The 72,089-nt window shown below is 38.6% G+C and overlaps 2 protein-coding genes across 2 annotated transcripts; both read left to right on the top strand.

Moving 5' to 3' along the window:
* Positions 1 to 25,964: 25,964 nt before the first annotated feature.
* LOC139697313 (uncharacterized) lies at positions 25,965 to 29,605 on the top strand. Its single transcript, XM_071595980.1, has 2 exons — positions 25,965 to 27,464; positions 27,601 to 29,605. Exons 1-2 carry the CDS (start codon positions 27,204 to 27,206, stop codon positions 27,742 to 27,744), a joined length of 405 nt encoding a protein of 134 aa, XP_071452081.1. The 5' UTR covers positions 25,965 to 27,203; the 3' UTR covers positions 27,745 to 29,605.
* A 4,525-nt stretch (positions 29,606 to 34,130) lies between these two features.
* LOC139697301 (galactokinase-like) lies at positions 34,131 to 49,782 on the top strand. Its single transcript, XM_071595966.1, has 9 exons — positions 34,131 to 34,218; positions 34,823 to 34,990; positions 35,169 to 35,337; positions 39,702 to 39,831; positions 40,895 to 41,020; positions 44,022 to 44,203; positions 46,568 to 46,718; positions 49,058 to 49,193; positions 49,411 to 49,782. The coding sequence occupies exons 2-9, from the start codon at positions 34,829 to 34,831 to the stop codon at positions 49,522 to 49,524; spliced, it is 1,170 nt and encodes a 389-aa protein (XP_071452067.1). The 5' UTR covers positions 34,131 to 34,218; positions 34,823 to 34,828; the 3' UTR covers positions 49,525 to 49,782.
* Positions 49,783 to 72,089: the final 22,307 nt, after the last annotated feature.

Genomic DNA, 72,089 nt, shown 5'->3' with positions numbered 1-72,089 from the left:
GCTGGAAAGGAATTACTAGACCGTAAAATCGAACCGTAACTCCTTCCATTTTTCATACATCACAGAGAAATATTTACAAATGCACATTCTAAATTCACTGATGTCGTGATCCATTATATTTATTTGTAGTTTTTCCTTTTTGGGAGAACTCTTCACACTACGCGAAAGACAGAACTTGTACTAACCCAATTAAGTTTGCCCAACAACTGTCAGAAGAGCAGCAGAAACCTCAGAAGATGATGAACAACCCTGAGTAGTTACCCTAATGGGATTTCCTTGACATTTACAGAAATCTGAATCGACCACCATGACCGGAAGGGGGGAATTACTCACCAGTTGGCGCTCTGTGATCCAGCGGATTAGGCTTCTGGATTCCACGTACTACTTCTGCTGAAGAGTAGAATGCTTTGGGCCCAGTTATGTTCCATCGAAGCTGTTGCCCAGGTGGTACTGGAATGTAATGTGGACTTCAAACTGGAGTTACGGATCGACCACAATGGAAGGGAAGACGGGAACATTCTGGGATATGTTGATTGCTGGCTACATACTCTTATGGAGACCAAAGACGTCGTAGAGTCTTGCAGCTCTTCAGTTGATTCGTCCAGGGTTTTCCAAGCAAGTGTCGACTTGCTTGGAAGAATTAACGGACCGAAGGCTGGTGGCAGGCCAAAGGAAGTAACAATGGATTCATGAGAGGGTGGTCACCATTAGAGTCCTCCATCGACCTGTCTCGCCAAATGCTTGACAGAAAACCAGAGTCGAGACATTGAAGAAGAGAGGATCTAGAATAGATCCTTGCAGAAGATAGGGCCTCTGGGTAAGATGAAGGGTTGGACGATGCCCTGGAAATTTCTTTCTCACTGGATGGACTGAACAATGCAGACAAGGGAAAGGAATTAGTAGACAGCATCTTGTCCAGAACAGCAGTGGGTTGTACCACACACTATCAGAAGTGCTGCCGGCTTCCAGGAACAGAGCCACAAAAGAAGTCAGTCGTGACAAAGTCAATTGTCACAGTTTTCAGCTGATCCCTTTCCTTTCTGACAACACTCAACACCACTGCCGTACTCCATCAGGAAGCGAATGGACAATAGCGGACACATTGTAGCCTGTGACTCACAACCCCGGGTATGTTGGGAAGGGTTGTACTGCAGATGTCATCTCATCCAATGGGCATACTTTGATGTCAGTTGGCGTTATTCTGAAGTGAGCTCCACACATCTGGATGTTGTATCTGAATCGGTGTCTCTGGGAGGTCAGAAATGAGGGCAGTGGGATCAACAGAAACCAAGGTTTGAAAGGTTAAGGCTAGGATCAGGACAGGAGCTAGTCTGCTAGGTGCTATGCCGTTCAGCTCGACTGTTGCTGACCACCAGAATCGGTTTTCAGGCATCTGTTGCTGGAACCAGGATCATTACGTTTGTGTCCACATCGAAATACCGAAGTATTCGAAGGATTAGCGAGACAAGCATCAATTTCACGGTTTTCGTTCGAACTCTGGTATCTCCGAGATTGCTTCTACTGAGAAGAGCGGACACTGGTCAGCTGCGTTCTTGTCAGTTTCTTCTTCCGGATCAGATGAAGTAGTTGCACACTGAAGATCATCTGGTCACGGATACGACCTTTCCTATTCAAGTGGAGATAAAGGGGGCTGTGATTCGTTAGGTGGTTGTGGCGAAAACGTTAGGGCTACTGAAAGGCTTAACGTTAGCAGGAGATGATTTGGAGGATGCGGTTTGACGTGGTGATCATATCGTCCCTTGGTTTTTCAGATGGATTGGTGTTGCCACACAAGATGGTTGTGCATTGACGAGGAACATTACTGGCAGCAGTTCCGCAAGGTTCTTTCACGAGGTTGAACACTGAGACAATAGGGATTAGGACGGTATCTTAGACGTATCACTTTAAGGAGGGAGCAACAGAAGATGATTCAATCAGTGCTTGATTTGACATAACTTAGGAGATGGGTCACTGCCCAACTCCTATGACCATAAGTTCTATAACTTTTCAACTTAAGACCTTTCCCGAACACACAATAACATAACTTTAACAAGAGAACACAAACCCAAATCAATCACAGTACAATTAGTTCACCACAATCTTGACAATCATGACGCTGATTAAAAAGAGAGATGTCTTTGACTTACACGTTATATGGCCAACGTCATTGTTAGGAAAGATGATTTCATCAATTCCCCCATTAATGCCAAAGCCACTCGATGTCAAATATTATCTAAGCATATAAAAATTGAATAATTCTTAGTTTAACTTCTACTTCTTTCTTAAATACCTCATTGTGCAATTTTAATTGCAATTCAGCAAATTATTATAAAAATATAATGCTTTTATGGACATTTCTTTATAAATCTGTCATATCTTTCATTGTGAAAAGGATTCGCTATTTTTGCAATATATTAAACATCTACGGCTTAATATTATTTAAAAATCACATTATTAGTCTCCACAGTAATTATTACCACAGGGCAGGAGGGATATATAAATATTATATATATATATACACGAGGGTCATCCGGAAAGTAGTACCCGTTCGTGAAATAAAGACACAAAAGTAAATATTAACAAACATAAAAAATTTTATTTGAAAGAGGATACTTTAAACTACTTCACAACATAATCTCCAAGCAAATTAAGGCATTTGTCATAACGTGTGACAAGTTTCTGTATTCCTGCTGCATAGTCCTTCGCCGCCAGCTCATTGAGATACGCGAGGGACCCATCTTGCACAAATTTTTGCATAATGCAGATGGTGTTTAACAATTTCATGAACAATTGTTCGAGAAACATTGGGAAAATGCTCACAGATGTCATCAATTGTGACGCGCCGATCGTTCCTCACGAATTCGTCAACTGAGCTCACCAGTTGGTCTGTAATAACAGACGGTCTTCCCGAACGCTCATCGTCGTGTGTGTTCCCCCTCCCCATGTTGAAGTTGCGACACCACCGCCGAACAGACGACTCGTCCATTACATTGCCTCCATACACCTCCTTTAATTGGCGATGAATATCACATGGGCGAACGTTTCTTGCATTGAGGAATTTAATCACTGCCCTCACTTCACAACTGGCGGCGTTCTCAATTTTTTTAAACATTGTAAACAATCACAGAAACAACACAGGCAATGCTAGCGTCACGCAACTTGGCTCAGAGAAGGCAGACAAGCCACTGAAGCTATCTGACCTCGTCCAGCGGCTACTCGCGTCGTCAGCACTTCATGCGGCACGAACGGGTACTACTTTCCGGATGACCCTCGTGTATATATATATATATATATTGCTGTAGGAACATACAAACAATTCCAACTGAGTCATTATTTAGTTGGTTGAAAAATATGGTGTAAATATTATATCAAAGAAGGTATGTACAATATTCATGACTTTGGCATCACAAACCCAAATACAACGCACCAAAAAAACCTTCCAAAAAATAACACACAACAATCTCCATTATTGAAAAATATTACACAGCTAAAAATATCACATTTGCTGAAGTCATTCACATGATTAGCACCAACATTCAATACAAATTAATGAACCTCTTCCTCATTAAGTTGTGCAAATACAATTGAAGAATGTTTCACCACATCAACTAATACAGAATCCACAATATCTGTAGATTTAAATCTCTCAAATAACAATCTCTACGACTAAATTTATTTATGCGTTGAGAGCAATTAATTTTGTCCATTCATACAAATATATTGATGCGAACATCTTGGAATAAGACATTCATTTCATTGCCTGAAAAGATATCATAAGTTTTAAATGCTTAAACCATGCGTAATATATGTCCCCAAAATATAAATGAATATAAAAATAATAAACAATAAAAACGTATATATATATATATATATATATATAATATACGAACACATAAAAAGAACACTCACACGTTATTTCTTAATAAATTTGATAGAATTTAGCTCCATCTTCGTCAGAAGAAACAGTAGTATGCATACTATGTATGTTTATATAAATATAAAACCATAAACACAGTAATCAACCCGAAGGTCGGTTTGGCAGATGATGGTAGAGTTCACCCAGTACTAAGCCCGACGGCGTGTGATATTCACACATCAGGGTAGGGGGGCCGGTTCCTTTCCCTGTGCCGGTTATGGTTTCCCAGGAAGACCTGGTACCCGAAAAATCACATAGCTTGGGTTGAGCTGCCGGTGCCCAGAGCCTTGCCCGGGAATCGAACCCGGGACCTCCGGTGAGCAGTCCAACGCTCTACCCACTGTACTACCAGACCAGACCAGATCCCCTAATGACTGGGCATTTTGCCCTCATTTTATGCGCTGCTTCGGTGTGACAACGTCCACCCCTTCAGCGTTAGTGTATGTGCAGTTTGCACAGGGAAATAAATGGCGATCGAATGTGTAAATGACGAACGTGTACCTTTCCAGTGTTAGTGAAGGAGAAATTGAAAGAAAGACCTCTAGTGGGTTGGCAATTGGCCTTATCTTAAAGGAAGGACTAAAATTAGCTTAATTCTAAGGGCCGAGACATTTTGCCCAAAAACACGTCAACAGGACGGAAAAACATTTATCAATCTAAAAACTAAAATTAATATTAGATTCTGGTCTAATTAAATTCTATATAAGATATTTATTTTATTTTTTATTTTTTTTTCTCTTTTGTTGTTTTTTTTTAAATATATATATATATATATTTTTTTTTCTTTGGATATATATATATATAATTTTCTTTTTGTCCTTTTTTTTTTTTTAATTTTTTATAAATTTCTTAACTTTTCTTTTCAAAGTCCTTTTTTTTTACATACAATTAAAGCAAATTGGCAGTTACACAATGCCTTAAGCATAAAACCTTAACTCTAGCTGAAATACATTTATAATTTTTGACACATCTATAGAAAAAGAAAGTCATAGAAAAGAATTCGGTAATGTTACCGAAATAGAATTTCTTTTGGCAGTCTGTAGCTCGGATGGCGTTTTCTATGAAGGGAGTAATCCCATATGTTCTTTGTAAGCGTGTTTTGTGGAAGGGACCTCTCGAGTCGTTCAGCTTGCGCTCGAATGAAGTCGTGTATTTTAGGTATTTTGTGTGCGTTTCTGATCTCATGTATTGGGACGAGTTTACTCTGGTTTGTGAGGTAGCGAAGTATTCTATTTTGGAATGTTTCTAAGCGTATTCTGTCTGTTTTTGTCGCGTTCCCGAAAATTTCGCAGCCGTACAGCATCCTGGGACGGATATACGAAAGGTACAGTCTAATCTTGGTTCGGTGCGTGAGGCGCGATTTGGAGCACAAGAGTGGAGACAGAAGTGCTCTTGTGCCCTGAGCGATGTGTAAGGCATGCTGCACGTGCGTGGCCCATGTCAGTCTGTAGTCGAAGTGTATCCCTAAGAATTTGTGTGACAATTTCGTCGGAATACGCACGGATTGAAAGGTTAGAGGTTTTTTTGGGAAATAGCTTCGTCTCCTCCGAAAGTCGACAACAACACTTTTCTCAGCGTTAATTGTTACTTTCGAGTCGACGGTCCACTTTTCAAGTAAAGAGAGGTGGTTTTGTATCTTTCGGAAGGCACATGTGCCGCTCCAAGATCTTGCCGCGATAGCAGTATCGTCGGCGAACATGAAAGTTTGAGTTTGTGGAGAAGAAGGAAGATCGTTGACATAGCAGTTGAAGAGAGTAGGAGATAATATGGCGCCCTGCGGGACGCCACAATTTATCTGTTTCCCGGTTGATAGAGCTCCGTTTTCGGCGACATGTATAGCTCGTGAAGCGAGAAAACTATGGAACATCTTGATGAGATGTAATGGAACCCCGATTTTAAATAATTTAAGTATCAATCCATCATGCCAGACTTGGTCGAATGCCTTGGCCACATCCAAGAACAACACTGCAGTGTGTTGGTTGTTCTGCATGCCGTGGCTGATATACTCTGCTAGTCTGAGTATCTGCAGGGAGGTGGAATGTCCTTCCCGGAATCCCATTTGTTCCGGTCGTATTACGTCATTGGTCCGTAGGAAGAGGTCTAGACGGGCTTTTAAAATTGATTCAAACAGCTTAGAGATAGATGAAAGTAAGGAAATAGGTCTACGGTTTAAAGGAATTGTCGGGTCTTTGCCTGGCTTGGGAAGCAGGCACACTTTTGCTATTTTCCAGGAATCTGGAAAGTAGCAAGAGGAAAGACAGTTATTAAATAAGCCCAGTAGGTGACGAACGGCCGGCAGTGGCGCGTTCTTCAAATGCCTGTTTGAGATGTCATCAATACCCGGGGCTTTTTTCGGGTTTAAGTACTTTATTGTCATTCTAAGCTCCGTCTCAGTGACCGGCTGGAATGGAGGAGTCGGAAGGAGACCTAAGCTACTTACAGCAGCCTCGGCTTCTTCGTCCTCCCGCGTCCTTGGCCAGTCGGTTTTAAGAGTCATGGTTTCCTGGAACGCGTTGGCTAGGATTTCTGCCTTGTCATTGGCGTCGAAGTACAGGTTGTCGTTATGCCTGATGGGCTGGTCTGGACGGCCTTTTTTGGTCAGTTGCTTAGCAACCTTCCAAAGGGATCCGTCGTCGAAGGAAAGGTTGTCGAGTTTGTCTCTCCATTGGTCATTAAACCGATTTCTGATCTCGCGTTTGACGCAGGACGCGAAAAAGTTATAACGCCGTTTATAGGCGCCATCCCTGGTTCGCGCCCATTGTCTGCGGGCCTTGTTGCGCTGTTTTATGAGTAGCAGGATGTCGTCGGGTAGGGCGTTTGAAGGAGGAGGGGGATGAGGGTACGGGAGCGATGCCAATGCATGCGCGTCACGCATTGCCTCGGTTATGGCCAAGACATGAGCGTCAATGTCCTGCCGGGCTGAGGAGTGTGGGATTGTGATTGAGGAAAAGGCGTCTTCTGCTATGGAGGCGAACTGTTTCCAGTTCGTCTTTGAAGGAAGGGAAGGAGGCTGCTCATAAGGGACAGTCGCAATGTCGGTTTTAATCGGGTAATGATCACTGGAGAGATCGGAAAGTACAGTTGGAGTCGTTATGTAAGGCAGATTTTTCGTTAGGCAGAAATCCAGGATGTCTTCACCACCACGGCTGTCAATGTGCGTTGCCGCTAGTGGCACTTCGACGTCTACCATGATGGAATTAACAATGTTATGCAAACGCCGGCCATTAGTATTCGCGGACCGGCACCCCCATTCCGTATGTTTTGAATTCCAATCGCCGATGGCTACGACGCGACTGTCAGTCGGGAATAAGGGACGAATTTCGTCAGGAAGAATAGTTTTACCACTAGGTTGGTAAGCTGAATAGATGTCAAGGTCACCTATGGGAGTTGGGAGTCGTATTCCGACGCATTCTAATGTACTAAGGGCGTATCCTTTCAGTGCTTTGTGTTTAATAGAGGATTTTACTGCGATGAGCACGCCACCACCGCGAGCGGTGGGACGGTCTCGCCGATATGTGGTATAGTTGGGCAAGTGGAATCTGTGACTGGGTGTCAGATGCGTCTCCTGAAGGGCGACTACATCGAAATTGCCAGAGCTTATAAAATTTTTGAGTTCCCGTTGGCGGCCGAGTATGCCGTTGCAATTCCAACTGAGAAGGCAAATGTTACGGAGCTTACTAGTCATTAAGCTCGTGCAACTCGCATAATTGTTGGAGCATAAAGATTTTCTTCTCCGTTTTTGTCTTTAAGAGACTTAACTGGTGATGCATGGACATAAAGTATCCAAACAGTGACTGTTCATTGTGTGCGGAATTTGAAGCCGGAAGGTTTGGTAGGTGATTTAAAGAGGAAGAAGAGGAAAGTGAAATAGCGCCGCCGGGCAGAAGTGGGTTGATAACATGGGGAGGAGGGATCCTAGGAGGGGGGAGAGAGGGAAATGGGTTGGTGGCGGTAAAAGATGATTGGTCCTGCAAAGGACCTTGAGCTCTAGGAGCCCAAGCATTCTTGTCAGGAGCCGGGGCAGGTATATATGTTTTCCCTTGGGCTGGTCCTCGGGAAATTGTGTCGCGCTTTTCTCTCGCCAATTTTCGTTGATTTTCCCATTTAAAAACGGGACATCCGCGATAATTGGCGGGGTGCTCCATTGTGCAGTTTACGCATCGCGCGGGCGTACTGCGATCTTTCTTTTCACATTCGGATGTTAAGTGTGGACCGGCACACTTAACGCAACGGGGCCGAATGTTACAATAATTTTTTGTATGTCCGAAGCCCTGGCATTTGTGGCACTGTACAACGCCCTTAGGTTTGGTGAATTTAGATATATTCACCCGCATGGTCAACAAGTATTCAATTTTGAGAAGGTCCCCTGGTTGGGGGTCATTTGTTAAGATGACGTGATAAACTGGCACCAATCGCTTGATGCCAGTTGTTTTCCCTTTCATCCTGTCCTCGTAGGTAGGTTTAGTGGTGGTCAGTTGTACTACGCTTTTTACTTTATACCCCATTCGGTGTAATTCTAGCTCTAATTCCTTTGCATTTACGTCGCCTACCAGGTTTTTTACACAATATTCTTTCAGCCTATCGGCTGGAAGCTGGTAAGACGTATACTCTAGGTCCCTAGTTTTAAGAATGTGTTTAGTTTTAACATAATCCTCAGTGTTGGCACAAGTTATTGCCACGGTGTTTGGTCCCTTGAGGATACATTTGGGCGGCGAGACAAGATTCGCCGTCAACTCCTTAGCCAATTCAACCCACCCTTTCACATTATGGACGGTTATGGCCGGGATTTTGGGTGATTTCGGTACGGATGGCTGAGTCTCCATCACCTCAGCCGATGACTCAATGGGTGAAAACCTATTTGGATGAGCGATATCTGGGGAGTCTAAAATTCTTCGCCTCTTAAGCGGGGTACCTTTTTTCCTGGAGACGACAGTGAAGCCGTCGTCTCTTTGACCATGCGGTGTTTGTGCTTGAGGGCCTGTGTTAAGCGGTTCGGCGAGAGGGAGGGCAACAGTGGTCGTTGCTGAAGAGGTGGACGTTGTCAAATGGTTGTTGCTATTGTTATTGGCCGTGTTCCTCGCTTCCATGGCTGTTTCAGAGGTACCTACTAAATTGACCTTTTCTTGTTGTTTATTGACCTTTTGCTGCTTTTGAAGGGCGGCAATGGCTGCGGCTGTCGCCGGGGATGGCGAAGCTATGTCGCTATTGTGTTTGCGAGAGAATTTAGTGATGTCAAGAGCTTCCGTCTGTGCAGTTGCTTGCCTCTGGGCCTGACCGGCCGGGCCAGGTTTACCATTTTCGTGATTTTTCTCCTTTCGCGGGTCCTCTTTCGCCCGTGCACTAAATGTGTATACTTGTTTAAACATTCCTTGCAACGGCAAGGGAGGTGGCGCTGGAATAAGGTTGTTTATATCGTTGGCAGTACTTGCTTTGTTGGACGAATCGGCCATTTCGCTGTGATTTTCGGAGCGCGATGTTGCTCCGAAATGGTACGATAGCCCACCCTGGGCTATGGCGTTTTTACAATTGACATGCAATGGCGTATATGTGTATACCTTTTGTGTATCGCTATTTTTTAAGGGGAACCCTAGCGTGGGGACCCACCCGGTTCACCGGCAAGTGCAATGCACCCAGGGGGCGCTTTGCCGGATAGCCGAAATGAGACGACCGATTTAATGATGAGGCGCAGAGCGCCACCCTCGAGTAAGAAAGTGGAGCTGGGTTAGCCACTCCTCTCGGGTGCCTTGCAACCTGGGCTATACCACCCGTTGATTGTCTGGCTGGAGCGTTCTTGTGGTTTTCTTGAAGTTAACGAATGTGTTATTTGAAAACCCGTCTAATCCTCTAATGTCTCTCTAATCTCTAATGTCTGTCTGTCTAATCCTTCTAATCACCCACTGTACTACCGCGACCCTGTATATATATATATATATATATATATATATATATATATATATATATATATATATATATAGTGGATGAAGGGGGTATTGACCGGCATTGGGATGTTGAAGACTGTAATAGAGGGCAGAATGTTAGGCAAACGAGAAAAGGGAAGGAACAGGATAGGGATGTTGGACGGGATGAAGGGAGGAAGAAAGTACTCAGAGATGAAGAGGGACCTGACGTAGAGTAGGTTGCTGGATCGGGTTTTTTTTAGGAGTCACAAAATATTTATTTGGCAGTTGTGTCCATCCAAAAACCTACCCAAACCGGTAGATTACTTTACAATAATAATAAATATGTATATATATATAGCTACATAATTAAATAAGAAACTCATCCATAAATATATATATGCATATATATAAATGTGTATACATATATTTTTTTTAGCATATCACAGTAGAGGGCTACATAATTGAATTAAAATCACCAGTAATTAAATCTATATTATTATCATTTGTAAGACTAACTCTCATATGACACCCAACACATTTTCAGTTTGGCAGAACACAATTGTTGAATACCATAAAATTGCATTTCATATCATTCGCCATTCATCACCATTTCATAGAATTAACATATGCGCCACATTTCCAGAAACATACAATGCACAGTGATTTTCTCCTGGTAAGAATTTACAAAGAAATAGTTAAAAACAGACCAAATAAAAAATAGAAAAAAGTATTTCCAAGAGTTGACACTTTAACGCAGAGAAAATGTTAGATTAATAAGTCACATTAAAAAATTAGCGACTGCATCAAAGTTTATTGTTTGCAGAATCTATATTACAAAAACATTTCTTTAGTTATATTCACTGGAGTGCAGTCACCTTCGACTTACACGAGTAATGTCATCTTCACTTCCGTCTCACGCATTCCCAATTTTCAAATTTCATTAAACACTCTATCACGGTATCAATACATTAAGTCAAAGCAACAATTTCAGAGAGTAAAAAATCATTGGTCTTGACCGGGAATCGATCCAGGATTCGTCGAATGTCTGGCCGAGAGCTTTTATGATCAGTTCAGCTATCGAGGAACACTCTTACACACTGAAATTTTGGAGCAAGGAGCAGGATGTTCTGCCGATATACCGGACATACATTGTCGTTGGTATCCGTAACCATGAGCAAAGTGCCACAGTCCACGAGATTTACACCAACGTTAAACACAAGTGGTGTTGCACCTTTGACACATTCCGAGAAACTGCGGGTTAGATATCATGTGTGTCAAGCAGAGTACGTACTCATCAGTCGACAGTCAAAATTCCGCCTGATTTCCAAGCTGAAATTCTAAATTCTCAGACTAATTCGCGTGTAAATTTTATCTTTTTGAATGGACAGAATCATTAATTTACCATATTCCCCTCTTCAAAATATCTTACCATTATTTTTAAAATTTCAACTCCAAAATTAAGCACTTGAAACATTTGAGAATAAGCAAACCTTTCTCTCTCCCATCGTTGTCACTTCCAAAGCACATCATTTCAAAGTCTAATTAATATCTAGAGAGTGTGCCCCTTGGATATCCTATCTAAAAATATGAAATTCAGTTGATTTTAATGACGATTTGATAAAAAAAACTGTGGTTTTTCATTCTTTTGTTGTTGTAAATTTGCATGCATAGTATTACCAAACAAATTCTTCATTATTCCACATCGGTATCATAGGGAGAACATTATCTAGTTTATTCAGTTAAATTTTCACGACTTTATGTCAAATCATTAAGAAATGACAGCTGTTTCTTTTTGCGTATTTGGTCGAAAAGCTATATTTCAGATATCTTCTGGACCATCTGCATTATAACAATAATCATTTCAAATGTCCACAGTTTCTTGTAACATGAATTCAAGTTTAAAATCTCAAACCTAGCTTAAAGATTTATATTATCAAAATTTTAATCAAAGCGCAACCGTTGTATCTATGCCTTAACGATTCATTCTCGTTCTAATTAAGGTCAAGTGATTTGAGTTGAGCATGCGGACTGTTGAGCTAATCACCAGGGACAGAATACATGGTTTGTGTTACGAGATATTTCAGCGTTGCCACTGATTCTAAACATGCAATAGGGAAATTTAGTGCTTTCAAATGAAATAAAACGGTGTTTCAAGCATGAGGTTTTTTGAAACTTTGTAGCCTTCACTACATTTGACTTAAAATTATGAAAATTATACGAGGATGGAGTGAAAAGTTTCCAACCAGACCTTATAGATGGCGCTCGCATATTCTAATTTTTGGCTTGCATTCAATTTGTCACAACCTTGCGTTTGGACTTTCAAGTTGACTCCTTTGTTTACATACGATTGGGCCCAAAGTGAACGAGAGGCCTTGATTGCTTGCTTGAAAACGGAAACACAGAGAAGTGTGCCGTCGTCAAAAACTTTTAATTAAAAAGGTCGAACGCCACTTTTAATTAAAGAGGAACTTGGCTCCACACTGAAAGACTCTTCTCCTCTATATTAAACAGTTAAACAGTGGGTTTCTGAATTTAAGAAGGGTAGCACGAGCACTTGTGACGAACCACGTCCAGGACACCCCAACGTTGAGGTTGCAACTGTTGAAACGATTGAAGAAATCCATAAAATGGTGACGGAGGACCGCAGATTGTAAGCGAGTGAGATAGCTGAGACTACAAGGACGTCAACTGAACAGGTACCCAAAATTTCACTTGAGCACTTCGACATGGAGACGCTCTGCGCTTGGTGGGTGACGCATTTGCTAACGCACGATCTAATACTGAGCCGTGAAAACGTTTTCAATGAAAAATTTGGCGCTTAACAATTTGAAACCCCAGCAAATTTTCTCATCGCATTATAATTGTGGATGAAACTTGGATTCATTGCTACACTCCTGAAGGAAAGAAAGAGTCAAAACAATGGATTGGATCAGGTGAACCAAACCCCTAAGAAGGCAAACACAATTTTATCGGCGAATAAGGTTATGGTGACTGTTTTATGAGATGCGAATGGAATAACTTTCATTTATTATCTGGAAAAGGGTAAGACCAATTGAGTCATAGACTAGCCAGAGTTATTGCAATGTTTAAACGACTAAGTGACAAATAAAAAACAACCTCACTTAGCGGAGAAAACAATCCTTTGTCACGTCATGCTAACGCAGCTGCCCATAGGTCAGTTGTTGCAATGGCTAAACGAATTGAAGTTATAATTGCTCCCCCATCCACCATATTCTCAGAGATTAACCCCCAATGGGTAAGACCACTTGAGGCATATACTAGTCAGAGTTATTGTAATGTTTAAAGGACAGTGAAAAATAAACGACCTCATTTAGTGGAGAAAATAGATGTCAAGACAACCCACCTACCCATTTTTCAGTCGTTGCGTTGGCTTAAATCTTTGAAAAGAAGTTCAAATACCTCACTCATCCACCATATTCACGAGATTTAGCCCCAAGCGACTATCATCTGTTTCCTAACCTTAAAAAGATGGCTCGGAGGCTAAGAATTTGATAGCAACGAGGATCTCATCGACGCTGTAAATGGGTATTTTGAGGGACTTCACACGAATCAGATTATAAAACTAGTATTTTCCGGCCTTTTTCAAGGTAGTAATCAATTTACAGGATCCCTTTCGCATCCCAAAACACACGGGCCATGACCTTCCTATCAGATGTGATCGACTGTGCTTTCTTAGGCGCTGAATCACCGACTTACACCCACTGATTCGACTGCTGTTTCGTTTCTGGCGTGTAGTGGTGGACCAATGTCTCATCCATGGTGACAAATCGCCGCACAAAGTCAGTTGGCTCCCTCTTGAATCAGTCCAAATATTGCTGCAAAAATCAATTGCGTATTCGCTTTTGATTGGCATTCAGCAAATGTGGCAACCACCTTGCGCAGAGTGCTTTCGCATCCCTAATTATTTGTGCAAAATGTTTCGCACCCTTTCTGCCGATATGCCCCACACAGCCTTAGCTATCTCACTCATCTTCACTCGCCTATCGTCCAACACGATATTATAGTGCACCTTTTCGATAGGTTACGGTTTTTGGCCATCCTTCACATGGGATGTGTGACTACTTATAAATTCAGCTCCCCACTTTTCAACGGTTGATATTGAAGGAGTAGAGTTCCCGTATACTTTTGTCAACTTCGAATGAATTTGTCAACTCAAATGAATCCATCCAATACGAAGAATTTTATAACCGCACAGAATCCAAGTTTTTCCATTTTTACGAAAAATGCGAAAGACGTCCGCTGCGAAAATATTTACACGTACGACAAACCACTTGAGCAAACAATTTCAAACTTGTCTTACGGACTAATGACATGTGCACCCAGGCAGAAATCATAAATTTTCACTGCTTGGAATGACATATCTGTGTCGGGTTGAAAACTTTTCACTTAACTGATGTTAAAACATCTAAACATGCACAAATATAAGAATGGAAGACTTACTCACTAATCACCAGGAGGTCCTTTCTTTCAGGGATCGCTTTTCCTCGGATATATGGTCTTTATGTGTGCCATGGCATTGGGATCATCCATTGCGCCATTGTGATGACCTATTATCACTGTGACCCATGATGCAGGTATTTCGTCACCCCTCACTATTCCATTGCGAACATTATACATCATCAGATTATTGTTCTTTTTCAGTGAAGTCACCCGTATATGCAACGTAACTTCCTTTTCCCCGTTGTTTAAATGTTTCATAGCAGCTTGAGCTTCAGGCAGTTTCATAATCTCGTTGGCCACAGAATTCTGTTGTTTCTTCGAAATGAAAGCTGTTTTGGTGCACTTATTGTGCTTGGTGAACTTTTTGGCACAAGAAGCTATCTCGTCAGAATTCATGTCAACATTTTCATCGCCAAATTTATTATCTTCCACATTGATAGTATGAAGCCTGGGGTGACCTTTCGGAGGTTTCTCCATCCCTTTCTCCTTGGCTGCATCTACCTGGGATTGGCTGGACTTCCCCTGGGATTCGTCAAGGAGTTCCTCAGCATCGACCGAAGTAGCGTCCATTTGGTACCCAGGTACCCCACCCAGCAATTTAATGTCATCAGATTTAACGTTGTACGCCATATAATTAGTAGGATCCTTTTCTATTTGCTTCAAAGTTGAATCTCTGAGCATACTAGCATCCTGTCCAGTTTGCGAACCCACCGAATCAAACAAACAGTCATTTCGTCCTCCAGTTCCAGAGGACCAATCACGATTCTCACCATGCGGAACGTAATGTCCATCAGGTGTTCCTTCACATGCCGGGTAATAGCTCACTTTGACAGGTTCGCCCTTGTATTGTTCTCCTAAAACAATTACATTACCATTTTCCTCATAAATATGAATCGGTCTCTTGATCACATTGCATAAGGCTTTCGCTTGCTCCTGGCCGGCTAAACCACCTTCTTTGAAATTTTTATTAATATCAAAACATGTTTTTGTTCTCTCTCTGTTTTTTGAATAATTTGAATACGCAGATCCTCCCACGGAATAGACATCCTTGCATGTATTCACCGTAGCGTTCAACAGTTGACCGTACATTTCTTCAGTTAACTGTTCAATTAGTTTTATCAGCATATCTTCAACACTATTTTCATCACCGCCTGATTTAAAAGCAGATGCCAACTTTGTATTTATTTTCTTGCACAAATCTACAGCATAATTATAGACCTCTTTCCAAGAAAAATATTGATCCACCGCTAAGGAACATAGCTGAACCTTCCAGTTTCTACAACACTTTGCCATGCCTAAAATTGTATCTTTGAAGATACCTGTTATAGTTTCCAAATCTATAGAATCACTAATATCTTTCATTATTTTCTGTACATCTTCGTACGAGTGCGATTTCAATTTATCCTTGTCAATGATATTTCTTACGGCTTTGTCAACATTTTCCTTGATTGACGATTTCAATTTTGACATCATTTCCCTTAGTATTGGCATGACAACCCGATTCATTATCACATTTTCCACCGTTCTCGTCGCTACTCCTTTTGTAATACCAATGGCAACTAGTTTCATAGTAAACTCACACTTCTCAAAATGAGTCAAATCTTTAGATATATTGGCAAGGCTATTCCCTAAATACTGGATTTTTTTCAAGTCTTTAGACTTCTCCAACTTTGCAGCGTACGCTAACTTCTGGGCCTGCGTCATTCTGCTAAACTTTGCAATAGTGTCCAGTTTCTCAAACCAATCAGCAAGCTTGTCAAAATGTTTTGCGACATATTCGCACACATCTTTCAGATAGGGGCATTTTCGCAAGGTAGCAGAAACCCAACGGCAAGCATTCTTGGCAGCATTCAAAATCTTTGGGCATTGCAATGCAGCACTTAACCCGAGGGTTAGTAAAGATATTCCATAACTAATCACCTTACCTTTAATATATGCTTTCCAATCGAATGTTCCATCGCTATTTTGGTTTATCAGTTCAAAAGCGAGATCGCACAACCCTTCAGTTATCATTGTCCCGCCAATAGAAGATGTGACCACCAATGCGGGTGGAAAGCACATACCAATAGCTATCAATGCTATTCCTCCTCCAATTTGTAGACATGCACCCTTGACTATTTCCTGACAAATGTCATGAACTTCCCTGAGGGCGTATGTTGTGTTCATACCAACGGCTGCTAACTCTGAGAATTCCGAATCGGCAATAATACATTTTAAATTACGTTTGTCATCATTTGCCGGTTTTAAGTTGGAGAAATAGTCATTGATCCTAGAGTTTACAAATATGCCACCCTTGTGATTGTCAATTTGTTGAATCAGGCTCTCTATATGACCCATGTTAAGGCTCAATGCATGCTGTTTCGAAATAATGTGTTTTACGAACAAGTTATCCTCAGGTCTGCTTGGCTCTTTTGACAAGATCTGGGCAAATTCATTCCTTAAATTGGATACATCCCCCTGTTGGGAGAAAGTGAGAGTAGGAAAACTTGCAATAAACTTTTCCAAGCCGATTTCCTTTATTGATTTTGCCATTATCCTTAAATTTTGAAGTGTCAAAGGACCACATGAGGATTCGTCATGCTGTTCGCATCCAGTGTGACAGACTAAATCTACTTTTTCGTGAAACTTCTTCAACTCATCTGCAATTCCATCATTTGAAACACCCTTTGAATCTTTATACATCACCTTGATGCAATCCTGAATTTTGACAACACACAAGCCAACCCAATGCATACCACCAACTTCATTCGCTCTACCTCCGATACTGTAACAAATTAAAATGGGTTTTTGATCCATAAGCTGACATTCTCTACAGAAAGTCTCAATGAGATGAAGATTCACATTCACGCGTAGCGGAGCAAGGATTTTTTCACCCACGGCATTCATATCCTTGTCATCATACCAATAAGAGAGGTCTCTCTTATCGATGCCATCGCTGTCTTCTTTGATGATGTTAGTGAAGTCTTCATTCTTGATCATGGATTCAATGTAATCACACTCTTTCTTCAGTGCTTCTCCAGCAAGTCTGAGATTTGTTTTAGCATTTTCTTTGTATTTTCTATTCGGTTCGACGATTTTAATGGGAAATACACCCGTCACAGCCTTCCTAATTTTATCCATGAAAACATTACCTTTTTCAATGGCTATTTCGAAAAGTTTCATGTATGCACTGTGTAATATATCTGGATTTTTGCTTATTTTGATGGCATGTTCCAATGCTTTCTCCGCCTCATCAAATTTGCCATTCAAGATAAAATGTTCTGCTTGCTGTATGCTGTAGTACGGATTGAATTTGATTTCCCCAGTGATTACGTCTCGAGCTTTCGTTTTGAAATCCTCAAATTCCTTTCCCGGGTTCTTGTTGACCAATTCCAGTCCGCAAAAATTTTTTGACTCCAACCAAAATGCCCAAATTTCTTTCAAATCTTCCAAAGCGTACTGGTACTCAAATTCATTCTCAACCCGCCTTTTCAATTGCCTGTAGAGCGAAGAAAACTTTTCAAAGATTTCATCTTGAAAATTAAGCTCAATTATCTTTACGTTTTTAATATAACTGATTCTAGACACTTCTTTCTCATCCCTTGCCGTCTTAATTTCCTCAAAGTTATCGCAATCAAGGCCCAAATTTTCTAATTCGCTCCTCTTAATAACCAACTTAGCGGTTCCCTTGTTGCCCTGACGTGCTGTTCTGCCAAAAGCTTGATCTTCTACTCTTTTATTCCCAGGTAAGAACGCAACACATACTTGTAACCCACCTTTCTCTTCCAATTCAGAAGATGTTTTGAAATCTGTTCCTCTCCCTGCTATATTTGTTGCTATAACAACTTCACCCGGGTATATCTTATCCTTAGTTACAAAAGCGTTTTCTTCATTGAAATAAGTTTTTAAGATAACCTTTTCATTTTTCCTCCGCAAGACTTTCTCTATTGTCTTTGCATCCTTGATTGTTTCACAAATGATCAAAGATGAACGCAAGCTTTCCACCTCTGACAGGGCATCATTCACGATACTCTCGCAGAAATCATCATCGTCCACAACCTTCCCACCGACTTCAATGAATTCCCTCTTCTTAAAAGTAGGAATTCGGGAATAGCTCACGTCATAGATTGAAGAGAGCAATTCTTGCTCCGCCTTTGAGCCTAAAGTTCCAGTTAGACCAAAAATCTTGTGGCCATACTTGTTGATGTAACCAAGATTGGATATGAAGCAACTAGTCAGGCTTTCGAAAGTTAAACGCAAGTTGTGTTTCAATTGCAGAAATTGATGGAGGCCATATTGCCATATGGTGTTCTTCAAGGTTATCCCAGTATTTGAATAATCCACTGGCTGGACCACTCTCTCCCCATTTGCGTGGCGAATAATGTATTGCTCATCTTCGCAATAAGTATATTTTGCATCAATGGCACTACTGATCCATCTATCCAGCGAGTCGTCAGCGTACTGCTGTATGTGAGATGGAAGGATGCAAATCTTTGTCGGTTTTGTCGATTTGATATGCTCCGTAATTGTTGGAATGATTGAACCTTTCAACTTGTCCACATATTCCTTGTATTTGGCCTGAGATTCTAACTCGGATAACCCTTCCGACCTCATAAGTTCCGATTTCTTTTTCAATTTCTCCGGGAACTGATTTTCAATCTTGCCAACCGCTTTATGAAGTTCTTGCCAGATCTTTATGTAAATGTATTTGAGGCATTCCATCCCAGGAAATGGTCCTGACAACTTAGCAATGTGACTTGCGTTGTCGATGATCATGCTGTCCACTTCGTCGAGAATGATACACTCAAACTTTCTTCCGTTCCTGGTGAAGAGACCGAGGAACGAGTCCTTCAAGTAGTCAAACTGGAAATTAGAAATACTACCATAGACAATATTCGCTCTGTAACAATCTCTACCCCCACTTTTGTAATGTTCGTCCGCATTGTTTGTCGATACGCTCAGGTTCAGCAGGGCGTAGAAGTTTTGTTTCTCCCTGACGCCATCAGAGGTCAAAACTGGATTGCTGGTAATGACATCTACGCATCGACCCTGTAAGGCTTTTACAGCCGCAAGAAATGACACAATCGTCGTCTTGCCTTCACCAGTATGGATCTGCGACAGTAGACCCTTGTCTTTTTGCAGCAAGAATGTGAGCAGGGATAAAATCTGGGCATCGCGAAGCCTGTGACCTCCTGTCACCAGTTCATTTGCCCTATCCATTACAGCTAACGCTTCGTAAACTTCGGCGTGGGCAAGTTTTCCTTTCTTTGAAGTAGCCCACTCATGTATTTGCAATTCATTGGCATTAGCCCAAGATTCGTAAGCATCCTTGACTCTATCATAACCTTCCCGCAAAGATACTTTGACGTTTGATCCATCTGATGTTTCTAAAGTCAACTCTGAGAGCAATTGATCAAGCGGTTTGATGCTTTCGTCCAAGGTAGGAGTGTACGTTTCAATTTTCGGCAATTCTTTCATCACCTCTTCGATACTTTTGCTAATGCAGATATTAACATTATCACATTTTGCCGTCTCTTCCTTTGCCTGAAAGAAACTTTTTAGCTTGTCATAGTCAAGATTTAATTTCGTGCTTATCTCCTTGAGAATATCATTTAATTTTGAATCTACTTCAGAATTTGTAAGCGGCTTGAAAATTTTGGTGAACATCTCCATCTGAGTAGGGAACTCCTTGGAAATAGTCAATTCCTGATCACCATTTTCATTTTGAACCAATTCTATTTGTTCAATTTTGCCGAAAGCCTTCTTTCTTACCTCTTCTAAAACCTTAATCTTATTTGTCACATCGGAAGATTCTATTTCATCATCTTCCATTTCCACAAATTCCTTCAAAAGATTTTGATAGTTTTTAAAATTATCTAATTCTTCTGTCAATGGAATACTATTAAAAAATGCATTTAGTTTCTTTAAGAACTCAGTGTCACTCGCTAATTTATCAATATCACTGGCAAAGGTTTTATAATAGCCTTCTTTCATTAGAGAAAATAACTGCTCTTTGAAGGCTAATACACCACCAGCTAGCCACGAGCTAAATCCCTCCCAGGAACTCTCAAAGCCCTCAATAAAATCCTTCCTTTTATCGAGTTTCAAGTTCTCAAACAGAGTAGTCAGGGTCATCAAACACGACATATTCAAGCTTTCTTCAACACCCTTTTCCACCTTCCGAACATTCATTTTAAAGGTTACATCTTTACCAAAATACTGTTCTAAAATATTCCTCACATCTTCCGGAATCCGGGGATTAAGCACATCTTTATGCAAACAAAAAGTTTTATCGTCCAGTTTTACGACACAAAACCGCTGTACTTTGCATTCGGTCATGAAGTATGATAAAAATTGGATTCTCATCAAAGCTGTCATCCTTGTGCGGTAATAATAGTTCCCACAATTGGGAAACCTCACAGAAAATGAATTGTTTTTCATCGTACCCTTGTTGTCTAGCAGCTAGCTTCCCTAGTGTATCAACCGATTTTAGAGGTAATTCATCATCTTTTAAGAGCTTAGTAGCTACATCCTCCGTCTTGAGAACGGTTACTCTTTCGCCCGCCTTTTCTTTAACATTTTTTCGAGCTTTTGCTGCAAATCTTCTCTTCATCTTGACTGTTTTTAATGAATTTTGGGCATAATCACTGTCGTCTGCTCCTATTCAATCAGTTTCTTACGAGCCGGCAGTTATAAAAAACTGCCACAACTACAGTTAAATAAGGTATTAAACGCCTTTTATCGCGACAGGAAAAGAAAATGGGAAAGCTGCAATTCAAGGGCTCGAGTAATAGGCGTGGTAATCAACGGATAAGTGAGGAAAAACTAATTCGCAAACTTATTCAAAAGAAAAGAAAAATATTCACTTAACTGGCTTGGCGCAGGGTTGACAAGCTCACTTTGATGGTTATTCGGAATACCACACAGAAACAGTAACCTTTGTCTCTGGGAGAACACATCACTTTGCCCGCAGCCTCCGGTAATTCTCCTGACGACTCCCTGTTACTGAACTTAACTGAACTGTCCCACGACTACCAACCCGCCGTTCGGGCTCTGGATTTTTCAGTCATACCAACGTATATATTTTTCACGAAGTAACTAAGTAAATCCTCTAAACTATTGCAGTAATCTCACTAAATTGGGCAAATCATACACAGTAAAACTCCCTGCAATCACTAAAAATTGTAAGACCGGGATTAATTATGTAAAATATGATATACGGCCCTAGAAAGATATCTACACTGAAGCTAGCTCAAGCGGAAAGTCTTCTATCAAAGCGAAAAGTAAGAGTTCACAAGGAAAACATTTTCGACAATATCTGCTGAACTAAAACATTATATTTCTTGAAAATCACCGAAAACCCTCAGCACTCCCTCCTCTATCACGGCGTATACAGACACCCCAAACTCATAACCTAGTTTAGGATCCAGGGCCCCTTAGAGTCACCTTGTTTTAGTTCAGCAGATATTTTCGAAAATGTTTTCCTTGTGAACTCTTACTTTTCGCTTTGATAGAAGGCTTGACGCTTGAGCCAACTTCAGTGTAGTTGTGTATGATTTTTCCAATTTAGGGAGATTACTGCAATGGTTTAGAGGATTTACTTAGTTACTTCGTGAAAAATATATACGTTGGTATGACTGACAAGGCCAGAGCCTGAACGGCCGGTAGATAGTCGTGGGCTAGCTCTGCTTGGGCCAGGTTCAGTAGAGTATAGTCTTTCCATTATTTTTGATTTTACATCCAAAATACACTTCATTTCCTCATGTCGAACGCCAATGGAAACAATACGACGCGATTTTAAATCGTACTTTAACAGATTCAGACCACTCCGCTTATCAGTCGTGGTTCGTAATTCTGGTGCGATACGAGAGACCTTGAATAATCTCCGACAAAACTCACTCGGTTGGCGACTGCGAATTGGGAAACAACACACATTTATCGTGGATCTGGCCACTCCCGGTGCTTTGGTTTAAGCTAAGTATTCAAATAGTCAAATTCAAAAGCGGTTAAGTCTCAAAGTTGTTGAAATCGCGAATTATTTTGGTGGCTCCTCTGAAGTTGGAAACGCGTGTATAGGAAAATGACTGATATCAGTTATTATAGCGAGGATGCAATTAGATCAAGGATGAGTTGTCACGAAGTGATGGCATATGAACGTAGTATGGAATACGGCATAATTCGAATTCATTATCGTATCGACATTTCACGTACAACGGCAATTTTGGCGGGATTGACTGTGATTCCAGGTCTCGTGTACGTTGCAGATCAGGTATTCAATGACGGTCGTTTATTTACGCGTGAAGGAACGCACTATTTTGATGCTAATAGTGGTAAAGAGATATCTCAAAATGATGCTATGGAAAGGAAAAGTAAAAATAGAGATACTGCCAAAATCAAATGGGCTGAGGACCTGAGCAAGCAAGGGAATGATCTGTGGGAACAAAAGAAGTATTCGGAGGCTGCCAAGAAATACAGAGAGGCATATAATGAATGCACTAACGATAGGAAAGATTTAAAAAAACTTTATCTCTCCAATGAAGGCAATTGCTTCAGGATGCAAGGTGATTATTCAAGAGCGATTGAGTTTTTTGACAAGGCATTAGCAATTGACAGCAATTTTGACCATGCCAAGAATAATCTGGCAGAAACATTTAATTCCTTGGGAGAAATCTTATTTAAACAAGGTGATTATGCAGGAGCACTAGTAAAATTCAATCAAGCTTATGAAAAGTGCACCACCAGCTATAAAAATAAAAAGAATTATGCTCAGAATGCTAATGAATGCCAATGCGAACTAGATGCAATTGGTTTGAAAGAAGAAGGGGATAAGGATTACAGTGAAGGCATATATGAGAGTGCGATGAGAAAATATCAAGAAGCTTATGACAAGTCGGAGGTAATAAGTCAGCGTGAGCAATGCAAGAAAAGAATTGAATTAATTCAGGCAAGAATACATCATGAGGATGGCTGCCAATTAATGCTTGAAGGCGATGGGGAAGCAGATGTTGATGTGAAAATAATGAAATATAAACATGCAGTACTTAAGTTTGAGATGGCTTTAAGTGTGTGTGCGCAAAGTGAGGATAGCAGGCTTAGGATGTGCGTTGCTCTGAGTGCAATAGGTGATGTTGTGTTTTCAGAGGGGAAATACAGAGAGGCCCTGGAGAATTACACTCTTGCATATGAGAAAAGTAAAGAGGAGGGAACGCTGAACCAGGACAATGTTTTGAAAGCACAAACAGAATTAGAGGCACTGATTTTATGTCAACGTGGTGATGAGCTGACGAATGAAGGGAGGTATAGTGAGGCGTTGGTCCAGTATGAGGCGGCTCATGCAAAGTCCCGAATGAGCAAAATGAAGGACAAGTACTGGAGCAGACTAAGCGAGGCAAAGAGTGAGTTAGAAGCGATGAGATTAATATCTCTGGGAGACGAGCTGTTTGCTAATTGGCAGTATGAAGCAGCTTTGGAGGAATATGAGACCGCATGTAAAACATCTCAGATTTCAAAAGAGAAGAGCTTGCATGCAATGAACAAGGAGAAAGCCGAGTCTATTATAAATATCTTATCTACAGTCGAGGATCTTTGGAAAGCTGGTTGGGATATAGAGAATGATGTGGAGGAAAATGACAGATCAGAAGAGGCCAAGGAAACCTTTGAGAGAGTTTTGTGCAAAGTCAGGGAGGGTTTAATGATATGTCCCAATGATCCAAGTCTAAAACAATACGAAAAACTAGTGCTGTTGAAAGAGGAAGGCAATGAGCTTTTTAATAAAGGCTTGGAGTACCAAATGAGAGGGCTGGAATTGATGAGTGATTCTAAAGAGCTGAGAGAGAAACAAAATTTTGAATTAGCAAACGTAAAATTTGATAGCGCAAAGGATAAATTTTCCAAGGCGATTGAGAAGTTTCAAATCGGAAGTGAAACTGATGCAAGATTTTCAGATTGCATGGAATTTGTTCAGAAGCAAATAAACAATGTTGATCACTCAATAAAGATTATCAAGCAGGAAGTGCTCAATCAGAAATTCATTGACTTGAAGATGAATTTCAGTGAAAGGAGGCACAGAGGCGATGATAATTCAGAACTGTCTGAAAAGGGGGGGCATGTCACATATCATGCACAGATATAATGTATTTCATGTTGTTTGAAATGAACATTAGCTAACTAATAATTTAAAAAATAGACAAACCTGGGTTATAATGATGTACATGCAAGGTTGGTTCAATGAATAAGACACATCACTGTACAGAGGCTGTATTAGTTAAAGTAAATTCCTGAAATGTATATTTTATGATTTCCACGTTTCCACTCACTTAACTCAGACACACTCATCCCATCTCTTTACAAGTCTTGGATAAGCGGCCGTAGAGAAGTCTTTGTTTTGACTATATCCAATAAGTAACCTCTATAGCCATTAGAATGATTCATTAGGGACTCAAACAGATGAGAATCACTGGGACCTAAGTCACCACCAAGTACGGTGGGTGTTGTACCAAGAGTTTATTTATTTATTTATTCAGTATTAGTCCAAAAACAGCGCATTTTGGCCTTTACATCGAACTGTTAACAACGATAACAATGGTCACATTTACAAACACCCAAGCCCTAGGGGGAGGAAAACTCACCTAGGCGGGAATCGAACCCGCGACCCTTGGAATGGCAGACGAGGACGTTACCCCGGCGCCACCGGGGTCGGCTCCCAATCAAATGTTCGTAAAAGCTATTCTTTTTGTTTACAATTACATGTGCTGTTTTCTTGTGTACATTAATGCAAAACTCTAAGCATCTTACACTGGTGCAGGTGCTAGATGTTAACAATGTGTCTACGAAAAGCAAAAAGATATGCTACACTCTGCTGCTGATATAAATGAAAGTTAAAAGTAGAAAAGGTAGGGGATGATCTAACGTTTGTGACTTATTCAATGAACTACCCTACCTACTGATATTGCATTAACTGAGCCATTAGAACAGGATAAATTGGCATGAGTAAATTAATTGTACTCATTATAAACTCTTTATTAACAGAGCAATGCTCTCCACAGATTGAATTTACTTCCAATATTCAAGAGGAATGACTTCTGCAGTTTTTTGAAATTGTAATCGTAAGGTATCAGTCCTATTAAACCATTCTTTCTGTGCTGTTCTAAGACCTAACACATTATTCAGAGTGTATTGTAATGGCCTACTGCACACTTGTATTTAAGAGCCTCTTTGTTCATGTTTAGCATTATTATAATATTTATAATATGTTGCTCTTCCTGCATATTCGTAAAAATATGTGAAATTTAGAATTGCAATGTTGATGCTCAGATTTGAATGTTTATGTTTATTGTTAATGTACATATTTTAAGATAATTGTTGGGACACTAACCGTGAATTTAATGTAAAAGGAAATTACATGATAGAAACTCTAAACTCCGGTTCATACGCTTACAAGGAGATTCATTTTGTGAATAATCACTGCTATTGTCTTCCGAGGCCCTAAAAATTATAATAATAATATAAGCGTCAAAATATTTTTGTGTAATAACCTTCCAGATATACTCTTTCAAGCATAAAATATTTTAAATGATTTGGTTTTCTTTGATGTATTCAGTCTTGGTCACAAAATCAAGAGTTATTACATGGATGGTATTGAGAGAGTTTATGGTGTTTGTGAAGGACAAAAAACAATCATTAAACTGTATTATGTTGAAAGTGTAGAATATTAATTACTGTGATGCAATGCATGTTTGTGCAATCAGTGCCATCCTTATGTAAAGGCTAGGGAACTCAATGAGTGCCCTGTATTTATAATTGGAGTGGGGTTGAGGAATAAAGAGAGGGAAAGGGAATGAAGGCAAAGATGTTTTGATGGAATCGGTTGGAAGGGAAGAGTTGAGATGCCCTTGGGCATCATCACTAGGACTTCTAATGTATCTTCCAGTTCATCAGTTAACCCAGGTCAAGGTACAAACGGAATGTCTTCTACAACGGATGCTCCTACACTTAATGTTTCCTGTGACTGTAATGCCTTGGACTTCTCCCCAATCAGTATTACCTCTGGGTCCATCTCCAGAGAAGACCCTTGGTGCACAGTTGAGAAAGTGCCAGTGATGTTCCTGTGAGGGTTTGTACAATTCCATCAGCCAGCACTAACATTTAACCATGCAATATAGGGGTGTTAATGTCACCCTGTGGACACTTCACGCTTGGAACCTCATGTGATTGATGGCCCTGTTGATATCCCTCTGGCTATGATCATTTCATGGTTGCATCTATCTGCTTGGCAGTGGATGAGGTGACATCTGTGACTTAATGGGTCAACTTCAACCCACCAAAGCTAATCATCCTCCATCTGCTCCACAGGTAGAAACTAGCTGTAAGCATTGATCTTCTTGACTAGAAGAAAAGGGCAGAATGGTGTCTATTCCCTAGTCAGCAAGATTCTTAGTGATCTCTGGCAGAATGACAGTTTGTCATTAAAGCCATGAACAACTGCTCATCCCTGTAAAGTTCATAAATTTCTGTGTTTCAAAAGGGACATGATAGGCACAGGTTTCCACTCAAATGTCAGATTTCCAAAAAAGCAATTTGGATGTCAGTGACAACCTGGTATGAGTGTAAAGACATGGCAGTCCAGCTCTTGAATGAAAATGCTGTACTTCATGCCAGTACCAAAACGTCATACCATCTTCACGGATGCCTGATTCATTTTAATAACAGATCCAGGCTGGTGTGAAAGATACAGTATCTCTTCAGGATCTTCTGCTCTTCAATGCCCAAGTCCTGAAGTCCCTGAGGTATCATTTAGGCAAGGATACAAGAGGACTCTGCTGAGTCTCCCCCTCCCTTGCTTGATCCAATCCACGTCTACGTCCAGATGTCCACATCAGGCCCATAGTGAACGCTGTCTGTATGTATTCACTTCCTGGAGACATGCCTGGAGGAATGAGCCAACCGCAATGCAAGAGACAAGGAGCGCCTTCTCTTGTCCCAAGAAGAACACACAGCCAGCACTCAGCGTGAACCTGGACGACTGTTCCATTCCTACTTCCCTCCCTGCGCACTCTCGCTATGGCTCCAGCTGGATCTCCATGTCACCTTCCAGGGCCTCCAGGAGAACACCAGGCTGGAATGAGGCAGGGCCGGCCATCAGTGCCCGTGTCATTGACCAAGCAAAGGGGCAGGAACCTACTCAACTTGATCCTCCAGGAATGGAAAGAGTGAGAGACTCTCCTCATCTGGTCCTCATTTTATCTCTCCGGACTCCATCAAGGGGAGCCTCCCTCTGGGTTGCCCCTGGGTGCTGTCCATTATCTACGTGTGTGTCTTTGTTAATAGCCACTTTCTCTATTCTAGATGAAGCACTCCTGGCACCCAGGCCACCGCCATTGGCCCCCAATCGATAGGGAGGATCATCATGGAGAGAACTTCACAGATTTGACATGTGGCAGTCACTGGATCTCATCCACGATGACCTTGCTTGTTCTCTGGGGGTCATAGATGCAACAGGCACCTCCGCAGTGGAGTGAAGACCATCCCTGGCTTAGACGAGGCTCGCAAAGGGAGCAGGGAATTGTAATATCTGTTGGCCAATGAGTGGGGCGGTGTGTTCTTTTCTGGGAATGCGTACTTGTGTCTGAGTCGTGAGTTTTATTCACCATTTGGTAAGCTTTGGAAGCAAAACTTTCAAATGCAAAAGGTATTAATATTCTAATACAGGTGGCTTAGTCAAATGATCAGGTGTATCTGTTATTTAATTTGACGTTTTAATTATACTTTTCATATTTCTACATTTCAATTTGAGCAGTGCTCTCTTCTCGGTTATCAAATCCACACTTTTGATGAATTCACTCTTTAAATGGTGGTTTGGGTGGGAATCAGCGCATCTTCTCAACCATGATTAAATAGAAACTTAATATGTGGCACAGAAAAGGGTGTTGTCCAGATGAATATGCAAGTGTAAATGAGCAAAATTTAGTGGGGCAGAATATTGCTTCAGACTCGGTGGAAGAATTCAGAAGACTTTTCAAAAAGTGAAGAAGACAAGAGAGTGAAGGAAGACAAGACACATCTATAACTATTGCAAGGCTTACCACTTTCATTCAAGACATCTTGCCTTTGACTGTTGTGTCAATTGATTCAGACTCGCTAAATTAATTGCTAATTTAACTGTGACCATGTAAACTTAAGTTCTCCAGGTGTAATACACTGGGGTATGTACCTATTATTCTCTCATTACTTGTTCAACATATGCCTCCAGTAATCGTACTATGCCATTTGAAAGTGAAGTTCCAGGCTGTTCTAGCTCTGATTCATTTAATGATATAAGTTTTCCAAAGATGATATTCGAAAGAATTGATGATTAAAAAGAGGAGAGATGGCTGAATGCAGAAATTGAAGTAAAATATTCTGTGAGTGATTTACAAGTTCCTCAAGAGTTGAAATCAGTGCCTTAAGTCTCATAATTTCTTCCTAACAAATGACTGAAAATGAGAAGTGGTGACTTTTGTCAACCCTCCAAATCGTCTCTGTGTGCACAGTATCATATTCCAATGAGAATCCATGATGATGTGGCCTATACTAGAGGGTTTTTGTGAGGTTGACCTTTTGCAAACTGGGAAATGGCTTACGTTAGCTTCAATATTGAGTCAATTGTGACACGGCTGACTGCCGTCTCTCGCACTTGCAATTGCTTCTAGTCATAATCTGCAACTCACTCAATTGACAATGGACAACGCTTATCATGACAGCAGAGGCAAGAGAAACTCTCTGCATTCTTTAGCGTGGCAATCTCCGTCCAGTAAATAGTTGCAGGGACAATATCCCTTGGTTTGCTTTGCTTTGCAAGTGCTTTCTCTACGCTGACCTCAGTCGTGAGTAAAATTATTCCAAGGCTTTTGACACTGAATGCTCCTCCTGTCTTTATTCTTCTTCAGCGGAGAGATTGTTTTCTTCCATTCGATAGCAAATTTCTTCGGCAAGTACAACTTTTGTAAATTAAGATTATTTAGCGTAGAAGAATAAAATTGGAGTGAATTTAAATTTTATATTTGTATTTTTCTAAAATTTGATAAATATTTTTTCCTGAAATTTTTTTCATATATTGTAAATGAAATCAATTTTTATACTGCTTTGCATCTACTAGGCGTGATCTGCACATTATTATTTTGTATGGATAACGCTTGCGTTATCGATGGGAAAATATGGTAATTGATTTTTGTTAAAGCCAAATGGATAGCAGCAGGTTGTAGAATTGTGATTTAAATACAAAGTAATGTATGTTTTACTTGTATTGCATGGATACATTTATTTGATGACATGTATACGACAACTTTTAATCTCCGGATTTCTTTTGCAAATGTACTAGCCAAAGTGAATATGTATTTATTTTCTGGCATGATTATTTTACATTTTGTACGAAATGAAATAAATATAAATTGGCTGTGTAGTTATCGTGTGCGTTTGAATTATTCTGCGTGTATAATTTCGAGAAAAGAGTCAGGGGAATCGTTTCTGAAGCATTTGTCACTTTTTTTTTAACCCAAACCTATGTTGTGTGCTGCCTGAAAACAGGAGTGATATTTTAAAATTCCCACATTGCCAGATGAATGGTTAAGGAAGAGTTGGCAACGTTGGAATTCTCCTACGAAGGGCTTCTGTTGGATGTTCAGCGAATGCTACTCATCGGAGGGAGGAGTGTTTAGTCTCGTCACTCGCAGGGAAGTGTTTCTTTAAGATGGGACGCTCCCTCCGACCTCCGCTCTTTGTTCATAGCTTACTAGAAATGTTGTGTATCGATACGCATCAAAATCCATCGTAAATTGCGGAGATCGTGTTGTTGATTCTTAATATTAGGAGTGACAGTTCAAAGGAGACCGAGCATCATTTGGCAATGCTACCTGCCAACGCCCACTGAGCAAATAACAAGTATTTACTGAGGGCCTGCAATATTGAGTAAAATCTCACGGAAAAATAAAGTGTATGTATCCAGTGGGGTATTGCTCCTGGTAGGGTCACCCATGCCAGATAGTTCGAAGGTTAGGAGCCAGACGAAAGGTAGTCCACGCAGTGTCTGTTCCTCAGCGAGGTGGCTGCAATGGCATCTGACCCCAGTGGGGTGACCAGTAAGTGATGGTGTCACGTTAAAACACTATTGAGGAAGGCAACGGGAAACCACCTCAATTATCATTCCCAAGATTTAAATGATGGGCAATACAGAGATTTTGAGTCCTGGCCACTACGAGGCTCGGCCCAATCGGCTGTGTGTCGTGCCCGGCAGCGAGGGAGGCAAGGCTTCCACGGTCGTCATCCCACGAAACCCTTGCAAGGGAAAACTGGCAGCAGCAGGGAAGAAGACGCAGAAGAACAAGACCACTTAAATTAGAATAGGGACGTGGAATGTTAGGGCAATAATGCGGACAGGGAAACTGGAGAATATTAAGCGAGAGATGAAAAGGGGAAAAATAGATATTTTAGGTCTATGCGAGGTGAGATGGAACGATAGCGGGGATTACTGGAGTGATCAGTATAGAATAATATACAGCGGCGGGGATGAGAGTCAATGAGGGGTTGCCATAGTATTAAATGAAGAGGTAGGAAGAAGCATAGTCAACATAGAGCAGGTAACGGATAGATTATTACTAGTAGAGATAAAACCAGAACCGACGAACTTGGTTATTATTCAGGTATACATGCCACCAAGAAACCATAAGGAAGAAGAGGTAGATAGGATATACAATCAGTTAAGAGGACATAATCGCGTGTGTTCCTGCAGGGAAACATTTGATAGTGATGGGAGATTGGAATGCGACGGTAGGCGAAGTAAGAGATGGTGATGAGGTCGGGGGCTATGGTTGAGGCACAAGGAATGACCGCGGGGAGAAAGCAGTTGAGTTCTGCAGGAGACAGGGGTTAGTCATCACCAACACTTGGTTTAGACACCACAAAAGATGCAGGTATACATGGAAAATGCCAGGTGACTCAGAAAAGTATCAGCTAGATTATATCCTGGCTAGACACAGGTTTAGGAAGTGTGATAAATTCGCACAGCTTCCCGGGACCGGATGCGGACTCTGACCACAATTTAGTTGTTATGAAATGTAGCGTCCATTTCAAAAAGATAAGGCAGGTGCGGCGAGTTAGAAAATGGAATGTAGAAGCATTAAATGGTTTGAAAAGGAAGGAATACAAACAGCCAGTAGAGGAAATCATGGAGGATGGCAAAGGGCTTAGTACTATCGAAGAAAAATGGGTAAGTATCAAGAAAGGGTTGTCTAAAGCCGCAAAAGACTATTGGAACCGTTAACGCTAAGAGGATTAGGAAACCATGGATCACGGATGAGATTATTACAAAGATGGAGGAGCGGAGAAAATGGAAGAATGTAAATACAGAGTTAAGTAGAATGAAGTACAAAGAATTAAACAATAAATTGAGGCAGGCGACAAACAAAGCAAAAGAAGTATGGTGGAAGATGCAGTGTGAGGATATGGAAGGTCTGCAGAGGAAGATAATAGTTGACACAGGAAAGATCCAAGAGAGATGGAAGGAATGTATAGATGAACTGAATAGTAAAGAACTTAGACCAACAAAGTTAGACATAAAAAAGGAACATGACGTAGAGGAGGATAGCTTAGGTCCAGGCATACTTGACGATGAGATAGGGCATTAAGGGAGATGAAACAAAAATAAGGCCGTGGGGGTAGATAACATTCTCGCAGAACTATTGAAATGCTTAGGAAAATGTGGGAGGAAGAGGCTATATCGGCTGACTCGTAGTATCTATGAGGAAGGAATCTGGCTGGAAGACTGTGAGATCAGTTTTAGTTCCTATTCCTAAAAAGGTAAAGGCTACATCATGTGAGGACTACAGGACAATAAGTTTGATATCTCATGCAGCTAAAGTTGTTCTCAGGATCATAAAGAAAAGGATAGAGAGTAGGGCAAAGGATTACTTAGGGGATGATCAGTTTGGGTTTAGGAAGGGGAGAGGTACGCGTGATGCCATTGCAGTAATGAGATTATTAATCGAGAGGAATATAGAACACAACCAGGAGGTATTTGCCTGTTTCGTAGATTTCGAAAAAGCGTTTGATAGAGTGAATTGGGAAATACTAAAGAGTATTTTGCAGAAAATAGGAATAGATTGGAGGGAAAGGAGGCTAATCCACAACCAGTACATGTCTCAGACTGCTCAGGTGCGGGTGGGAAACGGGGAGTCAGGAAGGGCAGTGTTAGGAAGGGGTGTAAGGCAGGGTTGCCCATTATCACCGTTGCTGTTCAACCTGTATGCAGAGGAAATGATCAAAGAGGCATGGGAAGAACTAGAGGTAGGAATGAAAGTGGGCGGGGAATTCGTAAAATCAGTTAGGTTTGCTGATGACCAAGCTTTAGTTTGTCAGTCAGCCAAGGGGCTGCAAGCATTGCTGAGTGAATTGGAAATTCAGTGCGACAGGTATGGGATGAGAATCAACATTAATAAAACAAAGGTTATGCGATTCTCTAGAAAGAAAAAGGCTAAGCTTAACATTAAAATAGGAGGGCAAAAACTAGAGCAGGTAGAACTGTTTATGTATCTCGGTAGTGTTTTGGACCAATACGGTCAAAGTAGTAGGGACGTAAGGAGAAGAATTGCGCTAGGCAAAGAGGCTTTCACAAGGAGGAGGGAGTTGATGACAGGGACTTTGAGTAAGGATGTTAAGAAAAGACTCGTAAAAACTTTGTTATGGAGCGTAGCTACGTACGGTGCGGAAACGTGGTCATTGAAGCAGGAGGATAAACGTAGATTGGAGGCTTTTGAAATGTGGGTGTGGAGAAGAATGGAGAAGGTGAAATGGGCAGAGAAGAAAACAAATGAGGAAGTACTTGGTAGGGTGGGCTAAGAGAGGGGTTTGTTGGAAGCAATCCTATGGAGGCAGGAAAAGTGGATGAAGGGGGTGTTGACCGGCAGTGGGATGTTGAAGACTGTGATAGAGGGTAGAATGTTGGGCAAAAGAGGAAAGGGAAGGAACAGGATAGGGATGTTGGACGGGATGAATGGAGAAAGAAAGTACTCAGAGATGAAGAGGGACCTGATATAGAGTGATGGATTTTGTGTTTTGTTAGGAGTAATAAAATATTTGTTTGGTAGTTTTGTCCATCCAAAAACCTACCTTAACCGGTAGATTACCTTAAAAAAAAGTATCCATTTTAGTGAGATTACTGCAATGGTTTAGGGGACTTACTTAGTTACTTCTTGCAAAAATATATACGTTGGTATGACTGAAAAATCCAGAGTTTCTACGCCGGTAGATAATCGTGGGCTAGCTCTCCTTGGAACAATTTCAGTTAATTTCTTATCTCCAAGTCCTGTTTTGAATACAGTCATCACGGCGCTGAATACGTTGTACTTGCAGAGCAGTAACTAATTTTTTGCTCAACAAAAATAAACTATTCACGTCGACCGAAGAGAGTAGGTTTAATATGATGAAATACAACCCAAATTAAACTACTAAGCTAATCATTATTCAAAACTAAGATTAGCTTCTCTAATGCTGATTGTTTTTAGTAATTTGTCGGATAGCTCTGATTCATGTGAACGTTAATCTGGAAGCTTATCAATTAAAATCTCACATCCGTAACTACGTCTTAATGGATAAAAAAATCGACTGTGTAACTGTCAGCCTACTCAGTTGAAATCGGACTATCCTAAATTTCAAGAATAGCGTATATACCTGGTTATTTGCTAACTCACTTTACTCAATTGATGAATTATTTTGTGACAATCTACATAACATATAAGAACTTGTGTTTATATATTAATTGATATTTATATTGACGATATTTAATATGGCTGTATTATTTATCAAAATGAGTAAAGTAGTAGAGTATCGGACTTTGTGGAAATGTGTGAGTTGGCATTACTGAAACATGTGAACTCCGTACCGTACCGGCTGAGATTGAGGGGCAGTTAGTTCTTCGTGGCGAATTTCAGATAAGTGATTTTCGTTTCAAAGCTGGATCAAAAGTATTGCCTGCACCAGTCTGATCTTTTATCAGCCTATCCCTTTAAGCAATCGTAACATCGTTATTTTTAAAAATGTTTTTCTTATCGTGATTTCTATGTTTTCCATTCATGTACGATATAATCTAACCATGCCTGATTGTACAATAACTAACTAGCGAAGTTCGTAATGTGCATGTTTTAATGATGGTGTTCCTTTGCTTCCGTTGGTGGTGATTTTGGGTTTTTAACTGTGGCTAATTAAATTGATATCAACTTGAATTTTTCCGTTGGGGAATCACCCCTTTCATTGCCTCATGAGGGTAATATTCAAATTCATCTGGGCGTTATTTCTAAACGGATTTTTACGCATGGTTATCAACTCTCTAAATAGCATTGTTAGAAGAAACAGCCGTCGTTACCGAGTACGGCTGCCGCCCAGATCGGGTGCCTTATTGTTAGGAATACATATTATTTCTCTACTGATTAACAGACAACAAAATTTTATGAAAGCGTGTCTCCAACTTCTTAGCACCTTTTTGAAATAGCAATAATATTGTTGCCTTTTATCTTGTTCGTGACTGATACTATATTCATAGCAAAACATGGCATCATCTGTCGCTTCTGTTGAAGATTTGTGCAATCAAGCTAGTGAAATTTTCAAGAAAGAATTTGGAAGCGGTCCGACAACTGTTGCGTGTGCTCCAGGAAGAGTAAATTTAATTGGAGAACATGTTGACTACTGCGAAGGATATGTTTTACCAATTGTATGTTTATGTATTATACAGTTTTACAATTGCTTGCTCAGTTATTTGTTTGATATTGTATTCGTTTAAATACATCATTTTTCAAAGATAAGATTTTTTTAGAAGATTTAATAGAAAGATAATTTTATGAGCATTGCACGAATTTTATTGACATAATGGTCAACTAATTTCCTTTCAGGCACTTCCAATGGTAACTGTTGTAGTTGGTAGCCAAAATAACACTGATAAGTGCTCTATTTTTACTACAAATGATGGTCAGTCTAAAGCAGAAATTGACCTAAAAGCTGTGATACCCGGACAACCTCTATGGGCAAACTATGTGAAAGGAGTTATAAAATTCTTTCCTGGTAAGTGTGTTTTAAGTTGAGTCTCATTTCTTGTATCTATCGTAATGCATTTCCAATTTACTCAGCAATGCTTGCAGGCCCTTGGCTGGCTGACAAATTAGAGCTTGGTCACCAGGAAACCTAACTGATTTTACGAATTCCCTGACGCCTTTCATTCCTATCTCCAATTCTTCCCATACCCCTTTAATAGTTTCCTCCACATATACATTGAACAGGACCGATGATAATGGACAACCCTGCCTTACTCTTCTTCCTAATACTGCCCATCCGGTTTCTCCATTCCCCACTTACTCCTGAGCAGTCTGAGACATGCACAGGTTGCATAATAGCTTCCTATCCCTCCAGTCTACTCCTATTTTCTGCATTATATTCATTAGTTTTTCGCAATTCAATCTATCAAATGCCTTCTTGAAATTACAAAACTGGCATTTAAGTCCTGATTGTATTCTATAATCCTCTTGATTAGTGATCTCATTACTGCAATGATGTCACCTGTGCCTAACTCTTCGTAAATCCAAACTGATCATCCCCTAAGTAATCATTTGCCCTGCTCTATCCTTTAGTTCCTGAGAACCACTTAACCTGCGTGTGAAATCAAACTTATTCTTCTCTAGTCCTCACATGATTTAGCCTTTACCTTTTTCAGAATTGGTATTAACTCTGATCTCACAAACTATTCCAGCCAGATTCCTTCCTCATAGATGCTACTAATCAGTCCTTATGGACTCTTACATTTTCCTAAATTTTTAAGGTCCATAGGAATGTTATCTATCCCCACAGCCTTATTTCATTACGTCTACCTTAATGCACTTTCTATCTTATTTTGAAGTATGCCTGGACCGAAGCTATCTACATCTACGTCATAATCTCTTTCTATGTCTAAGCTTGATGGCATAAATTCTTTACCACACAGATCTTCTATATATTCCTTCCATCTCCCTTGGATCTTTTCTGTTTCAACTATTATCCAACCTGACGGATCTCTAACTGTTAACCCAGATCTTCCCGATAGTGTTTTAATCTACTTGTGTAGTGCACCAATTTCACCCTTCCTCTGCAAACTTTCTAAATACGTACACTGTATCTTCCACCATGATTCTTTTGCTCTATTCATTAAACATTGTAGATTAATAAATCTTTACGTTCATACACAAAAATCTGGAAATAACAAGTGACCTTCAACTTAATTTTATCCTTCTTTGAAAGCAGGTTATTATGAATAACCTTTATAGAACTGTGAAAATCACATAAATCTTCCGCTTTTGTGTGTGCAGATTTAAGTAATAATCAGGTTTGGAAAATACTATTGATTCCTTCATGGTATTTTCTCTTGAGAAACAATTGACCAAACCCAAATTCAGTAGTTCCAAATGATAGATAACCTAGGTCATTGGTTAGCAAACAGTGGCTTGCAAACCAAGTGTGGCTCTCTGGCCCCTTGAGTGTGGCTGTTCCACAACATACCATGTGGGTATATTTGGGGTTTATGATTCTTTATCTTAAGACGAGTGCTCCGAAGTGACTTATTGACAAAACATTTCCAGAAAGATGAAATGTCAATGTGTCTTTTCAAGTCGTATCCTTGCATCATGCTTTATAATGTATTACTTCCGAGCTCGTGTTCTCGCAGGAAAAACTAGAATTATTGTTAAAAGCCACACCCCTGCAGTTGGCAATTCCACCAGCCTCTATCCGAAGCACTTTGCCTCCCCTCCAAGGTTTTCTCCTCGATAAATTATGGAGCTCACAATTTGAACATCTTTGTGCTGATATAGATATATTTGAGAAAAAATGTGAAGACCTTAGCGCAAGTGATCTGCTGAGAAAAACTCTGAGAAAGAAGATATGTTGGTATTTTTTAACACTTTGAATAGTATTCCTTACTCATATAATCAGCTGAAAAATATATTGCTTGCTGTTCCTTATTATGGTGTACATATTCATGCGAAAAATCATTTTCAAGCATGAACTGTGTCAAGAGTAAATTGAGAAGTCATATTATTGATGAGAACTTGGAATAGTGCCTAAAATTAAAAAAAAAAACTACATGCAAACTTGAACTAATCAAACTTTCCAAGGAGATGCAAGGCCATTGTTCACATTTAGGCATGTCAGTCATTGTCATGATTTAATTTTGTGGACACCTTATAATTTAATTTTAATCAATAGATGATATCGTTATCAAGCATGATATATAGTATTATTCAGTGCACCAATAGTTAAACTAAGACTTAAAACTTAAAGTAAAGTTTATTGGGTTAATTTTAGGGAGCATTGTGGAATGAAAATATACGTAGTGTTGAGGATTGAGGAAGATGTGTTGAGATGGCTTGGACATAAAGAGAGGATGGACGAAAGGAGATAGATGAAGCAAGTACCGAAGATGAGTGTAGATGGGAGAGTTGGGAAGGGTGAACCGCAGCGAACCTACCTCGATCACCTTGAGGACTTTTTACCTAAGACTGACTTAGGAGTACCCTTATTAAGTCAATAAGAATGTACCTACCTAATTAGTTTAAGTTTGAACAATATGGAACAAATTTGCTTGTTGTACTGTTGATATTTGGCTCTTTTTATGAGTTTGCCGATCACTGTCCTAGGTATACAATTTTTTTCTTCTTACAATTATTTTATTACCTCCGACCTTCACCTTTACATACTAGCCTTGACTTGGTGAAATACTATCCTAACGTTGACAGAAAACAATTCAGTAAAATGTCACAATATTTTTATTTATCCGCGTGGCATGATTTAATGTCATAAATGTCCTATACTGTCAAACCAGCTGATGAATAGAAAAATAGTGGAGATGGGGTGAAGAGGTGGGGCACCTCCTTCCTGTCCATGTCCCGCTCTCCTACCCTCTGCCTTGCCTACCATAAAACTTAATAATGCCTGAACTGTAGGTTCTAGACAACTGTCGGCGTAATACTCTGTAAACACTACAATAAACCCTTCATTGATTCTGCATATATCCTGCCTTCCTTTATTCTATCTAACATATCTACTATTTTCCCTCCTTTTCCTTACCAGTCCTCTTCTCTATCTGTATTCAACATTCCTTCTGCTATCAAAGTGCTCCCAACCCATTTTTACTGCCACCTTTGATTTCTCCCCACAACCCTCTTCTCCCCCACAAAGCATAGTACTTCTTCATTTTCCTTTCTGTCCATTTTACCTTTTCCATCCCTCTTACCCACATTGTAAAAGTCTCCTATCTAAACCTATTGTCATGCTTTATCAAACAAGTTTCTGTGTCATACAGGGTGTGGTGGTTATCTCCGGACAAATTTCCCACCATATCATAGTTCCACTAGAGCACGCGATTAGCGTTCTTGAAAGTAATAGGCTTCTGGTAAACAGTTATAACCTCAAAATGGCTGAGATGTTACGTACAATTGTGGAGTACAATCGAAGAGCCGCTATTATCGAAAGTGTTTGCATTGGGTGTTCACCCAGTGGAATAGTTCAATTCTTCAGGTACCCCAGATCAACTGTTTACGATATTGTGGCTAAGTATAATGCTTTGGAGAGGTCTGGAGAAGTCTGGGGAAGGTTTCACCAACCCGGAGAGGAAACCTCAAACTAATTGTAGGTAATGATTACGAAAAGGTATTTAATAGTGAAAAGGAATTTGAAGGATATGCATAAGTGTACATGGTTGTTGAATGATCTCTCCCAGGGGCATTTTGAATTGATATAAAAAAAACGCAGTAATTAACCCAAAGGTCAGTTTAGTAGGTGATGTAGAGATCACCCAGTACGAAGCCCTATACGGCGTGTGAAAATTCACACATCAGGGTAGGGGGGCCAGTTCCTTTCCCTGTGCTGGTTATGGTTTCCCAGGATGATCTGGTACCCGAAAAATCACTTCAGCTTGGGTAGAGCTGCAGGTGCCCTGAGTGCCTTGCCCGGGAATCGAACCCGGAACCCTCCGGTCAGCAGTCCAACGCTCTACCCACTGGACTACCGCGACCCCTATGAATTGATATACATAAGTAAATTTGGGACTACTCACTTAAGTTAATAGTGTAAATGTATGTATTTGGCAGTGCATTGAATGCATTTTGCAACTCTTTGGAAATTGGATTTAAGTTCAGCTTATAAGGGGACCAAAAAGAAAAAAATATACATTTTACAATAAGCGTTACATGTTGAGCCTAGAATTGAGAGTCATTGCTATTCAAATTCAACTACCTTGTGTAATGAAATGTAAAACCAAGTTAATTGAAGTTGATGTTGATCAGGGGAACCTGCTAGATGCTATCTCTTCTCATTCCTCTTTAATGACCTTTGTGAAGCAGTAACTCTTAGGAATGGAAAGTTTCTATTATATATATAAAACTGCTTTTTAAATTTTGCAGGAACAGTTCCAGGATTTAATGCAGTCTTTGTCTCATCTGTTCCTATTGGGGGTGGACTCTCTAGTAGTGCCGCACTTGAGGTGTCCACGTACATGTTTCTGGAAGCACTTACTGGAACTCATGCAGAAAAGTAACATGTTATATATTGTTGGCAATAGAATAAGTTAGATGATTATGGAGCATTTCTGTATATAAACTTTGAATACAAGTGCAGTGGTTTTGTGAGGATAAATTTACTGCAATCAATAATTAAAATTATAAACAATTTTAATGCCAAATTTAACTACCTATATTTATTCGTGTGACTTGAATGAAAAGCAATGCCTCCCTAATTTTTAGTTGGGAAATCAGGATTGATACTGAATTAAAACCAAAAGAGACAAATTTTGGGGATTTAACCAAATTTGTACGTGATTATTTTTCAATCAGCATACTCTTAATGGCTCTGCAGGCACAAACATATTGCAAACATAAAGAAAATTATCCATCGTGATAGAAATTTCTGGTGTTGATACATTTGAAAGCCCAGTAATATTTTAACTGTGGGCCAATGAAAATAAACATGAAATAACATGTTACAAAAGGGCTAATGGTCTTGGTTATGGACAACATGAATAAGCCACTTTTCTTGCAGCTAGGTAAAACAAAAAGTTTTTGTCTCAGCATGCATTGTTAAGTTTTTAATGTCTAAATGGAAACTGTCAATAACAGAAATGTTATCGATTTCCTAATGTGTAAACATTTGTTAAATTCAAGGTGAGATCTGTTAATTCATTTCTGGAAATTGACCATAGTCGAGTGCCTTTTGCATTACTTGCCCCAGCGTAAACTTTTCAAAAGGATCCTGGGAAAATTTTTTGTGAATTCGACAAGGTGTTCCTTTCCTCTTGTAAAGATGACAAAAATCCACGTAGTGATGCTTGACGGTATCAAGTAAAACCTGATATGTTTTGTGAATGCACACAAAGCAGGTGGAGTGTGTATGTCTGATCAACATCTACTTCCCAACTTATTTTCTTTGCTATTTATATTCCCTTGTGTGTTTGGATAGCATTTAATTTTTGGTGAAATGAATGAATCTCGCAATGAAATTGTTAGAAAATACCATGTATTTCCTTTGTTGATTATTTTGAGAGCAGTTTTATTTTAGTACTATTTATTGTTCATGAACTTAAGGCAGTTTTTTTTACCAGGGAAATAGACAAGGCATTGATATGCCAGAAGGCAGAGCATGAGTATGCCAATGTACCCTGTGGGATAATGGATCAGTTTGCTTCACTTTTTGGAAGTGAAGGAAATGCTCTACTCATTGATTGCAGGTAACATTTTTTTCATTTTGTATCCATTATTGTTTAAGCTTGCTTGCTTAGAACTATTGCCCTTTTTTGGAGTTGAGAATTCTTATGCATTCTCACAGTTTAATAGATTTTGGATGTGCATTTTCTTATTTCACGTTTAAGGCACTCATATTAACTCACATATAGTAAAGTATAGTATTTATAATTGTAAAGTATTCTAAAGTTATTAAGTTATTAGCATTTTTGCAAAGCATTAAAAAATATCTTTATAACTTCATGTATTCTTTGCAACTGCTATGAATTTTGGATCGATCTTCTTTATTCTCTTAACAGAGGAAAATTTTAAATTCAGTCATTAGCTATAAATAAGTGTATAGTCCAAGGTAATATGTTCTACCTTTGATACATGGGTGTTCTGAAAAGTTTCCAACCTAACAAAGATACAAGACATTTTCTCTGAAATTTTTGAGGTCGGAAACTTTTCAGACCACCCTTGTAGGCATGTGGAAAATTTCACAGTAGTACTATTATCATCATATCATCATCATCACTGGTGATCCACCGATTAAGGTAGGTTTTGGATGGACCCCAAGCGAAGCAACAGTACAGTGACATCCCCCTTCCTTCTTCTAAGAAAACACAGCCCAACATCATACTCTATTCTGTCCAACATCCCTAATCCCTATCCTATTCCCTCCTTATTTCACTTATTTTCTCCCTCTACCATAATCTTCAACATCCCATTGCCAATCACATTGCTCTACATCCATCTGCAGGCTGGTAAATTTTCACCTCAAAATACTGCATTTTTCCATGTGGTAGAGTTTTCTTATTTGTTAAATTCTGATACTTGGATCTATCTACCTCTATGCCTTTGTATTTTCGGCAAAATTTCCACGTTATGTTATATTAAAAGAGGGTAATAGTTCAAGTGCTTGAGAGTACCAGTATTTTGTAGCCGAGTCCCATGATTTGCATAAGAACCCTTTGTCAGCCACTGTAGTTATGACTTTGGAGATAACAAATGCAACATGCAGTCAGGATCTTTTTTGATTTTGCCATATCTAATAGGCATTAGTGCAAACTATCAAATTTGTAATATCATATGCACATTGGGAATATTGAATTATTATTAAAAAGGGTGCATAAATTACTTTAGGCATGAAATATGGTGGTTGTAATAATGTATACTTGATTGTTTACTGGCATGAAGTTTTGAGAAAACTGTAATAGGAATACTCGCTCTGTAAGAAACAACATTTCCTGAGAAAATAACTTTGCTCAGTCAATTCAGTTGTGATAAAGAAGGTGGCTTACTGGTGAAATCCACTGATTTGTGATCTGCTGTCAAGCTTGGCAAACTAAGTTTAAAGAAATCTGAATACCTCGATTAAAATCTATTAAGTTAGCATGTCCGCATTTTTGATAGAGCTTAGTTCAAACTTGAATTTGCGTAAGACTGTAACTGAAATAAGTTAGATTCATTAAAATAAAATGAAAGCTAAAGTGCTATCTGTTTAATTTATATGAATCATAATCTTTATTGCTGATGGAAATATATTGGTCATATGACGTAATTTCAGCATACAATATTCATTTAGGAAATGGTGGAAGAACTGGAGATGGGAATGAAATTCTGTGGGTAATTCATAAAATCAGTCAGGTTTGCAGTTGTATCAAACTTCAGTTAGCCATGGGGCATATGCTGCTAGTTGTATGAAAAAATTGATGTAATAGGTGTAGGATGAGAATCAGTCTAAACAAAACAATGGTTATGCCTTTAAGAACTTCTTAGGCCCAGAAGCTTTCACAAGGTGGAGAGAATTGATGACAGGGATGTTGAGTCAGGATGTGAAGAAAAGGCTCGTTAAAGACTCACACTTTGATTTGGAGTGTGGCTTTGTGTGTCAAAGAAACATTGTTGTTAAAGCTAGACAATAGGCATAGATGGTAGGCTTTTAATGTGGCTTTGAATGAGAATGTAAAAGTTGAAATGGACAGAATTGAAAACGAAAGAGAAAGCGGTGCTGAACATGTTGTAGAAGGAGAGGGAATTGTTGGCAGAAATCCAAAGGTGGAAGGATGCTGAAGATTGTGATGGAGGGCAAAAAATTAGGCAAACAAGGTTGGGGTAGGAAAAGGTTTGAGAAGTCAGGAGTAATGACCGAAGGAAGGAAGTATGTGGAATTGAAGAAGAGTTGTTTGTAATGTTGGATGTCTGGTTGTTTTTTGTTAAGAAATTTACCATGGTTCAGTGTGTATCCATCTAAAACCTACCTTAAAAATTACAGTACCACTCATAATAGCTAGATGTAAAAATGTAAATTCCATTTTGGAAATATTAAATGAGGTAATAGTGTAAGTGTAGGGTAATCCCTTAGTAAATCAATCATGTACTGAATTCCAAGGTTTTCCAATTAAAACTTTATTTTAAATATGTGCAGGGGAAGCATACCTAATTTTAAATATGTATATCTCCCACAAGTTTATCTGGTACCTTTTGAAAGAAACTATAAATAATCTTGTGTTAAATAAACAATTGATATTAGAAAAGAAGTTTAATAATTCATTATAAAAAATCTTATGGCTTTAAAGAATGAAAATTTTCGTAGGACAATGTATTTATCGTTGGCCACAGTGCTGTCAGCTCCAGAATTTCTTTTAAGCAGATGTCAGGAAATGATAAAAATTATTGATAATTCTGGTCATATTTCCAATGGGACCAAATTTTATGTAGATAAGTGTTAGAAAATTGACAGAAAATAAAATGAACCCTCTTATCTAATGGATGAGCGTATGAATAATTTTTGAATTAATTGTATTAATACAGTAATTTCCAAGTCTGCAGGAAATCTGTAACAAGTCTCAGCAATGGCATAGTAGGTACACAGTGTGCCTCAAGGAGAGACTTGTTGAGCCAATTTTTCCTAGTCAAATTGCATAAATGGAAAATAATGTGAAATTCCTTTAATGCTGATCATGATTTTGATTGTGCTTAAAATTTTTTCTTGTTTTATAATAGATCTCTTGAGCATAAGACTGTGCCAATGGATGACTCTAATCTTTTAATATGCATAATAAATTCTAATGTACGCCATCAGCTATCAAGTAGTGAATATCCTGTTCGCCGACAGCAATGTGAAGATGCTTGTAAGATTTTGAAAAAGAAGTCATTACGTGATGCAACAATGGAGGAACTTAAAAGTAAGCTGCTTAATCATTTTAAAAATTTCATCAGTAATGTTTTGAAAATTTTAAAATTATATAATTAAAATTTCTAATATCTATGAGACCTTATACTCATGTGATCAGATAAAAATTATATTTTCAAAATTGCTTCTGACCAGTTAAGTTTCCTGAATCTCAGTTCACATGAAATCTTCTTTACAAAATTCCTTCTTTCACAGGATGGAGGTATGCATATGTTAATTTTTGCTGTTTTGTTTGTTTATACCTTTTCATAACTTCAATACTTACAACTATATTCACCTAAGGTTCTCCTTTGTGGCCACTGAAAGATTTTTATATTTATTCCATCTTCTCATTACTTCAAAAATAAGCCAAAGAATCAAATCTTAAAAATAATGGAAAATGAGAGCAAATAGAAGGAGGGAATTTATGAGAGGGACATAGGGTAAGGATGTTAAGTAAAGGCTTGTTAAAACTTGGATATGGAGTGTAGTTATGTACAGCATGGAAAAATGATCATTGAAGCAGGATGATAGGTGTAGATTTGAGGCTTTTGAAATGTGGGCGTGGAGGAGAATGGAGAAGGTGAAGTAGACTGAAAGAAAAACGAATGAGAAGATGCCAGGAGTGTAGGGGGAGGAGAGAGGGTTGCTGGGAAGGAGACAAAATGGATGCATAGCATATTGATTGGCAGTGGGATGTTGAAGACTGATAGAGGGGAGAATGTTAGGCAAGCAAGGAAGGAATAGGATAGGAATGCTAGATGGGATGAAGGGAGGAAGGAAGTATGCTGGGACGAAGAGGGGTTAAATGTAGAGTAGGATGTTGTGTTGTATTTTGTTAGAAGAGACATGATTTTTATTTGGTAGTTGTGTTCATCCAAAACCTACCTTAACCAGTAGATCACCTATAAAAAAACAGCAAATAATTTCTCTCAAACCTCCTTATATACTGTTATATATACACTTATGATAGCATTATGTTCTCTCTCATTGACATCTTCACTGACAAAGATGCCTTCTTCCTAGGCTGTGGATCCCATATTTTTAAAGGAATTTTTCAGGTTTTTCTCTAATGGAGTTTTTTTATGGAGGTCAATCATTCTACATGTACATCATTCTACATTCTACTCTAACAAGCTTTGACATGTAAGAGCAATAACTTACAACTAAATGAAAATGAAACCTGTTTTCTGAATTTCCATGATAAAATTAGTCCTAATTTCGAGTCCTCTTCTCAGAACTGATACTAATCAATCATTACAACAATCTAGTTCCAACATTTTTGGGATTTGTACTGAATGACACCCTTGACTTGGTTTCCCGCATCATAGATATGATCAATAAAATGGGAAAATAAACCTTCATGCTTCATAAACTTGTTCCAATTACATCTTTAGATATCCTAAAACTAGTATATTATGCCAAAATCCATTCGTATCTCTCCTATAGTGTCATCTTTTGGGTTAAACCTAGTGCTGTGCTTAAGGCCTTATCCTTGCAAGAAAGGTCTTTGAAAGCTATGGCTTATAGGTATCCATCTGAACTAAAAGCCACTGTTTTTTGCATTCAAAATAATACCACTACCATGCATGTATATTTTTTACTGTGCATTGCTTGCAAAAAATATTCAGGTTTTTTTTGCCTAACTCATACATACATTGTCACTAAACTCGTGGAAGAGACAATGTGCGTTTAGTTCAGCAGTCTTGTCTTGTGCTGTTTCTAAGAAAGGTCTTCATCGCTCTCCTTCACTTATTTTTGAAAAATTTACAATGAATATAAAAAACCTACTATAAATAGGTTTAAAACTGAACGTAAGAAGCCATTGTTATTCAAGTGCTATTACAGTGTGGATGAGTTCACAAGTGATAACTTGTGATTGTCTTCTGTGATACATGTAAGGGTGTTTATGGAGTGTTTTTATGTATTTTTCTAAATTTTATATGGGGACTGCCATATTTCATTGAAGTGTGGATTTTCATTTATTGTTGTAATTCAATTTTCTGTGTATCTTTATGGCTATGTTCTATGTCACTTGCCTGACCGACAGGACAATTTAATAATTAATAAATACTTTTACTATGGTAAATAATCACTGGAGCAAATACTTACTCAAGTAAGTAATTACTTGATTTCAAAAATACAAACTTAAATGAACCAGCAAAAATCAAATTTGTAGTAGTATTTAGGGGAGGTGACCGACAGCTAAGGTCATTTGCGCCATTAGGGATGGACAGGAAAGGATGAAGGGTGGAGAGATTGTCAGCATGTTTATTGGTAATATTTTACACGAGTGTAGATCTTAATGGTAACCCAAAAATTCATGAAAATTGCATGGCCTTCCTTGTATGAATTAAATATAAATATTTTTTAACAGGTGTGGAGAAAAAAATGGATCCAGTGATATTTCGCCGTGCTAGGCATGTTATTAGTGAGATTGCAAGGACAGAACATGCTGCTGTAGCTCTGCAGAAAAGAAATTATGCTCTTTTTGGAGAGCTAATGCTGCAGAGCCATCAATCTCTAAGGTAAATCAGAATGCACTCTCAGAAATGATTAAATATCCATTGTGTGTTATCTCTCCTTTAATATCCTGGCCAGATCATTGTGGTGGTTGACGCTTCTGGTTATGCTGAGGCTGTTGGTTCAATTCTACCTTGTGCAATGGTGTTGCATAACGTGTGAATCAAACTAGCAACTGAAGCTCTAGCATGCAATTTAACGAGAATCTTTGTCTTGTCAACATTGTGCAAAGTGACATGTTTTCTTCTTTCAACGCATTTTTCATGTCATTGTCAAAAGTAACTTTATTTCTCTGTTTTAGGAACACAAAATCATTATTAACATGATGAATCACAAAACAGGGTGACCATGTGCCTTGAAAACCTGGTGTCATACAAAAGATGTCAGGGAATATTTTAATGGTTACGATGGCATGATTTTGTTTGTTTATCAGCAAATAAGCTGTGATTTCAATGCTACCATGGAATTTGATTCCCTTCCATTTGCCTTATTTTGTGTTTGTATAACTTGCTGGCAATATTCAAAGCCTTACCCGTGGTTCACTCCTAATATGTTTTATCATCTTACAAGTGTATCTTATTTCAATTTTCAATTTAGGGGTACAATGCTTCTCTTTATGAAAGCATTATCAGTAGAATCTAGGCTATATTTTAGAAAAGACAATGCTTTTATAATGATGTTATGACTAAACTACATTGTAAATCGGGGGTAAAACAATCTGGAAATTGTAAATTTTGTTCTAGTACACCTGGAAATGTTCTGGAATTTAATCCTTGGATGTTTGGGGCCACTCTGAAAAAAAAATAATTCATTAATGGTAAAACTATATGTGCATTATTCCTATGTATTTAATGAGAATGTTCATGTTTTATATTTATATGTTTCATTTAGATGATTAAATGAATTATTTGTTTAGTGTAGAAATTGTCTATGCAAAATTAAAAACTTATTAGTGTAGAAAGTGAGTATTGTAAATGCAGTGAAAAATCAAATTTACATACCTTGAATCAGACGTGATATCTGAATGTATGTGATGTCTTATCAGCTTGAGTGCTTTCCATATGAATGGATGCAGTAAAAGGCTCAAATTTAAATTTTTAAACCTGAATTTCCAAATTAAATTCCCAAAACATTATGCTACTTTTTGGTGGGTGTGATTTAGTTGAAAATCTTATAATATAACAACATATATAATGAAAGAAGACAATTTGCTCTTCCACATAGAAGTATTCTATGTGGAAAAGCAAAGTGTCTTCTTTCATCATGAAGGATTTCCGCCATGTTATGCCTGAAACTGTGTCATTTAACAACATATATGTTTGCTGACTCTAGTTTAATTACGACATCATTTTAATAATTATGTATATTGATGCATTTGCAGAGTCAATCGAAACTAATGTATGTATTTGTAAAATTAAGAAAATAAAAATTCTATGATTGGTAGATGTGACAAATCCAGAGAACCGGCTAGGAAGTTGAGCATTCACATTTTGAATCCAAGCACAAAAGAAAAGAAAAATTGTGGCCTTTAACATAATAATGCTATTTCCATATACTTAGAAAGTAGCTTGTTAATCACATGTTAGTGAACTTTGGCTTAAAATATTTCTTTGTAGCCTAGGAAAAGGGTCAAAATTTAAAAAAAGCTAGTGAATTGATATTCTGGTCTAGAATATGAAATGGGAATAGAGGATACCTAATGGCCACTTTGTTCCTTTTAGTTGAGAAATTGGTTTAAATTAACTGTAGGCTTTTTACTGGCTTACCCTGGCAGAAACCTAAACTTGAGTCTGACATTGTGGAGATAGTCATAGTTATTAGGGTAGATGACCGGTAGACAAGATAATTTGGGCCAAAAAATAGCAATTCCCCAAGTTAAAAATATTGCTTTAATAAGCAAAAATTAGGAATGAGTATTTAACTTGTATAATTACTCTTTTTTGATATTTTGTTTCCACACATTTAACCTGAATCTCCAGAATTTGGAAGTACCATTAGGAATGGTAGGGCAAAAAGTGGGCTCTTCTGTAACCTATCAAGTAAACCTTTGGGTTGATTACTGTATTTTTTCAATAATTAAGTTGATAGAATTGAATGGAATTATTTTCTGTGAGGCAGTTACAGGAGTCTCCCCTTTAAATTTTTCCGTTGCATTGCAATAAACTGACACTTGATTTTTTTCAGATGTATTAGTATCTTCCCTGTAGCATAGCAGTAAAATTTCAAGATAAAAATATGTTCATAGTTATTATAAAACTGTCCAGAAATATTGATTAAGTTTTTACTTATTTTTCTGTCCTATTTAATGTTTGATTGTGTGTAATTTTGATGATTCTCTCTCCAGGGATGACTATGAAGTATCATGCAAAGAATTGGATCAGTTGGTTGATTTAGCAGTAGAATTTGGGAAAGTAAACAACGGCTGCTTGCTGGGTTGCCGAATGACTGGAGCAGGGTTTGGAGGTTGTTGTGTGGCCTTAGTGAGTAAAATTTAATAAATTTTCATATTTTACATCAGGCTGATTTTTTGTTGGACCAAATATGTTGTTCTAATAGGTTTGCATTATGTTTTTATGTGGGTGCATTTCATTTAATTTTTTGTAATTTTATTAGTATTCTAAAATTGGAATGAGAATTTTAGTCAATAGTTGTTAGGTTTTTCTATGTATTATTTTCTTATTATATTTTATACTCCAGGTATGCAAGCAGTCATTCACTGATTTGATTAAATATATTCAGAGCCATTATCAAGGCAGCACTCCAACATTTTATAAAGCCTTCCCATCGGCTGGAGCAAGAATTATTAAATGAGTAAAATGAATAGGTTTGTTTAGTTTTGCATGAAGCATTTTTTTGGGAGTGTAATGGAGATGGGATTGCAGATTAAAAAAACTATATATCTGTACATGGTTACTTTATATCTTTTGGTTTTATTTCATAAATGCCAATGAAGTGCAAATTAAGTATGGTGTCTTGTGCATTGTTATTGTGCCATTTCTTTCCCATTGGTGAAAGTTACCGCAAATCCTTAGTAGAATTAGATCTTGGTAATGAAATAAATGATAAATAACTGGGATAAAGGGGGCACTTTATTTCTCAAAGCAGCAGTATCTAATGCACACCAAGATGGTTTTTAAAGGTATTAGTGCTATTGCCACTCAAATACCTAAAGAAACATGATAAAATTATCATGTAAGCATCATCAATAAATTGGTAATAGAATAGTTGAAATTACAACACAACACAGTTTTGGAAGATCTTGATGACTTTTTGAGACAATTTTTATTGGATTAGTTACTGCAAATGAAGTGAAATGGGTAAGTAATCTTTTTAAACAAGTGGAATTTATTTATTTATTTTGCATTAGTTCAAAAATAGCCCTTCAGCCTTTACATCAGACTTTTAGCAATGATATAACAATTTGTCAATGACATACACATAAGCCCTAGGTGGAGAAAAAAACCACCTAGGTGGAAATCAAACCCGTGATCTCTGGGTTGGCAGGTGAGGACGTTACCCCGCCACCACCGGGGCCAGTGGGTTAATGTCAGTACATACATAAATGTAGCATAAATTCCTGGGAAATCCCTGTATTGGCCGGAGTACCGTAGGGATCTCTCCACATTTTTTCTGAACACTCGTGTAAAGTTTCCAATGTGAAAAAGCTGTCCGATTGCCTATGCTACTGGTTGGGAAAACTCTGTGCTAGATGATACCCTTGCCTATGAAAGTGGCCATTGACACTTTTTAGAATGTACACTAATATTAATGGAGACTATAGATTTAGACTTACACCATACGAATGGCTGATAACGCACACTTGGCATAAAGTCAAATTGTTTGCAACATCACATCCAATTATTAATGCATTCTCTAATATTCATTTTTTAATTAATTTACGGAAAACTTGGCTATTTGGTGAAAATAACCTGAAGAATAGAAATCCCCATGAAGGCCATTCTGATAACACTTCATGCAGGGAAATAATGGGTGTGTCATGATCAATTTTCTAGGAAACAAAGAAAATTGATTGTTACGATTGGATGAAGGATAGATTAAAACAGATGCCGCAATGAAGCAGAAGAATAATCACCCAAATCTTCCTCCATTGTCACACCTTCATTACTTCCTCAATGTGAAGGACTCTGTGGCAAATCTTCTGGTGTAAACTGTTATTTCTCAAAAATGTCAAATGTAGCATGCTTATTCCTCTTTCTTTTCTTCATCGAAAGCAAACACACAATGTACTGTGTGTTATTAGTAATGTTCAATATGACATGGCACACTTCTGTTAATGACAGCCACAGAAAATTAACTATCACAGACTTAGGAATAGAATGTAGTGCTGTGACCCACTTATCTCTCTTCAGAGAACAAAGATGCCACCCCACTGTATTAAGTGTGATGTGCAACTGAGTAACATTTCTTTATGGAGTGCTATAGATACCATATGTGGTGGTGGCTAGATATCGGGAGGAGACCTATTATATGTTCTAGCTGACAACCCTTATTACCTGAGCAGGAAAATATCACTTTTTCAAGAAACCCGCTATTGTTGTCCTTTTTAATGAATGCATTTTCAATGGCAGGGATTTATTCACAAGTAGTTTTAGCATCGTTTCAGAAATTTATATTTTTCATCATTCGGTTGCAAGTTGTGAAAAATGACCTCTGCCATGGATATACCCCTAAAGCCAAATTACTGCTGCAAATACACCCTTGTAACATTCAGTAATTGGTTCCCTCAGTCGATTGAGAAAATCACTAACTGCAGGGATAATTTCAGCAAGACACTTCAATAGAAATTATTTAACTTTGACGGTCAATTCTTCTGGAGCGCACTCTCTTAGTTGAGCTGTCATTGTCCTCCCCGTAAAGATCCTGATTTCTCAGCATTTCCTCACTCATTTTAAAAAGAGCTTCATATTTTTTTCAAAATCTTGCATTCTGTTTTTGTTTTCTTATGTCGCTCATGCATGAGAGGTCATCTCAATTAATGACACAGAATTTTATACATCCTGAAAACTTTGAATTATTTCTTAAAATCTAGCTCTAATTCAAAAGATAATACAATATCTCCCTGATCCATTGGTTGAATTAATAAAGAAGTGCTTGGAGGGACAAATATGAATGAGCTTAATCTTTGGATTAAGGTATCCAATGAAAGGTGAGTGACCTGGATCATTTATTGTTACAAAAATTTTAAATTTTATTTTGCAAATAGTTTTCAATTTCACTCTTATTAAAGTTGATTAAGGGATCCTAAGGAAATTTTTATTCACCTATGGCTCTGATCCATGTATGTGATAAGTATGCCTTCTTATGTCTTTGTAGGTTTGGTGGTTTTCATTGTGTCACATCACAAATGATGTTGATTTATATCTTACCAAATTATCTTCCAAAATTTATGAATGAAACTTCAGAGATTTTACACCAGGTGTAGACAAGAAGCCACAGTAGCTTTCTGTGGATATATGTCTACTTGGGTATAGTTCCCAAAACAAGCTCTCATCCATATTAAATGTTTGTCATGGAAAATGATTTCTCTCTATAATGATTTTATCTAGTTTCTCCATACTACATGGCAGCTTTCTAATGGGTACTTGAATATTTGCTGTAATTTTCATATTGTGCATTGCAAGATTTTATTTAAATCACATGAACCAACCAGAAGTACTCTGGGATTCATGATTATAATAAAGTCCAGGTTTATCCATGAACATATAAAAGAGACTTAGTGCCTAAGTGTTTTGTTAAAAGTGCACTTTTCATTGTTATGCAAATACCTCTTCTGTATAATCTACAGGACCTCTTCATTGCTTCATCACCATCGTCAGTTTCGTTGAAACATATGAGGCATGTTCAGGAAGTGTACTGTGACCTTCATGGGCTGTGGTTTTTTGAGGGTTGGCAACACTGAGTGGTAGAGGGGGGACCTCCTGACCAGAGCGAGCATCGCAGGAAGATGGTAGTACATACACTCATGTTGTAGTGTCCAGTTACATGAAAGTTGTCGGGAATAAATCCCACCCAGTGCGAGCTATGTGCTAAGATCCACTTCCAAAACAGCTGACAGAGCAGCACAAGAAAAATTGAGTCAGTACCACCTGCGAGTTTCTTGAGCGACTTGAATTTGAAGGTGAGGATTTTCTGAGCCCCATTGTGACTGGAGATGAAACGTGGGTGGCTGAGGCAAAAGACAGTCGTCACAGTGGTGTCACACCAATTCTCCATCTGCCAAGAAATTCAAAAACACGGGCAAAAAAGTCATGGCGTCAGTGTTTTGGGACTGTAAAGGCATAATTTTGGTCGAATTTCTACCTCGAGGGGAGACCATCAATGCATAATGATATTGTGAGGCCCTTAATAAAACTCATAAGTAGTATTCAAACAAAAGGAGGGAAATGCAGATGAGATGAGTGTTTTTGTTGCACCACAACGCCCGTCCTCACTCTGCCTTAGCAACCAAGGTGGTCTTGGTATCATTTGGTTGGGCAGTTTTGAACAATCCCCCATATTTTCCTAATGTGGTACCTTCAGATTATCATCTTTTTACCTCCTTGAAGGTACACATGGGTGGAATTAAATTTTCAACCGATGAGCAGTTGCAAAAAGAGGTGCTGAAGTGGGGGGGGGAAGATGGGGGGAGAGTTCTTCGAGGAGGGTATGAAGAAGCTTGTGCGTCAGTTCACCACATGCATTGAACAAGATGGCCATTATGTGCAAGATAGGCAACAAGTGAATCAATAAATATACTATTTTTTTCAAATATTCTTTCTAAAAAAGTATAAAAAACTAGTGCACATACTTCCTGATCATGCCTCGAACCTTCATTGCCACCATGAATTCCCTTTTCTCTCAAAATCTATCTCACTGTAGAATGAGGCCACCTTAGCTCCTCTGCAAACAAAGTGACAAGCTTACCAGCATTGAGTCTAGGAAATTTACATTAAGATCAATTTCTTATCTCTTTTCTATGGTTTTCAACAAGGTTTATTGATGGAGTGTGTAGTGTACATAAATGATGGTAAACTTGTTTATTGTAATACGCATAAGTTTATTTATTGCAAAATCAGCAGCAACTGCTGAAGATATTTGGAGACTTCTGCTGAATGTAATGTTGCTTCTGCATATGCTGCATTTTTGTTAAATGGAAATCCTTATTCTGGGTCATTATCAAAATTTTACTAAAAAATGCTATTTATTCCCATTTGGGGTCATGGCCGGATCTTCAATTGGACACAAACTAAACAGATGTAAGTTGGAGAGTTAAAGTTATAATTTGGTATCATCTGTTTGATTGTGACATATTCCCATGTGTTTTTTCTTTTTGGTGAAAATATCAATAGTAAAGTATGCATCTATTTTCGCGTCTAATACGTAGGCATATCAGAAAATTTAGACCAGAAATCTAGAATTGGATGACATTACGAGTGAGAATGCTGTTATAACAGTGCAGTTCATTCATTAAATGACTGAATGGAACAAAAAATAAATTTTTTTGTGCTTATTGGGTAATTATAGTTGTGTTAACATTGTTTCATTCCCATGGCCAAAGACTAAAACTCTCGTACTTTTGTTATTAGGGTTAATTTTACTGCCATATTTAGAATTTCATAATAGACTACCAATCTATCTCCTAAAATTCTAGTCTTGAGCAAGAAAATATCATTATATTTCAGATGCTTCAACTGTCATGAGCATAATTTCTGTTGAGCTGCATAATTGGTTACTGTAGTTTCCAAATGCTGTATATGTAGAAAATGTTAGCATTTTTTCATGATTCACCACTTACCTGAATGCAATTAGCCCAGTTAACAAGCATCACTCATGCCGAAATAAATGGAGCATTACTGCTACAAAATGAATGCACCTATGAAAGATTGAAACATTTTCCTTTGCAAAATATAGGTAGGTCCTTGAATTAGGGAAATGTGCTCCAATAACACTAACTCTTCTAGTTGGTTAATGCATCCTTTATTCACAATCATACTCATATAAAATATTTTAATTAACAACCTAAAAAGTTGTTTCTGGATTACTACTGCTTATATATCATCATAAGATGTATATTACAAGTTTATATTCAGAGTAAAATTGCATTTTCCAGTATTCACATTCCACCATCTTATTATTTCCAAAGAGAAATAGAAAAATGCACCATATTTTGGAAAATAAATCATCATTTGAGGTTGCAATGGTATCAGTTCACCCTAAATATTAGTTGACGCAATTATTGTTACCTCATCGTTTGGATAATTTAATTTCAACACGGCACCTTCATTCTCAAGGAAAAGCCTCGAGAATCTTAAAGGTCTCGAGAATTTACGATAAACTTAAGATATGAAGCCATCATATTTCTGCGCATAGGAGTTAAAATGTTTTGTTGAAGATGCACACTGGAATAATATTCCCCCTCCCTGACTTATTCTGCAACGGAACTCGTGTTTTTAGCACACACAGTATACCATAAGTTAGGATACTGAGAACTTACGGGTTACCTATTAAAAAAATATTGAAGCAACCCATGAAGATGAAAAGCTGATCTTTCTCCAGAGAAACTAGACTATATTTCAGTTTCATAAGAAAATCCTGGTTCCCCGTTATACTAAAGAACTTTTTAAGTTCGGTCATGCTATGGGTTAACTGCAAAATAACATCTAACATAGTAATGTAGCCAATTTTTCTCGCATTTATGCTCAGTATCGTGTACCAACACAGTATTTCAATACGTGGATATCAATAGAGGGGCTTGGAAATGTAGTTTAAGATCTCTTACAAGAAGTTTTGCTTCCCCCTCACATTATTCCGTTCTTTAGTTTCCTATTAAATGTAACTTCTATTATTGAATCCGAATTAGGCTTCTACACAACGAAATAGTATTATTATGTAGAGTGAGCTGAATAAAAGTAAGCAGCATTTAATCCATTATTATACGATGATCTAGGGTAATACTTTCATTTTCTGCATTTGCATACTAAAAAATTAACGATTGGATTTTCGAACGTATAATGTCGGGTAAAGTACTGCGATTAAAATATTTACCGAAATGGAGTATATGGAATAGGAAGTTGAAACACAGCAAATTTTTTCGATAAAAAGGAAGTATATACGAAAACGAACAGAGATTATCATGAGTAACCAATGCAACAGGCAGCTACAAGCACTATTGGTTTACACTTGGCACAATGGTTTCCACGGGTAAACTATCATATGAAGCACACACAATTCATATTTACTCTTGAGGAAGTAATTGGTTGACTTTCGAGAAGCATGAAAAGTAGGGGCTTTTCATGAAGCTAATATTTGATGCAAATGATACTAAATTTCGTCGTAAAACACAATGCTTCGTATGGACACGCCTTCGCCTTTCGTACTTCGCATCATGATTAATTCATGATTGGCCAAAAGATGTCTCCACGGAAAAGAATAAGATTTTTTGCAGGAATGCGCAAGGGTGAAATAAGAGGTGATGCAACGAAATGGGAGGCATACAAGTCTCATTATTGAATTAGCACGAATTACTTTTTTGCGAATTGACCTAATACCTTTGTTTTTACTCTCTCTCAATTCTTAAAAGAATTGCCGATCGAGGAATGGCGTCCACTATCATCCTTTGGTGCATATAGTTCTGTGAATTTGCATTCGAAAATTTTAGTATTCCGATCATTTTGTTATTTGTTGAGTGACATGCATTCATCATACCAAACATATAAAGTGTCAAAAGTATCCCACCGAAAAGACCAAGGACGTTGCTAATTATTCGAACGATTTGTACGTATCGCCACTAAATACGAGAAAATAATCAAACGATCGACATAACCGGTTTGGCATCCGTGGTATGCAACAGGAAATGTAAGTAACAACTATGATTGGCAATTTATTCAGAACTAATATTCAGTAGCACTAACAAATGCACCAAGCATGTGCCAGCATGTGTGGCTTCCAAGTCAGGATAATATGAAGTGTTGGATTTTCATATAATTTCCATCGCCTTGTAATCTCGGTCCTAATTTCGCATTTGTATGTTGACAATATGACACGTATTTTACAGTCGCTGGCATCAGCTAGCTCGTGAAGTCTGTCGGAATTATTGCCGGGTAAAATAACATTTTGCGAAGAATAATGTGTTATATGATTGGTGTGAACGTAGTTTTATCGCCACTGCTGCAGTGCATATTCTTTGGGTGCATTTAAAGTTTTGATGCCTTCGGAAACTAACAACATGCCAGAATCAGAAAATTTCTCTTGGTTCAGCATGGGGTCAAGGAATGTTATAAATGAAACTCCTCTATCATAGCTAGTAGTTCGAATAACTTTCATATTAACGCTTATAGTCGTCGTCAGTTACCTATTTTTTGTGGGAACTTCTTGAGAATGATTTTCATTAAAGAGCACGTTGTAATTTATTTATGGAAATTGTAAGGTATGCGTTTTTTATGCGCTTTGGTTTGAACAAGTTTTGGAAATTTTATGTATTTTATTTTCCTGTAGTGTTAGACAGCGGAGAAGTGGTGGTTCATCCCGCGAAGAGCAATTCGTATTTTAATCCAATAACGCTTCCATTTTTTCGCAGTACTAAGCTGTCTTCACCCTCATAGTCGGAGGCGTGTGGATGCTTCATTGGACACGCCCCCTAACATTGGCTTTCGTCCTCTTTCGTTCAACTTCCGCGGCACCAAGGGCCCGCCGTCAGTTGTTAACAAGATTGTTTTCGTGCAGAATTTGTCCCTATCGTAATAGTTTCCACTGTTGTTGCTTTCTTGTTTCGCGGTCTATTAATTTTTTTGACGATAGCCTATGAAGCAAGAAGATGTTTAGGAAAAGTGTTTTTACCTAAAAGTGTAACTGTACCTAAAAAGTGTCAGCCTACTTGAATACACCCAATTATAAATAATTAGTTCGTGTTTTTAAGTCACGTGTTAGACACACTGAAAGGTTTTGGTTGAAGAGTATTTAAATTAAACCAAATTCCCAGATAAATGTTCACTCCTTCATTGAACATCATTCATATCACGTCATGATAATTATAGCATAAGACCGGGAATAATTGATTGCGAGGTAGAAAAGTCATTAAGGGACATTAAATATCTTCAAATAAATGAGATTTGCGGATGGCCAAACGTTAGTCAGTCAGTCAGTTGGACAAAGGGTTGCTATCATTACTAAGCACATTGCAGAATCAGTGTGATTGGTATGGGATGACAATTACTCATAAGAAAACGAAAGTAATGAGATTCTTAAGAAATAGGAAGGCTAAGATGAATATTAAAATTGAGGGACACAAACTAGAACAGGCGAAACAGTTCGCATTTTTCGTTAGCGTATTAGATGAGAGTGGGCTGAGTATTTCATAATGCAATTGGTAAAAAAGCGTTGAAAAATAAGTAGGAGTTGATGGCAGTCACCTTATTTATTTATCCAACGACTTCATTGGGACGAGATTTCACAGGCCCATCTTCCACCTAACCCTACTCATAAGTTGAAGACAATTACAGACACCCTGGGGGATGGAAAACCCACCTTAACGGTAATCGAACACACGACTTAAGGGTTGGGAGGCGAGAGCGTTACCCCGCCGCCACCGGGGCCGGTTGTAGTAGTTTTTGGGGAGGCGACCGGCAGCTAAGGTCATTTGCACCATTAGGAATGGACAGGAAAGGATGACGGGCGAAGAGAAACCCGGCATTAGCCTACTCTTAACGAAAGGCGCCAAGGGATACGCAGCTTAACGTCCCATCCGACGGTCGGCGTACTCACTCAAAGTGCCCTCCACAAAGCACCTCAAGTAGGGATCGGGATGCCACTGAAAAATATCTGCCGCCGGTCCCTGGCCCTCTGGGTGGGAAGCCAGTACGTTAGCCACCGCACCACCATTCAGCCACGGCTGAATTTCTCTATACAGTTCTCGGCCATAAGCTTTGACTCATGAGAGGGTTTTATCTCGTCGTTAATTAATCATTTAACAAGAACCTTTTAAAAACGTTCGATTTTGAAATGAATGGACTATATAATTGAAGAGGCTAGGCTAAAATATCACCTTCCCCAGCATAATAGCCGTCGAAGTACAAATCTTTACATTCCCTACTTGTCATCAAACCGCACTGCATTCTTCAGAAGACCAAAGATTCCTTCTGTGCTGTTTCAATCAGCTCTTCACGTAAAAAATCCTTATTTTACCTAGTTTAACCGGGATTAGAACTAATAGCCCTCCACTGGTTCTCGGATTCTTTAGTTTAATGAATGCTTGAGTAATAGACCTTAGTAATAAGAGCCTTTATTTCACATTTGGAAGAGACACTGCATTCTTTTTTTATATATTTTCTTCTGATTTTTACCAATGTCAAGCTGTGTGCTATTTGCTTTTCTGTCAGGTATTTCATATTAAAAAACAGGAACTTGAAAGAAATCACGCCTCTTTACGCTTGATTATATATATATAATATATATAATATATAAATATATATATATAATATATATAATAATATATATATATAAATATATATATATATATATATATATATATATATATATATATATATATATATATATATATATATATATAATAGCCATCACTGACTCTGCCAGCTAATCGAAAGGAAGAAAAAATCTTTTATAAAAAAAGATTGAGATTCTTATGGATAGAGTAAAGCCCAATATTATAAAGAGGGGCTTGCTTTCTATGACAATGATTTTTTTGTCAGAAGGCTTGTTTCCCGCGAAGTTCATGCAAATTTCATTATCCGTATCAATATCTTAATTAACTGGTGGTCTTCTGCCTCACGGATTTTTAAAGGGAATACGCTGACGTATTGTTTGTTTCAGCAAGTCCTTGGTTTACAGCAAGCAAGTTACAGCTAGCCTTACAGTTTCCCAACAGATGCTTTGCGGTATCTTTGTGTTCTCTGGCGAGTAAATACGGGTTCCGCTCGAAGAGCAATAAGACACTCGTGCAAAAATGACCCGCTTATCTACAGAGGTGGAGAGTGTGGTACGAAACCTTTTTTATAATATTGTTTGTTCATATTAGCTCTTGGAAAAATATGAATGGCAGGAGCCGAAAATTTGCGGAGTGGTTTTGAAGGAAGTTGTTTTTGAAAGATTAAAAAAGGCAATAGATAATAGGAGTGCAGGTATTTTCTGGGGACAAACGGAAGTAGGAGATTGTTGGAGTAGTTAGAATTTTTTGGTGATAGTTGGATAATTAATGAGAGTGATGATATAGTGTTAGATGCTGAAAATGATTCCAGAGAAACGAACATAATTGAAAATAATGCCAAGGTTTTAACTTAAGTAAAAATTTTGAAAAAGAGACAAACAGCGAATATGGATGTTGTATCAAGGGAAATGTTGAATTTTAATCCTGGTGGAATATTAAATTATGGGTAATAATTACTGATGATTCATTTGTGCGAATTGTTTGATTCATCTTTGGATAACTTATCTATTTCATACGATGGGATTTATATACCTTTGTGCTAACCGAAGTTGATAATAATAAATGATAATAATAAAATATACTAAATAAGTATTTGGTATTTTCGGCATGCCTGGGCGTGTTCAGTAAAGTGCTGAGTGATAAGAGGAAACGGAAGGAAAATTGGCAAAAATCTGGAGAGTACAGTGTGGCTAGGTGCCTGGTAGAGCATTTTCGAAACGTCTCCTTCAATTTAAAATATTGGAAAAATATATGGTTGCGTGCAAGAAAGTCAAATTTTTAGAATTGGAGATAAGCATAATAAATGTTTAATCGAACTATATGTGTATGATTTTGTTGAAGATATGGTGTCAATGAGGTGGTTATAATTGCAATAAAAGCACTATATAAAAACATGTGAGGTTATGAGTGATCGGGGCATTGAGTGAGTGGTTTGAAATAAAGCATGACGTGAAGTAAGGATGCGTAATATCGCCAGGACTGTTCAATGTTTTTATCGATAAATGTACGAGGGATTTATGCATGGTTAATGTAGGTTTGACAACTGGAAAAGTAAATTTTCTCGTACTTGGGGCGAGCAGAGGATGCAGTATCCCTTACGGGATCCACATGGGGCACTGGATAGATTCGGATAGGTTACGGAATTAGAGAGTGAATACGTCTTAAACAAAAAACAGTGTCGCTCGATGAGGAAGATGGGAAGAAATATTATATAATGCGTGCAACCGAGGGAAGAATCAAATAAGTTAATAACTTGTTAAAATGTTTTGAAAGATGGTTGGAGGGAGAACATATTAAAAGACTTGCGAATTACGGTATAAAGTTTGTTAGCCGGTGATATGAGGATTATATAATGTTTGTTAAAGGTATAAAAAAATGACCGTGGTTAATTGTATTCTTTCCCACATTATTTCATGGAGAAGCCAGTATAAACATAAATAAATTAAACCTTTGAATACGTCAATGTTGAGTATATACGGTGGGAATGGCTAATAAATGATTGCACGTGGTTCAATTAGGATAGAAGGGAATTGGGTTGGTGCGGAGACAAGATTACTGGCTTCCAGCCTTGAGGACCCGTGTTCGAATCCCAGAGGTGGTTTGTTTTTTTTCAATGGCCCTCTTTAGAGTGCTGTATGGGGTACGCCATCAGTCGGATGGGGCGTTAAGCTGTGGACCCCTTTGTGCCTATCGTTAAGAGTAAACTAATGCCGGGCATCTCTCCACCCTTTCTCATACCCTGAACATCCTACCTCGACCGAATTGACCCGCCTGTCCCTAAAGCCGCAAATTACCTAGCCTGTTGATCGCCACTCCTGACTGCTACTACTTAATAGTGATAGGCAGAGGAATTAATGAATTATGAAAAAAATGTGGATTCGTTGTCTCAGTAATGGACAAGTATGAATGAAATCTGGTACGCTGGTTTGGTCATGTTGAGAGGATTGATGAAATGCCATGCACCTTAAAGGCATGAGAGGAGTAGTAAATGTTTTGAAAGGAAGGAGTAGGCCGAGAATCTCAGGGTGTGCTATAGAGAGGGTTTCATTGTGGATGAAATATTGTAGTCGTGGTTCGCAAACTGCGTCATGACTCCTAGGGGGCTACGGCAATAATTAGCGAGTCCATTAAGCACATAGAATAAAAATCGATAATGAAATACGTCGAATTAATTTTCTCTAATTTAATGCCAAATAATATGACTCTCCTAATTTTTTATCCCAATTTTGTGCTACCTATTGACTATTTGAAATGTGGGTGTGGAGAAGAATGGAGAAGGCGAAATAGACCGAGAAGGAAACAAATGAGGAAGTACTTGGTATGGTTGGCGAAGAGAGGAGTTTGTTGGGAAAAATCATATGGAGGCAGGAAAAATTGATGAAGGGTGTATTGACCGGCAGTGGGATGTTGAAGACTGGGATAGAGGGGAGAATCTTGGGCAAACGAGGAAAGGGTAGGAATGGGATAGGGATGTTGGACGGGATGAAGGGAGGAAGTACTCAGAGATGAAGACCTGATGAGACTAGGTTGATGGATTGTGTTTTGTTAGGAGTCATAAAATATTTATTTGATAGTTGTGTCCATCCAAAAACCTAACTCAACCGGTAGATTACCTTATAACAATAATCGACTATTTATTCAAATTAATTTATTGAACTCTCGTGTTTTTAACTTTTCATCATTACATCAAGGTGGCTAGGGTCCTTGGCAAACGGCGTTTATTTCGAACTTTTGAGTATCCTTAAAAACGTTATAAATATTCTGTTATTTGTTTTTTTGCAGGGAAATGTCCCAGGGGTTAGGTTTCGACGCCAGCGGATGCATTTATGAATTCGCTGGTCAGAGTCATGTCAAGGGACGCTACAATGCAACGATTTTCAAAGTGTAAAAATCATTCGTTTTGACCGAGTCAAGGCTAGTGATTTTTACTCTTTGAAAATTGCTGCATTTTAATGCAGATTTATTGGATGACTCCGTTTAAAGTTACTGTTGCGGCATACCCTGCAGTCTCTTAGATTCATGTTAAGTGACTTCGGGTGATCCGCTTCGCTGCCGATTTAATGATATTCAGTTAATTTCGTGATATTTTTGTCCAAAGTTTAATGCATAAGTACAATGTCGTTCGGGTGTTTTCGGGTGGATATTATTCCCAACGGGATGTCCGTAACATGAATTCCACGTCTTAAATGAAGTAAACGAATGTTTCCCTATGGCTTCAAAAATGTGTACCTACACATAAACTACGTGATAATTTGAGGTAATTAGTGACTACGAATTATTTGTAGTACATGAATAATCATGTTCAGAAAATTCTAAATGAATCGGTAATAGTACCGAGGATATTCACTGTAAATATTTTGTCAAAGCTACCGAAATTAAAGGAGATGTGCACGGTTTTATTTGTGTGGTATCTGTTAGTCCAGCGTTTCAATTGTTCCTTTTCCTTCCTATCGCTATCGTTTTTCTCTCTAATTTTCAGTTATTCTCTTTAGTCACGTCTTGATTGCTCGGACGACATGTAATGCGCAATAACAACGCATGAACATCAGAGATTCATTCATTATTGTACTGATAATTATATTTGATTCTGTAGAACACTAAGGGGAATTCTTTCGATAACCTGTATATGGACTAACTACGTCGATTATTTCTCTCAAACTTGTATACATTTCTTGGTCATCCATTTCAATTATTTCCATGTTACCATCCCCGTGTTTTCATTGGGCGATACTTGAGATGGTAGCGTGGAAAATTTTTTCACGGTTAAGGGGTGCGTCAGTCAAATAAAGTTTGTGAACCCCTTTGAGTTATAGGTTTCTTTCCGGGCAGAATATGTCATCGTTTCACTTTTAGCGCACCCCATGCCAATTCTCCTCGATCTGCGCCGCTGCAAAACGATGAGTCGAAGATATCTCGCCGATCCCCAGTGGTGCAGTGGTCTGAGGAGAGGGATAGGGGGTGGAAGAGTGGCGGCTCTCTGCAGACGAGACGCACATCCAGTACCCCTGGTCGATGGCCCCTACTCTCGGGCGCTTTTCCTCTCCGCGGGGCTGGCGGCCTTGGCTTCCATTCGGCCAGAGTTTTGCGGACGCTCTGGAAATAGCAATTCGGGGAAAGGGAAGACGGGCTGGAGGTAGTGGGGATGGAGGTGAAACGGAGGCCCGTCTTGAACCCTCCGCTCCCCCCACTGGAGAGAGGGCAAGGCTTGCTTCTCCGCCGCAAGAGGTAGGGGGCATAGCCTTTCCTTCGACTGATAGTCGGGGGCCTCAAAGGGGGGAAGGAGGCAGGGAAGGCTTTGAGCAGAGGTGCTTCTTTCCATTTACTCTCTCATTCATCTTCTCTCAATCGCCCATTCATTAAGACGAATTGTGGGAAAATGCGACGAATGGAAGTGAAGGGGTTGTATTGTTAATGATTGACCAGTCCACATTTAGAATGAGCAGTAAATATTCAGAGAAACTGAATACAGAAATCATATTCGAAGTAGGTCCGCTTGATTTGCCACAAAACTGTTCAAGAAGAAATTAAAGGCCTTTACCTGTATGTAAGACGGGTTTATTGAAAAACTGGAATCGGGGTTTCTCAAGACGTGACGATAGTAGGCGAGGCATTAGCTATTACAGAGATTTGGGTCTCTTGTGTTTATGGCACCGAGGGAATTAATAGGACCCCTGAGGATTCAGGCAGCTTAGACCTACCCGATAAAATAAGAGAAAATATTCTCTTCCCTCGCAAATATCGCTATCAAAACATAACTAAGGTTAATTATTTCAGCAATACAATCAAAAAACCACATTTACTTTCCCTTTAACGAGCACATCACATTCGTCCGGGATATCATTACAAGAGCTGGTAACCTAACACCCCCTACCACACGTCCTGTGGTGGTTTTCGAAGTGTGATGAAGATGTAGTTTCTCACTCGCATGTTTTCATTTTCCTCTATAATTGAAAGGACGGGGAAATTCGACAGTGGTAAAGATTCCGACGATCAGTAATGGCTCCAGAAAACGATCGTTTTTATCAAATTTTAGTTCAAGCTTTCGTGTCATGAAAATTTGAAGAGGGAACTTAAGGTTCACCGGAACATGACAGAGGATTCAGTAGTAGTTTCTAGGTTTTACAAGTCTTCGTTTCCCGAAGTTGGTTTCAGACATTCTTTGAGGAAAGTGGATTGGAAAATTACGAGGTTGGGCTATGAAGAACATGTTTAGAAAAGAAGAAAGTTGGCGTGGAAAATTCGAAAAAAAAAGTGGATAAATGAGTTATCCAGAGGAAATAGTACGTTGAATGATGTTGTGGAAGGGATAGGCAGTGTTTCCTAAGATGAGAAAAGAAATGAAAGTGGGAAATCCATAGAATCGGTTGGATTTGCGGGTGATCCAGCTTTAGTTAATCTGACAGGCAAAGGGGCTAAAATTATAGCTGAACAAATCAGTGTTATAAGTATGGGATTAGTATCATTATAAAGTGAACAAAGATTGATAATGAGATTTTCAAGAACAAAGAAGAATAAGTTAAACGTTAAAATATTCCCAGAGGAATCCTCGGCAATCGGACCCGGGCTCATCAGCCATCGGGTCATTCTACCCACTGAGCTACGGCGTCCACCAAATTTAGTTAAGGGTAGGAAAAATTGTACGAGTATTTTATTATTTTACATAGCAGGTAACCAACCGGTAAAGAATATTTTTATTTATTTTTTTAATGTCTTTCTATTTCTGACTGTCGAATATTATATGCGTTTGTTATCTCGAAATTTATTTTTCTGTCGAGTGATTCTGGCGTGCAGGTGTGCTTGATATGAACATTCAACTCTGGAAATCGGTAGGGTTTTCTGGAAACCAGAAAGTTTAAGGCGTAGGGTCTGGACTTGTACCTCACGACTAAGGGAACCATGATGGACGGATGTATACAAAGAACGACGCACGGTGGAAATTTCCAAGTCACTAAACAAAAGAGTGACGATTGTTGAAGTTTGATAATCCATCATTTTGAAATGAGATTTAGACATTCAGATGTAAATACCTTTTGTGATTAATAAATTAAAACCATTATCCATCGCCAATACCACTGAAATGAATGCATAAATTTCACGCCGATCACGTTCACGGTAGGCAAAGTCAAGAAAGCTTGATTGTAAGTTTTTTCATAGGATTTGGTCCTTTCACTGATATCTTCAATTATTCTTTGCCCTTGCATACTGATTTCGCCTCTGTCATATAAACACATTGGTTGCAGAGATGTTCTTCCGTTCCTGAGACTTCCAATAATATTCTACCTGAGAATCTCTTTGACCGCATTCACCCATGACTTATTCGGTCCACTCATTTTCAAACTATATTTTTATGCTCTCACACATCTGCTTGGTGATTCGACTCTCATCCATTCTCTCACCATGACCAAATCAGCGTAACCGACTTCTTTCATACTTCTAGATTACAATAGATGCGATTCACATTTTGATTTCTAAGCCATACATGCCGTATTCCAAGCCATCTCGTATTATTAAACGCCTATCATAACCGTAAATATTTTTCTGGTATCCTATTCCCACCAAATTCGTTCGAAGTTTCTGTTCGCTGAAGTTACACTCCCATAAAATGAGGCGGGAAAACTTTGATTCGCCGCTTTTTTGGTTGCCTTAAAACAGTTATTCATTATTTCATGTAAATCATGTATTAACGACGAACTTACCGTGGCCATTTGCATATTTTCTAATATCTTTTCTCTAAAATCTCAACTCCTACCATCTTTCACAATTTTTTTGCCTAAATATCACTCCCATATCATATCATTTGCCCCATATATATCATTTGCTCCCATAAATATCATTTGCCTATAACTCACAAAATTGCTTAATATTTTCACATACACCCTCACGCGGCTCAATCTTTTAATTTTCCTTATCAATTATCGCAACTTTTATTTCATAAGCTTTTATACTGTTTCATCCTATTACCTATTTTGAAACTAGCCAGAGTTCCAAAGCAAAAAGAAGAATGCATTCAATTTTTGTTGTGGATTTTTTTCCGACAATTGAGAAGATTTTTTTGCTTACATTGCACATTGACCAACGGGAAAAACTGGAGGTCGACATTTTATTTAACATCGATGTATACTTACGTTTTACAGAAAGAATTTTGCTTTGTTAGTTCAAGAAGTAGTAGCCTCACGGATGAGAAACTCTCTGTTCTTGATCCCTCTTGCACTCGTTCCAACCGGGGGGGGGGGGGGGTAGATTTTCGTGAGAAACTAGGCGTCAAAGGGCCTACATTTCCCTCTTTCCGAAGAGCGTTTGATCACGCAAGGAAGATAAGCAAAGATTCTTCACACCCATCAAATAAGCGTTCGCCTCGCTGACTGTTCCGGATTATATGTTTTGATCAATCAATTTTCCTTTTCGAATTTTGACCAAGCAGAAATGGAATGACACATGGCGACGAGTACCTACTCCGTTTAAGTATGTAAGTGATTTTATCATTTTATCTGATTCGTAACATCATCTGTGAAAAAACGACATTTGAAATCCTATCACATAATATCTTGGTATTATGTTATAAAGACTTTTTATGTCGCTACCAAATAGAAGCTAAGAAAAGTATTAATATTTGTTTAGGAATTATTTTTTTTTATAATATGATCCGCCTTCTTTCTAAATTGCCTCCCCTCTTCAAACTTTTAAACCATTCTCTGGCTCTGCTGTAAAGATGAACACTCTCCATTGCCTTTTGTAGTCCTACATCGGCCTCGAAGGACGACCTTTTCAGGCGAAAGCAAAATCTCAGTGCTGCGTCTAAATTCTACCTCCACCTTTACCGTAAGTGAACTGAACATGGCTAAAGCTGCCGCTATAACACAATACTGGAGTCAAATTAATGAAGAGGTGGTAACGTATACACTACACATTAAGCTAACAATATAACATGAAATTACATTTTTGCACCAAATAAGCAAATAAAAATTGAATGAAGTAAAATATGTACTCCCAAAGAAACTTTGAACAAGAAACTGTACACAAAATGTATGGTATGAAATTTACAAATTGCTAATGAGCATCCATTAGAAACACATTATTTTCAATTACTGCTTTTGGAGAGTACCTTAGAAACTCATTACGGCTGGTAGTGACTAAATGAGGCAGGTTTGCGTAACGTATGCGAAACATTTATTACTCTCTGAAATATGGGCGTGACTTCCAATTTCAACATAACTAGTCTTCATAAAATAGCATAATAGTAATTACAAAAAATATTGAATAAAACCTGAGAAGCCGCTTAATCTCATCGGTGAAGCGGGGTAAAATCCTTGTCTGCTATTCCAAGGGTCGCGGTTTCGATTCCCGCCTGGGTGGGTTTTCCTCCATCTATTGCTTTGGTGTTTGTAAACGTCTCCATTGTTTTCACTGTTAATAGTCCGATATAAAGGCCTAAAATGTGCTGTTTTCGGACAAAGGCGAAATAAACAAATAAATAAAAATCTGGCATTTAACTAGCTGATACCATACATATCCAGCTTGATATAATTAGTTCATAAAATAATGTGAAAATTGATTTTTGAGCTAACTATCACTTAAAAATATATTATGTGAAACTTCCGACTGTTTCACAAATATTTTTATCGTTGACAGTAGCGCTTAGAATGATTATTCGAACCTTTATTTTGGTAGTCCCTAGATTCCACCTGAAGAACCATGCCATGATTTCTTTTTCAAGAAGTGAATATCAATTGAGCACTGTTCTGCCCTGCGTATTATAATTATAAATCGCATTTTTAAACTCTTAGCCTTCTCGAGGGTTTTGTTTTCTTCAAGTAATTCCTCTTTAAAGTCTCCCAGCTCTGGAAATCTCTTCCCAGGGAAGAATTTTACGTCAAAAGCACGTATAAATTCGTTACGTAGCAATCTCCCATCTGATCTGATTGTAAGAGGCGATTATCAATTTTTGGGCACCCTTGGCTGATGAACAACAAAGCCTCATCTGCGTTCGGTGATAGGCAATTCCGAACCCTGCATAAACCTTATTTATTTGCTCATATTCGAGGGCCCGTGGTTTCTAAATTTTAGCGCGGTCACATTATTACTTCGAGCCCTCATGACAGAGTGGGTGGAAACTTCGGTAGCAGCCATGACCAAATAATTCTTGGGTGTACAGGATTACTTTAATCTTTTTGCCTACTCATCTTCTCATCCAACTTGGGCTGTGAGTAGTGATACATTACGATATAAGGTCGATGTAACCATGTGATGTAAATTTTCAAAGGAATACTATGCAAAAGAACCTAAATGTGCGCTGTAAGATATTGTATTTTTAATGCCGGTAGTCATTAAAAAATATCATAATGATGAGGATATGTAAAAGAATATTACATCGAGGAACAGCGACACTATTAATATCACGTGCCCGTATCGATACAGTCTAAATGAATCAAATGAGGGGCTGTGGGCAAATCCACTTACCGATGAGTCATAATGTCGAAGTCCTCAGGTGTTGTTGCGATATAAGTGTGTTACCATCTATTTACATTGCCGTTCAGGTGTATCGATTTTTATTCCCGATATTAAAATAATTCCCGATATAAAATAAGACAAGGATGCAACCCCTCGCCAGCAATATTTAACGTATACCTTGAAGAGGCAATGAAAGAAACACAAGGATTGGGTATCAAAGGAGTCTAGGTAAATGGGGAAGAAAACAACGCGCTCCGGTTTGCAGATGACATCGCAGTATTGGCGGTGAGACGAGAGGACCTGCAAACAGCTCTAAGTACTTTGGAACAGGTACAAGGGAATATAATATGAACATCAACAAGAAGAAAACTAAAATCCTTGTGTGCGGAAGAGAGAAGCTGAATCACCATTCGAGGGGTGAAACTAGAGCAAGTGGAATCCCTGATATATAGTACCTGGGCAGCAGCATAACATGAGATGGAAGAAGTTCGACCAACATCAATCGAAGAATATCCCAAGCAAAGAAGGCATTCATGAAGAAGAAGCAATTACGATGTCCAAAGAACCTAAGACTGGAAACTAGGAAGAAATTCATCAAGACTTTCGTGTGGAGCATGGCGTTCTGTGGTTCCGAGACTTGGAACATTGGAAAAGTGGACCAGCGAAGAATAGAAGCCTTTGAAACATGATGTTGGAGGATAATGCTGAAGATTAAATGGAAAGACAAAAGGCACGAGGAAGTATGTGGAAGAGCAGAAGAGAATACGACCATATGGAGAACTCTACGGCAAAGAAGAAATAGATGGATTGGACACACATTGAGGCACAATGGATTGATTAGGAATATAACAGAAGGAAAAATAGAAAGGAAGATTCCACGAGGAAGACCAAGAGACATGTACGTAGGACAAATTAAGAAGGACATAAAACAGAGGGGGTATCAAGGATTGAGGGCATTGACATTAAATAGAGTAGAATGAAGGGCTGCAGTAAGCCAATCCTAGGACTGGATTGGTCCATTCTGATGATGATGATTGAAATTATTTCGCGTCTTGCTGTTTACAATTGCACATAGTCCAGCCTTCGGAGCAGTTGTGGGTCGAAACGTTTCCTCCTGTGCGCCCAAAATTTAATAACCACTGTGAAAATCATCGCCATGTGAATTTTTCAATGTGACACGAAATAATCGCAGTTTCATAAACACATAGTCGGTAGTTATACTATGGGGGGCTGGGTAATTGGGTAATTCATTCAGAGCTATCGCGAGGATAGCGATAGGGGAGAGGGCTACAGGATAGGCGGGAGGAGGAGGGATTGTTTGGAATAGTGGGTGTCCCAAACGGATCGACTGTGAGATAAGTGCCTTTGGGTGGGTCAATGAATGTGAGGGAGCGGGGAAGCACGGGGTAAAAAGAACCCCCCCCCAACCCCCACCTCTTTTATCTCTCACTCCTCCCTACTCTCCTTCCGAGCTCGCGTGGCGATTTTAAAATCCTTAGGTGCGTGCCGTTCGTTCGGGGGTGGTCGGTCCCGTATCTTACTCATTCTTTCTCTCCTTTCTCCTCTCCCTCCCCGTTCTGAACGCCGCTGGTCGATAAGTAGTCCACTTCGGCTCTTTTTGGGCAAATTAACTTTTTGTCTTACGACGGCCATGCCCGGGTTGTGAACTGAGCTGTCGACTCGTGGATGGCGATTGTGTGAGTTGATGGAGGGACGAGGAAGTTTCCGTCACAACTAGAAAGATGCTTGAAATTCAGTAGAACTAACAATTGGAAGAGAGTTGGAGACAGACGTGGGTTGCACCCGCTTGCCAACTGGCAACGTATTGTAGACCACAGGTTTCAGGTGTTCTATGTCTTGTTTAGTAACCTATCCCACGACCTGTGCGCTAAAAATGTGTATACCTCAAGGGGACAACACTCAAATAGTAACATTAGTTACTACTGAGAAAGGTTGGGTGGGGACGAAGGTGAGAGTCCAATTTCTCTTGCATCGGTCAATAGATTTCAAACGTTCACAATTTATTCTCAATCTCTTGAAGTGCTCAGCAAAATAAGATGGCAGTAAAGCTTCTGCTTCATTTTTTTCTAATATACTTTCTACTACGATCAATATGCGTATGCATACATGTAAAATTTTATTGAAAACGTTTTTAAGTATTGTCATATAACTTCGTGCTTTAAATCGTTTAGTATTTTTGTGTGAGAAATTCGAGCCGGGTCTCATCCTTGGGAAAATTGAGCGGGTGAAAGTGTGAAGAGGTAGTAATACAAGTATTTATGCATCAAATATTCACACTAGGACTGATCTAAGGGATTTGGCCAAAATTAATATTGTATGAAAGGTTTTTGCGTTGGATAAATTCATTGAGTGAGATTTATTTTTGGGCAGATTCACATCATCCAAAACTACGGGCTTATACGGAATTGGTACCTTCGCTAGCTTCGATTCACTTCATGTCATATACGAAATTTCGTGGCCCATGAGTGGTGCATTTATTTCTCGATAAATTTTTCTTTTCGGATTTTGTTTTGTGTTCGTTTTGAAAAAGTGAAAGAAAATAGTTCCAAGTTGCTATGAAATTGATTTGGAAAAAAATTTCAAAACAACTTGGGTATGTTATATAAAATAAATTTTGAGTTAATGTCGCAAAAATTAAACTTAGGTTATTAAAAAAATCCTATGATAAAAAGTGAAAAAAAAATTATTTAAATTTTATCTTGAAAACTTGCCAAGGACCTTGATAAAATTAGGCGAATTTACCGTTTCCGCATGCGAGAAAGTAGTTTACCAGTGTCATCACTATGGGAAAGCTCAATGAAAGGAGACATAAGCAACCAATGATAGAGTCATTAACTTTCTTTTTTTCCAAAACAATAAATAGAGGAGTGTCATTGCTGGGTTACAACACGGAGAACCATTATGCAAATTAATAATTTTGTGATGAAAAACGTGTCACTACGTTCATAGACTTTAACTTTCAAAGGAA

This window comes from Hetaerina americana, unplaced genomic scaffold, assembly GCF_022747635.1.
Source record: "Hetaerina americana unplaced genomic scaffold, ioHetAmer1.1.p SCAF_72, whole genome shotgun sequence".
In the NCBI taxonomy this organism is placed as follows: Eukaryota; Metazoa; Arthropoda; class Insecta; order Odonata; family Calopterygidae; genus Hetaerina; species Hetaerina americana.
Note: the sequence above shows the minus strand (reverse complement) of the source record. Positions and strands in the feature narration are given on the sequence as shown.

What these genes read in the sequence shown, in the direction of transcription:
- LOC139697313 (XM_071595980.1), top strand. Translation starts at nt 27,204, where the DNA reads ATGCAAGAGACAAGGAGCGCCTTCTCTTGTCCCAAGAAGAACACACAG. An exon ending in ATCCTCCAGGAATGGAAAGA is followed by an intron (nt 27,465 to 27,600) that starts GTGAGAGACTCT and finishes TCTCTATTCTAG; the next exon opens with ATGAAGCACTCCTGGCACCC.
- LOC139697301 (XM_071595966.1), top strand. Translation starts at nt 34,829, where the DNA reads ATGGCATCATCTGTCGCTTCTGTTGAAGATTTGTGCAATCAAGCTAGT. An exon ending in ACTGGAACTCATGCAGAAAA is followed by an intron (nt 39,832 to 40,894) that starts GTAACATGTTAT and finishes TTTTTTTACCAG; the next exon opens with GGAAATAGACAAGGCATTGA. An exon ending in GCTCTACTCATTGATTGCAG is followed by an intron (nt 41,021 to 44,021) that starts GTAACATTTTTT and finishes GTTTTATAATAG; the next exon opens with ATCTCTTGAGCATAAGACTG.